The sequence below is a fragment of the Zootoca vivipara genome, chromosome 5 (assembly GCF_965207765.1).
Source record: "Zootoca vivipara chromosome 5, rZooViv2.hap1.1, whole genome shotgun sequence".
NCBI lineage: Eukaryota > Metazoa > Chordata > Lepidosauria > Squamata > Lacertidae > Zootoca > Zootoca vivipara.
In genome coordinates this window covers 73,000,990-73,073,078 of record NC_142588.1, presented here as the reverse complement: position 1 = coordinate 73,073,078, position 72,089 = coordinate 73,000,990, and the positions used below count along the sequence as shown (strand labels likewise).

Sequence of the window (72,089 nt, the reverse complement as noted above, 5' to 3'; positions counted from 1 at the left end):
TGACTGTATAACCATAGGATGGAACAGAAGTAAATACAAAAGGGTGTTAATGCTCCATCATTTCTGAACAATAGATACATCAAGAATAAAAACGGGAACACAGTTTTATCATGATAACTACTTTCCAATTAGTACAAATACTTTAGTAATCTGAGATATCATTAGAGAACTATACATTTACCTTTATAAGCTTTTTAATGCATGAGTTATACCTAAAATGTGAAAAGTCTGACTAACTTAGATAAATTATAGGACCAAACCAAAATGTCCTTCGAAACTATCCCAAAGGCAAATTCATAAATTAACTAAGTGAAATAAAGTTATCAAATATGTTATCCATAAATACATTAATCTAATTACAGCATGTTCAACTGCAAACTGTTGCCTTAGAATCATAGAATCATAGAGTTGGAAGAGACCACAAGGGCCATCCAGTCCAACCCCCTGCCAAGCAGGAAACACCATCAAAGCATTCTTGACATATGCCTGTCAAGCCTCTGCTTAAAGACCTCCAAAGAAGGAGACTCCTCCACACTCCTTGGTAGCAAATTCCACTGCCGAACAGCTCTTACTGTCAGGAAGTTCTTCCTAATGTTTAGGTGGAATCTTCTTTCTTGTAGTTTGAATCCATTGCTCCGTGTCCGCTTCTCTGGAGCAGCAGAAAACAACCTTTCTCCCTCCTCTATATGACATCCTTTCATATATTTGAACATGGCTATCATATCACCCCTTAACCTTCTCTTCTCCAGGCTAAACATACCCAGCTCCCTAAGCCGTTCCTCATAAGGCATTGTTTCCAGGCCTTTGACCATTTGGGTTGCCCTCCTCTGGACACGTTCCAGCTTGTCAGTATCCTTCTTGAACTGTGGTGCCCAGAACTGGACACAGTACTCCAGGTGAGGTCTGACCAGAGCAGAATACAGTGGTACTATTACTTCCCTAGATCTAGATGCTATACTCCTATTGATGCAGCCCATAGTAGCCTTAACTACTATGATGTCCTTGGCTTCCTTCCCAGACGTGCACCTCAAACAAAAGAAACAGAGCTGCATAGAGTACCTACCCCAGGATGGACCTCATTTCTTTGGTGAATATCATGAGAAATTTCCAGAGCTGGAGAGCACCTTTCTGGCATTTGGTTGTATATACCTATTGCATTCTTACTTGGGGAAACAGTTACAGTACAATCTTAAGAGAATGCTTATCTCAGTAACTTCACCTTGAAGCAGAATATTCTCTCAAGTCAGATTTCTCAAGCTCTCAATATTTTCTACTGTTTAGTTCAGGGGTCAGCAAACTTTTTCAGCAGGGGGCCAGTCCCCTGTCCCTCAGCCCTTGTGGGGGGCCGGACTATATTTTGAAAAAATATATGAATGAATTCCTATGGAGACAGAAGGAAGATATCTAGCTCTCCCAAAAGCCGAACGTTTATGTAAATGCGGGAAGAATGAACCAGATACATTGGACCACATTTTCTTTTCCTGTAATTACAGTATTAATGCGAGAAGACGATTGCTGGATGCTTTGCAGGTGGATGCATCGATCGCAGCAATGCCAACTATTCAGGGGTTATTGTCAGATAATAATGATGGACTTACTTTAGTGGTGGCTGAGTTTCTGTGCTCGGTTTACGCAGAGAGATTGGGCCACTGTGGAGAGGACCAGGGGATGCTAATTGAAAATTGATATATTGTTCTAAAATATTAATTCAATTAATATGTATTTTATTTCATGAAGTTTATAATGCGAATGTTTTATTCATAACTTTGTTCTGAAGCTTCTGAACTTGTCATGCCTAATAAAGGTTATTGATTGATTGAATTCCTATGCCCCACAAATAACCCAGAGATGCATTTTAAATAAAATGACACATTCTATTCATATAAAAACACTAGGCAGGCCCCACAAATAACCCAGAGATGTATTTTAAATAAAAGAACACATTCTACTCATGTAAAAACATGCTGATTCATGGACCGCCCGTGGGCCGGATTTAGAAGGCAACTGGGCCGCATCTGGCCCCCGGGCCTTAGTTTGGGGGTCCCTGGTTTAGTTGCTAAATTATTGCACTACGTAGCTGTGACTTTTCCTTTTCTCCTGCAGAACTGAGAGCTGCTTCTTAAGTGCTTCTCTACCCTGTGAGAACAACAGTAGCAAATACAGATGCATGTTGGGTAATGGCTCAATAATATTTTCTTAACTTTTACCAAAGTCCAAGCTTCTGGAAGTTGTAAAAATTTTCATGTTTGCTTTGGGCTACTTTCCAATACTCTGTTGGGAAATCCTGTCCTAAAGAATTAAAACCTATTTGCTCCACTTTCCTAAACTAACACCAAAGAATCTTGCTGATTCTCCTGAACAATTAATATCGGTTCTTTACTATGGTCCAGGACTTAACATTTTCCTGCCTCACTTCCTTAGATGCACACATTTTTCATTTGCTTGTTCTCCAAGACAACCGAACGACATACTGTATCTGTTTCGTCCATCATGGCTTGCTACAGGAATACAGGAAAAGGTTGTGGTTATAGTTAATGGATTGAATTAAAAATAATAAACGTTTTATTACGTTGAGGCTTTGAACAAAAGGGGTGCACAGTGTTTAGAACAGGAGTGGGGAATTAGATCTGGTTGGCAGGACAGATCCTTATCTCCCCTACTTCCTGATGGCCAACTTTGACATGTGGACTGGGATGCTTACCTGTCAATCCTCTCATGGCACAATGATGTTCAGGTGATCCATTTTCCTTTGCTTGTACAGTCCGAAATCAAACATTAGTGGGGGAAAGGCAGTGTGCTTTGAAAGTGCCAATAATAAGCTGAGGTCTCCTTGGCCACACCAGGGAGTACCCAAAGGGCCACAGGTTCCCCACAGCTGGTTTAGAAAGTTGAGAGGAAGCCTGGTCAGTCTCAAACAAGAACAACAAATTCACTGTATGATAATGAACAGGACTCAAATTCATTAAAACGCACACATTAAAAACGGACTTGTGGGAAATCATCAAATAAAATGTATTTCGGCGAAAATGTCATAGGTCATTTCCTTTTTCTCTAAACATGCTTCTTTCTTCTAAATTGGTCCCAGTTGGTTCAGCTGTTTCAAGCATACTGTATCAGAACCCTATTGGTGTGATAAATGACTAGCAGCTGTTACGGAAGAATGGACATTGACCATTGCAATTGACAAGGGACAGCTTCTAAGGGCATTTCCTGGTTACGGGTTGCATTCAGTTGTGTCTCACTGTTCACAGAAGGCTCTTCAACGTGATGGAGGCTCCCATGAAGAGAAGGAGTGATTCCCATCCCCCACCCCTCGATTCTCTGTGCACATCTGTGAACCAACTTTGGGAATAGCATGTATTTGTGTATTGTAATACACATCCCTGAGTGGTGAGTTAGCACTGCTGGGTGTCAGGGACTGGGTAGATGAGGAAGAGTGGTGGAGACTGCCACCTCAGGCGTGGCCTAGAGGGGAGAAAGCATAGACCTCCAGGAGTGGTTTGTCACAGGGCATACTTCAGAGGGAAGTATTAGGGCAAAAGTTGGGAAATAATGGGAGAGGAGTAGAAGGAAGTGGATAGCATTCAGCAGGCAGAGCCTGAGCAGCAGTTCAATGAGACACTGTCACTAGAGAGTATCCCAGAACCCGTACCCTCCCCCCAAACCAGGCTGTCGGAGGTTCTTGCGGTTACTCTTGAGTAATGACGCTCCACACCTCCTTGTCTTTAAGGTGTTTTTATTGTGTATATTATTTACAGTGCAAAGAGTCTGGAAAACATGTCTGCTTAGTCCGAGTCAGAACCTTCCAATGGCTTCTTTCTGTTTCGTGCCCAACATAACAGCTTGGGAACCCCAAAGTGCCTCCCTCTCGCCCTACGGGGTGCCGTGCACCTCAATTCAGGCATCCGGGGGGGGGGGGGCGTCCTTCTGACTGCTCTCAAGTGGCCAATCCCGTCATTTCCTTCCCAGCTGCTTCCTTCTCTACTCGGTGTTGAGGCTCTCGCATGCTGTCAGTGCCTCTCCCCTCCCTCTCTATTTCCTGATTCCTGTAATCCGATCCGGTACTGGACTTGCTGCTCTGCGAAGAGCTCGACCTGATGGGGTGTGTGTGTTCCCTATAAGCCCTCCCCCTTACACAGGCATTCGCTGAGAATAGCATAACAGAGAGCTCAGAGGCAACTGTCACATACCAGCCACCATTGGAGGCAGGAAGAGGAGTCAGATGAATAGGGAAGTAATGGAGAAGGGGGGGGTGGAGCTTCACTCAGGGCAACGTTAGGCATTACGGTGCATCTTGAATTTGCCTTTGTAAAGTGTATTAATAAACAGAACTGGAACTGGAAAAGCTTGTTGTTCCCCTATCTCATTGCCTTCCTGGGAATGGGCCGCAGCTGTCAACAGCACCCTGACACTGGGCTTAATTCGGTGGGAGAAGCATGTGGCATATTTGTAATATTTGCACCATTTGTAAATATACAAGCAGAGGCTTTTGGAAGCAGGTAGGCGCCCAACAATGACATCATGCCAGAGGGAGCAGTGGAACAGTAAAAACAGGGACACTTAATTTGAGAAGAAGCTTGGAAGCAGCCCATTACCCTAATTATCTTTAAATTATAAATTGGTCTCAATTTCTTTATCTCTCTCCCCACCCCCAAAAGTATACAGCCTTTATTGTCTCGTGGTGCAAGAGAAGCATAAAAACACTAGCTACATTAAGAGATTGCTGGTATGTCATGAACCAATCTACTATAATACCGTTCTTCTGGTCATAGAAATAAACCTTGTAAAGATACAAGTATACAAAGAGATGCACTAGCACTTCGCCATGTTTGCTAACTGTACAATACTTAACCATATAGCAGGATGTAATCTTTAGCTTCACTGCTGAACACTGAGCATGATCCTGCCAACTGCTACTGAATGCAGCCTTGGCTTTTAGACCTGCCACGGGACATACACACATTCCTTGCAGGTAGATAGCCCTTTCAGAAAACAAACAAAACAAAACAAAACAAAGCCACACACCTATTAGTCATTAGCTCCCATGGATGAAACATCAGCTGATCTAACTAGCTAACATGTTTTGGGACTCCAGCTCCCATCAGCCCCAGCCAGCATGGCTAATGGTCATGAATAATGGGAGTCATAATCCAGCAACATCTGCAGAGCTAAGTTTTTCCCACCCCTGATGGAAAGAATGTGGACAAACATGAATCTTGCAAAATAAAGTTTCATTTGCTTCTGTGATCCACAAAGAGAGACAAAGATTTGTTTGTTTACTGGCTCATCCTGATAGTGTTTTTTTTTTTTTAAAATCCATCCCATTTCTTCAACTTTGCCTTTGTAATTAAATACTTCCTCTAGCTGCCAGGAGCTCGAAGTAACATTTGGTTGGCAAAATGAAGCTACATCCTTTACTATTTATCAAGGGAATAATGACTTCCTCTCTTCTCTCTAATCACATTTTGAATGGCTTGTTTTTCAAATGCCACATTCTTGACCTTAAAAGGGGGAAAGCAAAGCACAGGTCATTTAACTGGTAGTTAAAATGTTCTGGTTTTGTATTTAAATCTATAGGGATTAATTTTGCTAAATATGTATTCCCCTTATGCCTCTTTAGGCTGACTTTTGGTAAGAAGAATCCAGCTTTTCTCTGTAATTTGAAATAAGCTGAAGTGGTATTTGACCTACATCTTCTTTTCCTGGGACTTCGGCTAAAGAGCTAACACTGCAGGAGAAATATCTCTACAGAAGGGTGCTTTCTATTGTTATCTTCCCACAACCGTGTTTTAGATAAAGTTACACTGAGTCCAATAACTGGGAAGTCCCCAGCTGGCAAGGACTTCTCCATTTCAAAAGTTCATGAAGTCAAAAGGATGTGCAGGAAGTGCCTCTCCATTTGTGGCGAATGGGGAAGGCATTTTGTGTAGGGAGCTCTGAAAATGCATATACATTGGAGAGCACACATAGGGTTCTGTGTTGAAATATGAGGCCGTGGTCCTGCAACATAGCCTCACACTAACAAGTGGGTTTCTCTCACTGTTGGCGATGGTAGGGGAATGCACCCTTGGGGTGTGATTATAGGGTTTCAACTGCATTTGACCTGGAAGCTGTCTGCGGACAAACGCCGGCTCCCTCGGCCTATAGAGCGAGATGAGCGCCGCAACCCCAGAGTCGGACACGACTGGACCTGATGGTCAGGGGCCCCTTTACCTTTAGCTATCAACAACACTGTTCATGTGACCCAGAAATAAGTAAATCCCTGTTGTATTGTAGGGACTGTACCAGACTTGAATATATTTACCTTAACAACAGCTCATCCTGACATACTGTTGATTGAATTGTAAGGTAGTTCTCAGGTTTATTCACAGCATTGGGCTGTAAGTCTGAATGAAGCCTTGTGTTTAGGGGATGAGATAGTGCACGCATTCTGATTGACAAACTATGGGGGGAATATAGCTAGCCAGACTCTGATGTAAGTTGCACATGTTCAAATCCCAGTTTGTTGGGGTTGCTGATGAGAGCAGAGTTGGCTTATCAAATAAAAAAAGAAAAGAACTCTTACATGAATTCAAGTAAAACAGATGTGACTCCAGAGACGGGCGGACGTGCAACTGTTTGAATTCTGTGTTCTCGTACCACAGCATCTGGTTTTGCTTTATCCACATAAGAAACACTTCTCACTGACTCACAGCTTCTATCTTGTCTCATAGAGGAGAGTTTCAGCTCTACGTGAAGAGCTTTGAAAGGAAGTCCTCTTGAACTCAATGGGACTTCCTTCCAAATACACTTGTTTGGGCTGGGACTGTAAATAAGAAAAGACTGCAATAGTACTTTATGGACTGAATAAAATAACATTTAAAATGTAACATTCTCCTTCTTCTTTGGTGATCACTCGTAGCCAAGTAAGATTGTCTTCTATGAACAGAATTTTAACAGTGAGTCTGTAAGTGACTGTGGAGACCAGTTCTGGATACACGCATCCTTCCACAGTGGGGACATAGGTTTCTGGGCGGGAGTTGATCACAGTGAGGGTTTGCCAAGAGTGCCTTCCTCTTAGCACAATACTCCCTTTTGTCCTGAGTTTGAGCATCTTCAAAGCCCATGACACCTTTGGTAAAGGCTGTTCTCCAATTGCAGCGCTCGCAGGCCAGTGTTTCCAAGTTGTCGGTGTTTACACTGGCGGAGGAAGAAGAGTGCAGGGGGAGTGCACCGCCCCTGGCAGCGCGATCCCGGTGGGGGGCCATTGCGGCTGCCCCCTGCCTGCGCAGGTGCCAAGCCCCCGCAGGCGGCACGCCACGCCCCCAGGACGCATGTCACGCCCCTGCGAGTGGTGCACCACATCCCCGGGACGCATGCCAGCCCTGCCCCCGCTTGCTCTCTGCCCCCCCGGGTGCCGGAGCATGAAGCTCCGCCACTGGGTGTTTATGCTACATATTAAAAGATTTGCCTTGAGAGAGTCTTTAAACCTCTTTTGTTGACCACCAGCATTACGCTTTCCATTTTACCTAGCAGCAAGTTTGCTGCTAATTGTTTACCTCAACACAAAACTCCAGATAAAAGTAAAATATTCTGTAATATGTTTGGGGTTGGACTAAATGGCTTTGAGGCAGGGGGCAATAAGAAGTGATTTCTACAGAAGAATAAATGGTTAAGCCAGTCTTCTTCTTCTTCTTCTTCTTCTTCTTCTTCTTCTTCTTCTTCTTCTTCTTCTTCTTCTTCTTCTTCTTCTTCTTCTTCTTCTTCTTCTTCAACTAGACAGGTCTGCTAAGTATCTGCTTTGTCATGTAAGGAAGTGGCTCTATGTCAGAGGACAAATGGGTGGGCTCCCCCTCCTTCAACTGGTTGGTAGTTAGAAGAACAAAAGCCTGAGATGAGGTGTGTGTGTGAGCTTGAAGTTCGAAGCAGGTGGAAGCCAGAGAGACCCATGCTTGAATGAAGCCATGGGAGAAGCAATACATTCTTCTGTGAGCCCCTCCATCATAGGCTCAGGTTGTACAGTATATATGTGTAAATAAACCATATATCCTAAAGACACCACCATCTGCGCTGTCCCTCATTCTGAGGAAACTGAACCATGGCTTGCACCGCTCAGAGATTGGGTTGGCATGCAACAATGGCTTCCTCTTCTATCCCTGGCTGGAGATGATGCCACCAAGTTCTGGGTGTGAGAGGGAGAACTATAGCTAGGCAGTATCAGGAAAGGAACTGAAGAGATAGGTTTGATGTGTTCTCCATGAGAATTAGTGGGCCCCTGCCTCTTCAAAAAATGGCTCAGGGTGGGGGTTCAGGAGAACCCCCAGAACAGGAGGGAGGGGGATCATTCCACCTGGCAAGTTGAAAAGCTTGTGATGATGGAAGGATTGCCTTAGTACTATGCTGAATTTCTGCCATAAGTTTCTGATCCAGGGATCCATGTATGATTCTGTTGCCACTGAACTCACTGCTAACTGGGATGATGGTTGTGCCTGTTCATTTCTTATAATTGGACCAGGACTGCGGTTTCTGATCCAACAATGTCCTGAGAGTTGGATAAGCATAATAGCACAAATTTACCTGCCAGGTTTCTGATTTGGTATGGGACATTCCTTGATCAACTGGGTGGCACACAAACTTATTAAGATGGTGCAGAATGAGAGAAATTTCCCATCCCTGCTGTGGGAGCTAGATTAGCCTAAGGTGTACAATGCAAAGGATACCAACAATGCATCAATTGTTTCAATTCCCGCTGTTTGGATATCAAAGTTGAATATGAAAAACAATTATATAATTGCAATGTAGAATACAACTACAGCATCCCTGACTGATGGCTGACAAATCTCTGCTTAAATGTCTCCAGTAGGACCTTTCCAATGACATCAGCATTTGGTGAGTACCGTAGCTACTGCTTTTCATCTTCAGTTCTGTGCTCCTGTTGCTACTGGTTGGTTTTTGCTAATTTTCTTTTAGGGGCTTAGTTTATTGCTGCTGTTTGTTATTTTTGCTCTTTATCTCTCCCCCCCCCTTTAAAAATGTTTTGGTATCATTTTAAATAATTTACCCCTTTGCCTCTTTGAATTCTGGTCAAAAGAAAAGTGAGATTTTTTAAAAAATTAACAAAAAGGGGAGAGAGAAAAATGCATAGGGAGAAGGACGCCTTATATGCTGAACTGCATATATTGCATATGCAACCTTTGTTCTCACATAATAATGCATCTTTGAGCAATTTTACACTGACAAATACTTGCTGCACTAAGTATCCATATTAGCTTGCATGCCTTCTTCAGTTCAGCACCCTACTCTTGTATCATATAAATTTGTCTCTCGGCATAACAGAAAGATAATGAAGTACTCAAAATCCATAATTTTCTCCAGATCAGTTCCGTGGGGCTGCAGGAACTGGCATGTCCATTCTCATTTTGCAGCTGTGCGTTCACTGTATGATGGCAACCCATTATCAAAAGAGCTTAAAATCATAGTATTAAAACATAGTATTGCTATGTTTTGATTTTGTTTTTTTCATAGAGTACGATGTTTTTGTATGCAGGACCAAATTCATCAAATTACAGATGCCATCCATGGTCCATTACACCCAGTGACAAATCTCCTATTGGTTTTAATGACTACTTTAAGGATTGTACCTTAAGGCAGGCATAGGCAAACTCGGTCCTCCAGATGTTTTGGGGCTACAACTCCCATGAGCCCTAGCTAACAGGACTAGTGGTCAGGGATGATGGGAATTGTAGTCCCAAAACATCTGGAGGGCTGAGTTTGCCTATGCCTGCCTTAAGGGGACAATCACATGGCACATTTGGGCAACAAGACAGGTGTTCCTGCAACTCAGCTGGCTTTCTGCTGACAGCACTGAGGCGGCATGTGGAAAATGGGTACCTGACTCCCCCAAAATCATTTTACCTGGTTCTGCACTGCAAAAGAAAGAAAGAAAGAAAGAAAAGATTGCTTATGCAATTTCTCATCATTGCCATGGAGAACCTGACTGTAGTTCTCCTAAACAATTTCAATAAAAATACAGTCAAAATGTTTACAGTGTGTGTACCACTGCCACACAGATCTCTTTCTTACCCTTCACTTTTTTCTTCTAATTCAGCGACAGCTCACTCACTGTCTGCTATACAAGCTGGTGTTTGTACCATAGAGTATGCTGAAATTTTCTCAGGTGTCCCATTTGTGACTCTTCTTCTGACAAGTCTGAGTTTTCCTCTGCTTGTGCGTTCAGCTCTTCTAAGTATCAAAATTCCTTTGTAGTGCTTCCTTTGTGATCCTAAACCTGCAAAAAGAACTAAACTTTCAGTATAAAAGTAGACAGTGGTACCTCTGTTTATGAACTTAATTCGTTCCAGAGGTCCATTCTTAACCTGAAACCGTTCTTAACCTGGAGCACCACTTTAGCTAATGGCGCCTCCCGCTGCTGCGGCGCAATTTACATTCTCATCCTGAGGTAAAGTTCTTAACCCGAGGCACTACTTCCAAGTTAGCAGAGTCTGTAACCTGAAGTGTTTGTAACCTGAGGTGTTTGTAACCCGAGGTACCACTGTAATATTTTGCTTCCTCGTTATTTGGACTCCAGTTAATTGCCTACCTTCACTTGCTGGATCATCACCTTGTCATGGTGAGTGCACTTGCATGTTCCTATGACCCTTGTGAGTGAAGCTGTTGGGAGTCTCGTACTCCCAGCAGGGTCACCTAAGGCAGTAAGGTCAAAGGGGAGGAGCTGGACAAATAATGATCCAAGAAGTCCTCAACGCCACAACAGAAAATCTGCTGGTCGTTATGATACTTATGCCATCAGAATAGAGCCTTGCTGTGAAGACTGTGTGTTGGTCAGCGTGCACTGATCTACACACATAAAACAAATTCACACACAGGGGTCTTCCAAAAACCCATCCCAAAGAAGGCACGATTGGCAAACCCTCACCATGATCAACTCCTGCCTGGAAACCTATGTCCCCACCATGGAAGGATGTGTGGATCCAGAATTGGCCTCCACACAGTCACTTACAGACCCACTGTTAAAACTGGGTTTATGGAAGACAATCTTACTCGGCTATGAGCATACCTGCCAAGTTGCTGTCAGAGAAATAAGGGACCGGGCCGGAAATAGAAGACCGGAAGTAGCGCTGCCGCCATTTTGGAACTGGGCGGAGCATGCTCAGAAGTGACTTTTGATGCTGCTTTGCCCAGTTCCAAAATGGCCACCGCGCCAGAAGTCGCACTGCAGCCATTTTGGAACTGGGCAGAGCAGCATCAAAAGTCGCTTCTGAGCATGCTCCACCCCGTTCCAAAATGGCCGCCGCGCCAGAATAAACCGGGGAAAAACAAAAAAATCCGTTTTTTTCAGCTAGGAACAGCTGGAAAAACTGGGATTTCCCAGGGAAAATGGGAGACTTGGCAGCTATGGCTATGAGTGATTGAAGAAGAAGAAGAAGAAGAAGAAGAACAAGAAGAAGAAGAAAAAGAAGAATTTGCTTACCACAATATAGGATTGATGTGCAGTCATAGACATACACACAGTTCATGCCTGGTTTCAGAGGGCTTAAATGGAGGATATCCATGGGTGTATATTGCTACATCCATGGAGCCACTTCTCAGGCATGATGAACGTATGTTCAATGGGGGCAGGGCTAATCCACATGACCCTGTGATACCCCCACCCCCACCCCACACATGTTCTCTGAAGGTTTTTGGAGTGGTTGTATGAACTCCCTTGTGCAAAGCTTGTAATCTCCCAGAGTTCTCTAAAATTTGCATTGATTTCAACCCGGCAAATAATATGGGCTTCAACCTCTATGTGCAATTCATTTCTATAATGAAAAATGATTGTAGATCAGGAGCAATGGAATCTGCAGATAACCACAAAAAACTAATGTGAAACAGACTCTGTGATTCTACTGCCCTTTGCCTTCTTCATATTTTTCCCTTTGTCATAATTTCCTTTGGCTTTATTTAATAAAAAATGGTTTCACATCTGCTGCCCCTTATAATCGTTTCCCTATAATTGGGTTATATGTTTGCCACCTTTGTGTGACATAATGCCAGCGCCGAGTCGTAAAGTGCATGTTATTACTTCAAAGAAGCCTTCCTTGCTGACAAGAATTAATTAGAATTCTAAATTGTTACGTAAGTCTTCTGTTCTGCAGTGGGAGCTTTAGTGAAATGATGGCAATGGATAATTAGCAGCCACTATTCTGTCTCTTCATTTTGGATAGTCCATAAAAGATTTGATGCTTCCTTTCCCTGAAATAAACAAAAACAGCTTCTGAACTGTCAGAAAACAACAGCGGCTCTTGAAGGCTAATCATTAGCAGGCTTTGTCATGGACTTGTAATTGTTTCATGAATTCTGCTTCAATCAGGGAAAAATATGCTTAAGTGCCAATAATAAAAAAAGTTTTTAAGCTATTATGATCAACCTCTCTCTTTCTCTACTTTAAAAAAAGTTTTCAGGCAGTCTCTGTCTGTGCCTGTGGCCAATGGGAGCAACTACGAAAAGTGGGCCTCTGGGAGGAATGTATTCTCAGGCTAGAAAGGCCCTAGGGAGGTCCTTCTGCAAAAAGGGCTTGAGGATTTGTTAGACTCCTGCCCATACCTACCAAGTTCCTGTGGGAGAAATAAGGGACGGGACCAGAAGTAGCAGACCGGAAGTAGCGCTGCCGCCATTTTGGAACTGGTCAGAGCATGCTCAGAAGCGACTTTTGATGCTGCTTTGCCCAGTTCCAAAATGGCCGTTGCGCCAGAAGTCACACTACAGCCATTTTGGAACTGGGCAGAGCTGCATCAAAAGTCGCTTCTGAGCATGCTCTGCCCAGCTCCAAAATGGCCACCGCGCCAGAATAAACCAGGAAAAAACAAAAAAAATCCATTTTTTCAGCTGAGAACAGCTAGAAAAACGGGGGTTTCCCGGAGAATACGGGAGACTTGGCAGCTATGCTCCTGCCTGTTATGGGAGGAGCAGGCCCTTGACATGGCATTGTTCCTGGTGGATGGTCACTTCCTGTCTGAAAAACAAAGATTCCCGCAGCCCCCAGCACTCCCAGCTTCATAACTTTGAGGATGAACTCCCTTGAGGCCTGCAGTAAGGAATTGTGTGGTGCATTCTAAGGAGAACACACAGCAAAAGAAATAATGAATTAAACAACAACAACAACAACAACAGCATGAAGAGCTGCCAAATGGTTACAGAAATAAGCTCCCTTTTGCCATGTTTCATTTTAGAAATTGCCCACACAAAGGAACCAGAACAAATCACCACTTGAACCCTGAATTTTCTGATTCCCCCCCCCATTCCCCCCAAACTCTGTGTTCTCAAGGAATGTCCAGAATGTAGGGGAAGCCACCGTAGTGCCCACAGGTTACATGTGCCCATAAAGGCCTTACCTGCCACCTGCAGGTTCTCTCCCCTTCCACCTCATGGAAATGAGGGTTGGAAGAAGCATTTCCTTGTAGCCCACAGGGTAAGTGGCAGTTGCAGTTTGTTTATTGCCCAGTTTCTCTGGGCCCAAAATGGTTGGCAGTCCCTGCCCTAATAAATCCTTAACAGTTGAAATAGGAGATGGAGAACCTGTTACTGAATTTCAACACCCATCAGTTTGGCTAGCAGTCAGGGGATCTGTAGTTCAACAAGATTTGGGGGACCACAGGTTTCACGCCTAGCCATATACCTGTATGTAGGAGTCCTTAGACTTGATCCCAACATTCTCCAAACAAGACATTTCCTGAAGCAGAGCTGGGAATGTCTTCTGCACAACACCAATACACTCTGTTCAAGATGTGTCATTGGAATGGTAAGCAGCTGGTTGTGTCTAAGTACCATTCTCAGGGAGGCAATAGGAAGGATACATAGAGATATATATATGCAGATTCTCTGTATGCAGATTCTCTGCAAATCATAGTATTCACACATATAGCCCTCCCACTGATGTATGTTGTGTGTGTGTGTGTGTGTGTGTGTGTGTGTGTGTGTGTGTGTGTGTAACAAATAAATGTGCATGAATCCAGACAAAATGATGCTATTTTGACTTTTTGCCTCTGACATGAACACTTCTAAGACCACCAATGGATAGAGCAGAGAAGGTGCAGCAAAATGGCCTATCATTTTGTAAATGCTATGCACGATGCCACACTATTGGTTCCCTTACGGTTAACAGAAATAGTAACAGTTCCTTTGACGAGACTTGCTCAGTTTCAAAATAAGCAGCATTTATTTTGACAAAATTCACAATTCATATAAAAAGTATGAAATGATGCTCACACCATATCACTGAAGAGTAGTATGCAAGCAATGTCCATTCTCTCCCGGTCTGCTTACAGATCTGTAGTGGGAACAGCTGGCTTTCATTGGTGGTTTATATTTTCACAGTGAAAGAGCTACATTCTAGGAGTTTGAAAAATAAAGCGGCAATATACCCTCTACTGTAAAAATAATGGAAAAGCAGAGTGTTTCGATTTAGCTCTCTTATAGCTTTTGTTGTATAAGGAAAATAATCAACTAGTGCAGCAAACATATTCACTTTAGGGAAAGATTTGGGCCTTTTCAATCTTGGTTAATATTTCTCTACTTCTTCATTATGTCGTCGCTCAACTGAAGATCAAGTCTCCACTAGCAGGATGGGGAGAGAAGCAATTTCCATCAGTTTCCACTTCCTCACTGCAGTCCTCTTGCATACTCCTCTACTCCAGAGACCCTCCATAGTAGTTTGGGGAGGGGGCCCAGGGGGCTGCAGGGCAAGGAGGAATAGCTGGAAATTTCTTACCTCCTCGGAGGCATGTTGTCAGCTGCAAGATGCAGCTGGAAGAAACATAGCTGCCAAGTCTCCCACTGAAAAATGTGGGATCAGCAGCGGTGCGGCACCGGAAGTCGCTTCTACGCATGTCTGTACATGCGTAGAAGCAACTTCTGGTGCAGGCACCGCCTGATTTCCGGTGCCCAGATATGGGTAGCGTGGCACTGGAAGTTGCTTCTACGCATGTCCGGACATGCGTAGAAGCAACTTCCGGTGCTGCTCTGCCCAATTTTTGGTGCCCAGGCATGGGCGAAGCAGCACCGGCAGTCGCTTCTATGCATGTCCGGACATGCGTAGAAGCGACTTCCGGTGCTGTGCTACCCATGTCTGGGCACCAGAAATCGGGTGGCACTGGCACCCAAAATGGAGTCTCCCTGGCAGGTAGGAAATCCGGGGGATTTACGGGATTTTTTTCCAATCCGGGCTTTAAACGGCTTTAAAATACGGGAGTTTCCCATGAAAAATGGGAGACTTGGCAGCTATGGGAAGAAACCCTGTGGCTGTAAACTGAATATTTAAGGAGTACATTTGGATACCTAAAGCTCTGTGCAAAAATGAACTTCCCCCATCCTCTTCGTTTTGGGGAAATTCACTATAGCAGAAAACATTTGCGCTTTGTCATGGTCAGAAAGAAAGAGAACAGAGCTAAAAGAGTGTGCCATAATATAGGGTCGCATCCGATGTTGCAGTGCATGAAACAGAACCTCCTCTCCCTCTTCTGTCCCTTCCAGTCTTGGTGCAACCCCAAAATCAGCTCTAGGGGGTTGCAGGTAAGGATGGGCAAATATGCAAATTGCAGGTTTTATTAAAAAAATCAGTTTCTCATTTTCCCAATCATAAAAACATAAAATGGGCCTGCTGGATCAGGCCAATGGCTCACCCAGTACAGCATCCCAGCATCCAGTTCTCACAGTGTCTGGCCATTTCAGTTCTCCTCATATACACACAATTTTGCAAATTTGTTTTTTAAAAGATACAAGTCTCCCTAAAAAAAATCGGCAGCATTTTAGTGCAAATTTCTCCCAATAGGTACATTTTTGGATGTAATTTCCCCACAGATAATGCATTTTTAGATCCCAGTTTCACTAAAATATGCATTTTATACACACTTTACCCTAGTATATGAATTTTATGCACATTACCTGGCTGGAGAAATGCATTGCAAAATTCAGAGAAGTGTGCATTTTGGATAGCTGTGTTTTGGTCCATGTATTGTTTCAGAAGTGCAAATTAGATAAGTTTGCCTATAAATGTGAACTGCATCAAATTTCCTCCAGATCCCCAGCAGTTTGGGGACCTCTAGAACAGAATTTGGGGACTCCATTTGTTTTAGCAGAAGATGCCCATGAACCAAAATATGGATGGGAACTTTAATTGAAACCAGTTTTTAATTTCTTTCAGTAGAGCTGCAACATTTAATCCTGGTATGGCAAACCTTTGGCCTTCCAGATGTTTCTGAACTACAACTCCCATCATCCCTGACCATTGCTAGGGCTGATGGGAGTTGTAGTTCAGGGACATTTGGAGGGCCAAAGGTTACAAATCCCTGATTTACTCAATCAGTAGCTATATTTAATTTTTTTGGCTTGATTAAAAAGCTGCCCCCAATAAACTGCATTTTAATGGTTAATTCCTTTAAAAAGAAGTATTTATAAAAAGATGTACATGACAGACTCATTCTTAAGAGTCTGTGTCAGTCCATCATTTTGAATGGGTGTACCCTGACTGACTAAATCAGATATCCTGGATGTTCAAAATGACATATATTTGAGTCTTACAATATGTAAAATAATTAATATCCTTAGTTGATAACAGAAGTGCAGGGAGGAACTTTTCATTTGAAGCCTCCCCAAGTTTATTTTCACTTTTCTTAACTTTAAATGAAAACACCAGTGCTGCTCACTATATGTAAGGTAAAGGTAAAGGGGCCCCTGACCATCAGATCCAGTCCTGTCCGACTCTGGGGTTGCGGCGCTCATCTCGCTCTATAGGCTGAGGGAGCCGGCATTGTCCACAGACAGCTTCCGGGTCATGTGGCCAGCATGACAAAGCTGCTTCTGGCGAACCAGAGCAGCGCACGGAAACACCGTTTACCTTCCCACCAGAGTGGTCCCTATTTATCTACTTGAACTTTGATGTGCTTTTGAACTGCTAGGTGGGCAGGAGCTGGGACCGAGCAACGGGAGCTCACCCCGTTGCAGGGATTCAAACCGCCAACCTTCTGATCAGCAAGCCCTAGACTCTGTGATTTAACCCACAGCGCCACCTGGGTCCCTGCTCACTATACGTAATAGGAAATAAATATTTTGAAAGTATTTCTACACATTGTTTCTATGTGCACTATTTACCTTCTACGGATAATACCAACAGAACCACTCAACACATGACAACTGATACCACACATAGAACATATCATCATGAAACATACATGGTTCAGTAGCTATTCTCATACAACTAGCCAACAATTAACACATGATGTAACTTATGAGTTGCATTTGTAGAAAATACACCACTGAAGATATTTTGCATTAGGTTCATTTTGCTTAATGCTGAAATTCAAGGTGTGATTGTTCACTGTTGTTCGAATAAATGTAAAGAAATGTATTTTAAACCATCAGGGTCAATACGGTGCTTTAGTGCCAAACAAAGACACAAATGTGGAATTAAAAACGTTTCGATTTTCAAACCTGCGATTTTCATGGCTCGTGGCCTTTATCACAAGATTTGAGTTAGCAAGGAGTATACTTCAGAAGTTTTTAACTACTTTCTCTGTGTGAATTTGCTGATTCAAATGAATCTTTTTCACTGCACTTATTAATTCAATGATGAAAGGCAACAAACGCAAGTAAACAAGGGACGCTCTAGAGACAAGAAAACAAAGTGATCAAGTGATCCCTTATGTGCACAGTGACTCTGGCAGCTGCATAGATGAGCTGATCCATTCACTTTAGTAGAACTCCATGCCTCCACTGAAGCCAATGAGTAAGCCACCAAACAGAGAACATCCATTGTAGTGAATGTGGTTCCTGAAATCGGGATTGCTCTTTTTTGTTGGGTTTCCGAAGAAGGATAGATCAGCGTAGACTAAACAATTGCAATTTTCCACAAGTATCATGGAATTTTTGAGTAACTTACTTCTATATGTTCCATAATAAAGCTAGAAAAGCAGTCATGATTATGCTTTGAAATTTCAATACATTACATGAACAATATCTTTCACAGCTTGTATCACTATAGAGTGATATTCCATGTTAGTCACACTTACAGTAGACCCATTTAAATAAATGGGAGTTGAAGTCACCTAAGATCATTGTTTTTAATGGGTGTACTCTGAATATGATTTAGTTGGCTTCTACCCATAAAATGTATATGATAGACAGTTTTGTAGTAACAGTTTTTACACTAGATACAACAAAATAACACCACAAGATAAAAGAAACTACACATGTTACCATCTTGGTGTCACATTATCGAACATGAAATTTAACTTTGGGTTCATTGAATGATGACAGTTCCTATATACAAAATGTGTAGAGGAAGATATTAAAGTAAATGTAAAACCCACTAGAAACTCATATACACCTTTAGGCGATTACTAATTTCAGTGTCTCCAAGCAATTTTGTGGAATCACTAGCACAATGTTATTATATATATATATATATATATATATATATATATATATATATATATATATATATATATATATTCCTTTAGGCATAGTGTTTCCTGTACCACCAAGTGCTATCCTTTTGTAATTTAGTCTATTCTATGAATATATATTTATGATAAAGAACATTAAATCCAAGATTGGAGAAAATGATGTCCCGAGTCAGATGAAGCTTTATTATACAATAAATAGAAATAAATACCTTTATTTACAACTTCAGCAAGCCATCATTTAAAAAGAATTCTGCCAGCAGAAAAGAAAAGTTTTATTTGGGTTGGATCCAGACCTGGCCTTCCCTGAAGGACTCATTGCATTTTGGAAGGGACAGAAATCCAGCAGAGGAAAGGAATGAGGAGATTTTTTGCCAATCCCTTCTCCCCAGCACCATCTTCCATATTGTTCCGGGGGGGGGGGGTCATTGGCCTTCTAGAATAGCTTTTCAGGTGGCACAGTATCAGCAAAAGCCACCTCCTGCCTTTCTCCAGTGGGAGAGTCTGGATCCAGCCCAGAGTATGTAGGTACCATTGACTGGGGAAAAACCTTTCCTGCATTCTTGGCAAATGAGCCATCCAATAACTCTGACGTGACGAGAACATGAAATTGAGAAGAAAAGTGCTCATGAGCATTTGCCATTGGTAGTGGTAGCTAATGATCTGTGCCACATAGGACTACCCCTCTCATGCATTCACTGTCTTATATAGCAGCCATTCCTGTGGTCGGTCACACTTTCCTTAAGAACTGTGATCACAGAGATGGTTACCACTTCATGACATCTACTGCCCAGTTTGCACCAACCTCCTCTGCCTTCTAGTCCTGTGTACCAACTGCATCAGTAGTGCGAACAAGGGCTGGCAACACCCCCCCCCCCCCAGGTTTCTGTGTTTCCCCCTGAAGCTTGGAAGTACTGCACTCCCTCTGAAATTGAGTGGGCAGGGGACCATTTTGGGTTGAACTGGTTTGCTAGTTTAGGTGGGGGCAAGAGCATTTTCATTAGCCGTGGGATGGCTCTCTCTCTCTCTCTTTTAAAGCCATAAAACTCTGCAATACTGCTGCCTGTGTTGGAGGTAACCATGGTGGGCTTTCTCTCTTCTCCCCCCCTCCATATTCCCTCTAGTCCTTAAATTACAGCAGCAACAGTGGCAGGGAAGTATTGTGGTAGCCACAGCAAGAGCTCCATCCACTGCTACTTAAAAGCAATAGGGTGTGCATGGTTTTGAGGAGAGGACGGCAATGGAATCCCACCACTGTTGCCATAATCACACTTGGCTCTTAAAAAAAGAGCGCTGCTGCCAGTGGTAATGGTAAATGGCTCAGCCTCCACTATTTAGCAAGGAGGGAATTGTTCTCCCCGGGACCCTACATGCAGATTGTGCTGGTGAGCTGGGGACGGCCAGTTCATTGCCAATGAAGTGTGAACTGGCGTTGTGTTCCACTGCAATCAGTTGCTGCCCATCCTGACTGCTAAATTCAACCTCCATATTCTACCAAAGACTAAAGTACCGTAAGCTTTCCCAACCTGGTGTCCTACAGATGTTGTAGACCACAAGTTCCACCATCCCTGACTATAGGTTTTGCTGGTCAGGGCTGATGGAAGTTCTAGGTTAGAACTGGAGGGATAGGGAAAGCTGTTCTGAAGGCTCAGCAGCAAGGTAAGGCTATCTCGATCTATCTGTGATCTTCCCAACAGCTGTTTGGTTGCCCAATGATGGAGACAGGTGGTCCAGCTGGAAGAATCCTAATCTGTTGTGACATAGACAGACAGCAAAGTTGCCTGTGATCCAGAGCATATATACCCTTTTTTTAAAAAAGTAAGACTGATAATGGGGCATATGCATTATTTTCTTTGGATTGCACACAATATCTCTGTTTTACATATTTTAAACAATACAAATTACATGCGCACATATACAGCAGTAAAGAGCATTGAAGACTTGTAACAGCTGCTGATAGGATGCAAAGTAGATGTGTATAGTTTGCAATCAGTAAAATAAATCCATCTGATTTCAGTAGACATTGAACCGAGCAAACCACATTTCTTTCTTTCCATGAATACCACATCAGTTGCATGGGGAAAAAATCCTGAAGTCATAGTGCAATCTGCTATGCTGCTGTTTAAGGATGCATCAAGCCCAGGCATATCTCCTAACTTCCTTGCAGTGCCCATGTTGTATGTTTCATGAGCATAATGACACATTTTAGGCAGTTGGCTGTGCCATAACACAACAAATTTATACGAGTCTAAAAAGTCTACGGAAGATTCAGGGGGGATATCCCCCCACCTTCCGTTGTTGTTGTTGTTGTTGTTGTTGTTGTTGTTGTTGTTCTTTGGTGTTGTTAAAATAGATCAGCATGTGCGAAAACCAGAGAAAGGAAATAGTGATGGTGAAATCTCAATCAGCCAAAGCTGTAGATCAAGGCCAAATCAGAGTTTAAAAAATTATGTATATCTGCAGCAATGGAGAAGGGGCGTGCCAATGACACCAGCAAAACTTTGGTTTAATTGCAGCGAGGATAATACCAGTTTGGAGGTGGACCAACAATTGCAAAAAATAAAAAATAAATTAAGAATGCACCTAAGTACAAATTAAGCGTAGGATCCACTACAGGGGAATGTGCATGCTACTTATAGGATATATTCTGACCAATCAACTGAAATCTAGACAGTGCAGGCATGCCCAAACTGTTCCTATTGCCTGAGTTTATGAGGACCCAAATTCACATGTGAATAAACTGTTTATGCATATTCACTGATTTGTCGTCAGTTTAAATCAGCAGCACATCCTGGTTGACACACTTGACAATTTAACAAAAAATAAAATAAAAAATCAACCAGGAATTGCCCAGGGAGGAGATCCTGTTCCTGAAACAATGGAGCAGGTTTACACATATAAATTTCCTTAATGGATCAGTCCCACAGATACAAAAGGATGCCACATGGTGTAAAACGTCACCACTCAGGATGATGTGCAAGATGGTCCACATTGGATTGGGTAAATTTGGGGAACTTTGACACCAATCACAAATCACTTCCCCACCCAGTTCTTCTACACATATGGCCTCTACTCTCAAAACTCTTTAGGGCACATATTACTGGAAGGAACATTTGTCTTATATAAACAACAAATAGACATAGTTCCACAGAAGTCAAGTGTTGAACATATATCTACAGAATGAAGCACTTTTCAATGAAATGCGTTGCATTTAGTCGAATGGGTAACAAGCGTAAACTGAAAACTGAAACATTTTACACACACGTGGTTTCATTCTACTTCAGATGTACACTCCTGCCTTATTTGAAAATTACCTCCAAATGTATGCTCACCCAAGTTTCCTACTGACACTAAAATGGACTTTATGGTGTATATATATATGTTAATGTAGCATAGGTAGATTTTGATTACAATCAAGTAGTACATATGACATAAAAATTCACATTCTTGAAAAACCTCGTGACTTTTAATTTGCTTTCATCAGTCTGAAAACAGGCCTTTCTGATGTCTCCTGTGTAATAGGCCCCAAAAGGCAATGTCAGAGTTGCTTATGCATGTGCAAAGCAAATCTCAGAGCCTTGACAGAACGAATTGGACCACACTTCCTAGCACATTTCAAGAGCTCTTCCACATACTATTGTCCCCCAAGCTTTAGAAAGACAGGCTGATGGTGAACACCTCAGCTTACTTACTTTCATTAACATTTGCTGTAAACAACCAACAATCCTCTTCACAAGACGAAACGAGAGGCCACTGCTCAGTTTTAATAGGACAACGTGTCTCAGATGGTTAAACACTTAAAGCTGTGGTGGGTGGGACTCTGGGTGAACATCACTGTGCTGGCCAACTAGGTTGTGGAAAACGTGCGCCGCCAAGTCGTCACTCAGTGTCCAAGAACCCATTTTTGGGGGCTGTTAGGATTAAGTTCTCCGAAGGTCGATAGGAAAGAGAGGACATCTTTGTCGTGAAACTAGCGTGTCTGACATTGTGGGGGCTGTATTTCAGAAGCTGGAGGAAATATTTCCTGAAGTTCTTTCCAAAAAAGCCATAAAAGAGGGGATTCAGGCAGTTGTTAAAATACGCTAAGCAGATCGTGAAAGGCATTGCTGTATCCACAATGTCGATGATATTACAATCGGTGATCACACTGAGTTGAATCAGCACATCCAGAAAAGTGAATATTTGATGAGGAACCCAAGAAAAAAAGAAGAAAAGGACAATTGCAACAATCATCTTGAAAATATCATCGTTTCTGGTCTTGTTTTTCTGAATCTGGTATGCTTTCTTCAGGGCTTTCCAGATTAATATATAGCTTGTTAAAATGATCACGAAGGGGATCAAGAACCCTAGCATGTTCTTCGATAAGCCCAATCCAACTTTGAGTGTTGTGCCGTTGGTTGTGTTGGAGGGGGTCTGATACCGAAAAGCACATACCGTTATATTTTCATTTTCAATTAAGTATACGGTACGGTGGATAATCACAGGCAAGCTGGCAAGTGCCGCCATCAGCCAGATGACAATGCAAGTTACCCGGGCAACGAGCATCGTGCGCTGAAGACGGGACTTCATTGGGTGCACAATTGCCAAGTAACGGTCAATGCTGAGGCACGTCAGGAGAAACACGCTGGCATACAGGTTGAAGGTTGCTGCAGCCGAAGCTAACTTGCACAAGCCACTGCCAAAAGGCCAGCGGTATTGCATGGCGGCGTTGGCCGCCCACAATGGCAAAGTCACGAGGAAACACAAATCAGCCAGCGCTAAGTTGAACAGAAAGACACTTGCCACAGTTTTCAGCTTCATGAAGAAGTAAATAACAATCACCACCAAACTGTTTCCGAATATACCTATGATGAAGATGATGGTGTAAACAGTTGGAACAACAATTAGCATGTAGTTGTGCCTTCCCAGTGAGGGGCATTCCACGTGAATTCTTTTCACAGTCTCTTCTGTAGACATATTTAGGAGCATCTTTATAAGTTCAGGTAGAGGCTCTTTGGAAAACTAATTCCAGGCTCATCTGGGGAAGAAAAATGAGAACATTATCACTACTGTTTTGCCTTTATATTTAAATATTGTTTTGGGGGAAGGACTTGCTCAACAGTTTCTTAACTGCAATTATGGTAGATGTTTAATACTCTAACTACATTTTCATGAATTCCATATTCCGGAGAAGCCTGCATTATGGTCCAAATATTTAACCTAGTACTTTGATTTCAATTGGCATAAGTTATGTCACTTGGGTAGGGACCAGTGCTCACTGGAATAGCACATGGTTCTAGGTTCAATCCCTGACAACAGTTGTCTTTTTTAAAAAAAGAATAAGAGCAGATTCACACTATACATTTAAAGCACTATCACACCATTGGCTATGACTGTTTAAAGGCTTCTCCCAAAGAATTCTGGGAGCTGTAGTTTGTCAAGTGTGCTGAGAGTTGTTAGGGGACTCTTATCTCCCACCTGCGGAGTTACAATTCTCAGAGTTTCCTGGGAAAAGAGATTGATTGTTAAACTGAGAATGGTAGCTCTGCAGATGGGAGATAGGGGTCCCCTAACAACTCTCAGCAAATGGCTCCATAGCTTTGCAACTTGTGGAAGAAGAGAACTCCTGTAAGTTGGAATCACTAAAATGACATTTAGGGGGCAAGTTTATTCTTCTCCTCCATTGGTCCCCCACCCAGTCTTCATTTCCATAAAACACACACATAGAGAGACTAAATAGTAATGGTGGGTTACCCATCAATGTTATTGTATTCCACTCTGTCACAGATCCACACCACAACAATAGTGGGAAAGGGTGTTTGCTACTTGTTACATTCGTGAAGCACTTCTCAGTATTGCACTGCATGTCTGCCTCCTGCCCTTAGGTTGGTACATCAAACTGGAATCCAGGCATTAAGAGCTATGCTTTAGATCGAGGATGGGAGACCTGTGACCTTCCATATGTTGTTGAGCTATAATTCTCATCATCCTTGATCAGTAGCCATGCTGGCTGGGGCTGGTGGAAGTTGGAGTCCACCAACATCTGTAGGGCCACAGGTTCCCAATCCTTGTTTAGAACAATTTTATATCAATTGTAATGACTTCTTGAATTTAGGTATATTAATGTTTTCTTGCATTCTACAAGAACAAGGGACTGACCCAATGCTTCCCCCCCCTGGGGGTACGTAGGGATACGCATACTTCTAAACATTTTGTGAATCTAAGTTTGGCCTCATTGAGGGGCAGTATTTCAATATGAGTAGGAAAATGAAAAAAAAAAGAGGACTGGACAGACGTAAGCAACCTGAACATTACATCATGAAAGATGAATGAAATGTTGTTCTTTCCACTGCATTATCTTATCAATGTAAATGCCCAATATAGCACAACTGCTAGATCCCAGACATCTTGGTGTTCTGTTTAGCTCATATTATGGATCAAAAGTCAGCATCTGAGTAACATTCATAGGCTATGTTTTGGCTGCTCATTGGAGACCAAGACAAACAACACAATTAAATATGTTTTTAGTGAATCACTTAAGAGGTCGTCTTGGATCATGGAAGTTTAATAGCTGTTAATGAAAACAAAACCTCTTGGCATTCAGAAACTTGTCTATCTGAACTTACATAGATCTCTTGCCAAAAGTTAATTTGTGTCTGATTAGCAAGCATATTGGCTTTATTCTTAAACTCACTTTGGGTATGCTAAGCCACTATGATTAAAATAAATATGAGCCAAAATCAATGAACCAAACATGTTTTCTTGCTGATTGTAATGGAATAACAGTATGAAGAAATTGTATATTTGGAGTGTGTTGCCTGTAACAGAAAAGTAGTTAGTTGTTCCATTGGCAGAAGCAGCAGCCATGTATTGTGAACTCACATAAGAACTGTTCACATGACATCATACACCCTATAATCACATTCCTGGTTGGTGCAGGTTCAGAAGGGTCTTTTGAATAGTTAATAGGTACAAACTGAGTTTTACAGGATCCCAGAATGTGTGGACCGATCCTCTAGACCAGTGATGGCCAACTTGGCCCTCCAGCTGTTTTGGGACTACAACTTCTGTCTTGGGCCCAGTCTTGTTCAACATCTTTATCAATGACTTGGATGATGGGCTTGAGGGCATCCTGAGCAAGTTTGCAGATGACACCAAATTGGGAGGGGTGGCTAACACCCCAGAGGACAGGATCACACTTCAGAATGACCTTAACAGATTAGACAACTGGGCCAAAGCAAACAAGATGAATTTTAACAAGGAGAAATGTAAAGTACTACACTTGGGCAAAAAAAAATGAAAGGCACAAATACAGGATGGGAGACACCTGGCTTGAGAGCAGTACATGTGAAAAGGATCTAGGAGTCTTGGTAGACCACAAACTTGACATGAGTCAGCAGTGTGATGCAGCAGCTAAAAAAGCCAATGCAATTCTGGGCTGCATCAATAGGAGTATAGCATCTAGATCAAGGGAAGTAATAGTACCACTGTATTCTGCTCTGGTCAGACCTCACCTGGAGTACTGTGTCCAGTTCTGGGCACCACAGTTCAAGAAGGATACTGATAAGCTGTAACGTGTCCAGAAGAGGGCAACCAAAATGGTCAAAGGCCTGGAAACGATGCCTTATGAGGAACGGCTTAGGGAGCTGGGTATGTTTAGCCTGGAGAAGAGAAGGTTAAGGGGTGATATGATAGCCATGTTCAAATATATAAAAGGATGTCATATAGAGGAGGGAGAAAGGTTGTTTTCTGCTGCTCCAGAGAAGCGGACACGGAGCAACGGATTCAAACTACAAGAAAGAAAATTCCACCTAAACATTAGGAAGAACTTCCTGACAGTAAGAGCTGTTCGGCAGTGGAATTTGCTGCCAAGGAGTGTGGTGGAGTCTCCTTCTTTGGAGGTCTTTAAGCAGAGGTTTGACAGCCATCTGTCAGGAATGCTTTGATGGTGTTTCCTGCTTGGCAGGGGGTTGGACTGGATGGCCCTTGTGGTCTCTTCCAACTCTATGATTCTAACTCCCATCATCCCTAGCTAACAGGACCAGTGGTCAGGGATGATGGGAATTGTAGTTCCAAAACAGCTGGAGGGCCAAGTTTGGCCATCATTGCTCTAGACAATTCATACATGTGTAGGGTTTGTTCACAAAGTCTGTTGAATGCATGCACTTCAGGGTGGGGTTAGTGGATACCAACCTGCCTTACCTACATTCATTCATGTGCATGCCATGTCATGTGAATAGGACTTTAGTAAGAGATACATAAAGAGAGTATAATACTCAGCAAGTGAAGTAATAGACACTACTATCTAAAGAGAGAGCCCCCTCTTAAGACCATTAAATCCAGAATTTAAACATTTAGGGGTGTGCTCAACTAACTTTTCAATGGGTAGGCCCATTGAAATTGGGAAAAGAGTACAACAAGGCTGTATATTGTCTCCCTGCTTATTTAACTTATATGCAGAATTCATCATGCGAAAGGCTCGACTGGATGAATCCCAAAACGGAATTAAGATTGCCGGAGAAATATCAACAACCTCAGATATGCTGATGACACAACCTTGATGGCAGAAAGTGAGGAAGAATTAAAGAACCTTTTAATGAGGGTGAAGAGGAGAGTGCAAAATATGGTCTGAAGCTCAACATCAAAAAAACTAAGATCATGGCCACTGGTCCCATCACCTCCTGGCAAATAGAAGGGGAAGAAATGGAGGCAGTGAGTGATTTTACTTTCTTGGGCTCCATGATCACTGCAGATGGTGACAGCAGTCACAAAATTAAAAGACGCCTGCTTCTTGGGAGAAAAGCAATGACAAACCTAGACAGCATCTTAAAACACAGCGACATCACCTTGCCAAGAAAGGTCCGTATAGTTAAAGCTATGGTTTCCCCAGTAGTGATGTATGGAAGTGAGAGCTGGACCATAAAGAAGGCTGATCGCCGAAGAATTGATGCTTTTGAATTATGGTGCTGGATGAGACTCTTGAGAGCCCCATGGACCGCAAGAAGATGAAACCTATCCATTCTGAAGGAAATCAACCCTGAGTGCTCACTGGAAGGACAGATCCAATACTTTGGCCACCTCATGAGAAGAGAAGACTCCCTGGAAAAGACCCTGATGTTGGGAAAGATTGAGGGCACAAGGAGAAGGGGACGACAGAGGATGAGATGGCTGGACAGTGTTCTCGAAGCTACCAACATGAGTTTGACCAAACTGCGGGAGGCAGTGGAAGACAGGAGTGCCTGGCGTGCTTTGGTCCATGGGGTCATGAAGAGTCGGACACGACTAAACAACAATAATGCAAATTGTGGGTTATGCAAGTAAAACTGTGAATAATATTTTTATGGGTCTGGACAATGTTTTCTTCCGAAATAAGTCAGTTCTCATGCTTCCAGTTGCTTCAACCTGCACAGTATTAATATCTGCAAAAAGATCTGGGATGATCTGGAACAAGGTAAAAAAAGGTAAAGTACCACTAGACAGTTAAGTCCAGTCAAAGGCAACTATGGGGGACGACAGAGGATGAGATGGCTGGACAGTGTTCTCGAAGCTACCAACATGAGTCTGACCAAACTGCGGGAGGCAGTGGAAGACAGGAGTGCCTGGCGTGCTCTGGTCCATGGGGTCACGAAGAGTCGGACATGACTAAACGACTATAAAACAACAATTGAAATTAATGGTCATGACTAATGTAGGGCCATTAATTTTTATGGATTTAGTTAGTTGATAAGTTAGTTGAACACCACCCTTAGAATTGCCTAACTGGAGCACTGGTTGAAGCTACGGTATATTTATTCTTCGGCCATGGCTACTTGTTGTTTAATTGACAAAATGTGGGGGTGCAGTCTTGCAAAAGAGCATGTTTACTCTGAATATCTGCAATGACTCCTGGATATAATTCCATTATAGCAAAAGTGTTGTTTCACAGAGGGCGAGTGCCACAAAATGCACTCATATTAGCTAAATATCATTCAGTTTCTTAGGAATTGCACTAACACTGAATACCTAATTATGTGTAACTGAATATCAAACTTTTGTCAAGGACTACAATTTAATTTCCCCTATTCATGGGAAATTTGATTGTAAATTATAGTTTAGGCACCTCTCGGAAAGAATCTTTGTTATTTCTTTGAAGTTTAAAAAGTTAAGGCAGATATTTTAAACAGAGGTTTCTCAAGATAATATTTCCTGCTTTGAAGAAAGAAAGCAATATACTGACCACAGAAGGTCCCATTTTAGGGTTTTTAAACATGTGCAACATTTGACACATCCCAGTGCCAAAACTACTAGCCTCATTATTAATCAGTATTGCCTTTCAGTTTGCCACAAAAAAGAATAAAAAGAATTGCCTTTCGGGGAATCATAAGGCTGCCATCACATCATGCTTTTAAAGCTCTATGATGCCACTTTAAGGAGCCATGGCTTGCCCTCTCCAAAGAATTCTGTGTGCTGTGGTTTGCTAAGGCTGCAGAGAGTTGTTATGAGACCCCTGTTCCACACCCAGAGCTATACTTTTCAGAGTAATTTAAAAATCAATCCCTCTTCAAGGGGTACTCTGGAAACTGTAGCCATAAAGGGGGGGATATAGGCTTACTTTCAGTGGCACTACTTGGGAATTAAGGTTCCGTTGAGTCACCACCTCTTTCAGCCAGCAGGCACAAATGGAATTTTGGGTGCATCGTAGAACACAATCTAAATCAGGGGTGATTCTGGACTCTAACTCCCATCAGCCCCTTCCCAGAATATCTGATGGTTGTGGCTGCACTCCAGCAACATCGGGGTCACAGGTTCCCCAGCCCTGTTCCAGACGATGCAGTGAATGAATTATCGCATTGGCCTGAATATAAGCCGCAGCCGTAAATAAGCTGCACCTTTAAAATTCAAGGGGGGGAGAGAGGAAAGAATGACAATACCCTAATAATAATAATAATAATAATAATAATAATAATAATAATTTATTTGTACCCTGCCCATCTAGCTGGGTTTCCCCAGCCACTCTGGGCGGCTTCCAACAAAATTTTAAAATACATTAAGCCACTCCCTTAAAATTCCGCAGGCACTCACACCCATAAATGACAAATGTAGAAGAAAATCCTACGGGTACTAGAGAGGACCTGCAAGTGGGTTAAACATCTGTTTGTGGCACCATAAATGCAAATCAATACAGCACTGTCAATACCATACCATATGTCGCAGCAGTGATATTGTAAAAGCCAATTTTTGTAAGGTTGCAAATTTAAGCCACACTTTAACTTTTCACGGTCAGAATTTGGGGTGTGTGTGTCTTATATTTGGGCCAATATGGTATTCTAATCTGCTGAATAAAACTGCCTTAGTTTGGAATTTTGAGGGCATGAACTTTCAGAGACAGTATGCCACTGAGTTCCAGTTGTTGGGGGGAATGCTATAACTTTCTTGCACTGGTCACTTTCCTGGAGACCCCTGGTTAGCCATTATGGGAAAAAGGTTATTGTTTGGTCTGCTCAAGGAATCTTTGTATGTTCCCATTCAGATGTTGCCTGTTTTAATTGCACAAGATAATGTCCTTCAATATGTTAAGTCCTGAAACCAGGAAGTGTGTCTTCCCATCCATGCTCCTGTGTGAGTCATGTGACCCGCTTGAGAGCACCAAAAGACACATTTCTTGAGGGGGTGCTCTCATGGTGCCCCAAAAGGTGTGTTCTGGGGTGCTGTGTGAGATTGCAGCCCTGAAAAAAGTGCTTTTTCTGGGGTGAGATCTCAGCACGAAATCATGCGAGATCACAGCACCCAAAATTGCTACCATGCTCTTGTGGGGGGAAATGGAGTGTCCTGGTTTTCCCGGGAGATTTGCAGGGTATGCAAGATATAGTGACGGCCTTTCTTGTTTGCTCATTAAGAAATATTATTTGGTATTGCAGATTCCTGGAACAGGACAGCTGTGTAACTTTCTCACGATAAAGCTTAAGTGAGATATTCTTGTAACCTTATCACCTGTATGACCTTGCCGAGCTATTTGTTTGAGGTTATATTACGTTGAGAAATAACGGCCAAGGGGCCCAGTGTCTAAGCTGCACTGAGGAACTACTGCTAAGATCCAAATTGGATTTTTATAGTCAAGGGAACTTCTAACGCTTCCAAAGGTAGCACCGATAAAAGATGTTCCTCGGGAAATCCACAGCTGGTGGACTGGTATGAAAATCGGAAAGCAAGTGAAAAGCTTTACAACTGAGGCAGAAACACATCCTTTCTGAAGTGGAAAATCAAGATGGCAGCTACCACCGATGTGATGCAGCATAACAGCTTGGAACATTACCTATGCCTTTCACTAAATTATCCCCCTTTCTTTGCCAGGAAACATGAAGATTTAATTATAGAAACTGTAGCATGGAGATTTCTCCCTTTACTGCAATGCATTTCATTTACATTATCACTAATCTAGGCAAAGTGCAAAATTTCTCTAGACAATGCATGAAAGACACTTAAATCAGGGGGAGCATTCATTCTTAAGAGCCGATCAAACGATCACAAACGTTTCATGGCTGCATTCTGGGTATCAGTGACAGTGGCAGATTATCCAGCTGCATAATTCTGTGCTGATCAAAATACCTCTATGATGCACTCTGGACCTGTTCAAACCATCAATAGTTGTCCTGTATTTCATTGAGAGGTAAATTGCAGAAATTTGCATTCTGCAACAATAATGAACTCCCACCCCTTTTTAAATGTTAGCTAACTATAGAAAAGGGGAAATAGTTATATATATAACACAGCTTTGTATTTTGATAGATCACCCTGTAATTAGTTATTATAATGAAATTAATTTAATGAGCTTTGCAGAGCTGTGTAGAGTCTACGGCAATTAAGCAAGAACATAATTTAATTTGTGTTTTCTTTTATCGGGCTTCATATTTGCTTCTATTTCCCATCATGCTCCCATTTTGTTGATTAACTATACAGTAACAAATACCCTTAACAAGGGGTCATAAAGGGAAATTTGCAGGATACAACCCAATCTTCTTTTCTTTATTTGAACTATTCCTGCCTTCACGAATGTTTAGAAATGCTTTTAGAAATGACAGTCCAAACTTTTGCACATATACTACTGAAGAACAGAGATAGGAAAAAGTGTCAGTTTTGTTTTCTCAATTTTTTAATCGTAAATTCAGTTCTCCACATTTCCATATCAGTTTTTAAGGTGTGTGTTTGTGCTTTAAAAGTTCACATGAAAATATAGGCTTAGTGCCATTTAGGTTTCCTACATATACTTAAGATTCAACACGGGGAGACCTTAAATCTAAACTTGTTTGTAGAAACAAAGCATTAAAAATATTGTTCCAGAGAAGAATAGTGGCAAAATGCCTTCCTGACAGAAGTAATAACTGCAGGGCTTCTTTTGGCTTTGGAATTTGTGAACTACATGAAAGAGAGAAAGAGAGAAAAAAGAGAGAAAGAGAGAGAGAGAGAGAGAGAGAGAGAGAGAGAGAGAGAGAGAGAGAGAGAGAGAGAGAGAGAGAATGTTTACTGGATATTGTTCTTGTTTTAACGTGGAAACAATACCCCAATCTGATCTATATAAATGTGCTGCCTAAAATATAGTCACTGTAACCTTTCAAAGTCAAGCAGAAGAGTGGCCATTACAGCTAGCTAGATTACCAAGATGTTACTTGCATCCCATGGTTGGTTGCCACTTGGAAATGAAGTTCTTCCAAATGCCACAGCACAGCCTGAATATACTGGGGTGGATGCAGATGTGCATCTGCCAGTGGAGGAGGATTTCCCCTTTGGGGGAACTGCTTCTGGATCCAACTCACGGTTCTCTAAAGATACACTAGAAGCCTTCTACCAGAGAATCCAATTAAAATTATTGTTGTGAGAGTGGGTTTTTCTTGGTCGTGGTAGGGGGTGAGAGTTAGGCTGTAGACGTGAGTTTCTTCTAATTCCTGGATCCAGCAAGGGTTGGAATCGAATGGAAGATCCCACTGTTGAATTAGCCAGGCAAGGGCCACAATGGTCCTAAGTATAAGTTGGTATTAGAACTAGTTACAGGTAGGTAGCCGTGTTGGTCTGACGTAGTTGAAACAAAATAAAAAAATTCCTTCCAGTAGCACCTTAGAGACCAACTAAGTTTGTCATTGGTATGAGCTTTCATGTGCATGCACACTTCTTCTGTTGTGGTGACTTCTGTTTCAGTGTATCTGAAGAAGTGTGCATGTACACGAAAGTTCATACCAATGACAAACTTAGTTGGTCTCTAAGGTGCTACTGGAAGGAATGTTTTGGTATTAGAAAAGAAGTTTGCTCTGTGCCAGAGGGCAAATGGGTGGCCCCCCCTCCCTCACCTGGTGGGTCATGAGAAAGACAAAGACTAGAATTGGGTGGGAGAGAGAGCTGGACTAGAAGTAGGAAGCCAGAGAGTGAGAAACATGCTTGATTGCTGCTTGAATCCAAGGCTGTGGCTATGGGAGAAGAAATACCTTCTGGGGTGTTATTGCTGTGAGCCCCTCTTACATAGCATATATGTGTAAATAAACCATATATCATATACAGTGCTATTTTTCTAGAAAAAGAGGTGCTAGAACTCCTCCCTAGAACGTCTCCCTTGTTTTCTTAGAGGTGCCAGAACTGAATTCTGGTGAGTTACAGCTGCATATATATAATAGAGACACCACAGTGTTGTTGGAAAAACAACAACCAACCTGTTTTATTTAAGGACAAGGGGAAAGTCTTGAAAGTTTGTGGCAACAATGCTGGTTCCAGTCTCACACTTTTCTGCACTTGCCATTTATAGCGTTACAGTTGCTGTTTGATCCAACATTTTAAAGAGTGACTTTGTAGCTGATTGTCTGCCTAATAGGCCATATGTCATTGTTATTGTAGAGTGGCGGCCCATCTGCACTACACATTCAAAGCAGTATCATATCACTATATACAGCCATAGATTCCCCCATCCTCGAGAATCCTGGGAACTGTAATTTGTTAAAAGTGCTGAGAATTATTAGGAGACCTCCCTATTCCCTTCGCAGAGCTACAGTTCTCAGAGTGGTTTAACCATCAATCGCTCTTCCCAGGGAATCATTTCAGAAGACTAGCTGAATAAAGACGGGGGGGAAAACCCAGAAGTCATACTAGTATAAATGACAAATGCGGAAAGCCCCCAAAGTAAAAAATAAAAATGGAGCAGTAGATTAGTTTTTGTTTTTAACTTCCTGAGTAAGTATTCTGATAAAAGGTCGAAACTTCTAGTTGGCAGGACTAGGACAATCATCACAATTATAGATGCCAAACTGCTTCTTATATGCTGTTGTTATCTTTTGACTAATGCATGTGATGGGTGCAAATTAATTCCATAGATATGCAATTCCAATTGGATCCCTGGCAACAATATAATAGTAGTAGATTGACCTCTTTTTAGGACTGGCAAGGCACAGGAAGCTTTTGTTAACAGAGCAGACATTCAAGCAAGTATAAATGGTGGTGGGGGGGGGCTGCTTGAGGCTCCCTTTTTCAACAAATTATCTGGGGAGCTGCTAATCCCTGTTGTACATGACTGTCCTGTTTGACCTTTTATTTTTTTTATATTTTTAATTACAATGATTATGATAAGTCACTGAGGAGAATGCGCTGCTTCAGACTATTCCACCAACCATTATTTAGCACTCCACTCATTTCCTATGTTGGACGATCATGCCTTCTAATTAAACTGCCTGAGATAACAGAGGAGGATGCTGGGCCTCTGCAAGGTAAACAGCTCTTTGCTGAATGAAAAACGAGATGCTGGTGACTGCAGCTTCCTGCGAGAACTTCATTAACCGTAATCACGTAACCGAATGCCGCAAGCCAGATCTCAAGCTCACATAAACTTGCAGTGTTTGCTTTCTGACAAGGACTTTTGAGATAGCAAGCGGGCACGGAGCCTGTCGAAAGGTCGGCAGAGTGTCACGACATCAAGGTTAGATTAGATCTCCTTTGCAAATGGAACGACAGCGTCACTCTTTGTGGGTTCATATATGGTTGGAGTATGTTCCCTTTTCCCCACAAAAGTGGCTAACAGTACATACCAACTTCATTCTACAATTTCCTCAATGAAGAAGGGAAAGCATTCGGCAATATTTCTGAGCCAACATATGCGGGTGGTTGGGTGTCAGTGTGAGCATAACATTCATTACAATGGAAAAGAACCACCCTTTCAACACTTCCCCAGGGTTTATTGTGGAAAGGCTGGTAAACTCTCCAGTCCTAGCAGTTATCCTTAATTGTTTAGGTTTGCCCACGACACAGAAAATTGTCCTCAGTCTTATGGGCTTCAGTAGACATCAGCACACAACAAATCCTGATTGGCTACATAACGTGATGACATCATTATGTCCAGTTTGTGATCACTGATTGGCCAGGATCACTTGAGGAAGAATGGGGTAGGGGAGAGCTTCCAAGTGTCCAACAAGCAGAATAGGAAAACAATAGGAAAGCACAGGCTGTGAACAGCCACGAAAAAAGTTAGAATCAAGATTTTGGACAATGTTGCCAGTAATCATTATTTTCAAACTGAGAAGTGATGCTGAAGAACATTTGGAATATGTTTAATAAGAATAGCTTTAAGCAGTGCTATTTTTACGGGGAAAGAGGTGCCAGAACTCACCACAAATGCCTCCCTTGTTCTATTATAATGGCAATGGCGCCCACCTGAGAAGTGCCGGAACTGAGTTCTGGCTGGAAAAAAGCCCTGGCTTTGAGTATTTCCCTCCCCCAATGAACTAGGGATTTTGTTCCCATTCATCCATTTCTGGTTTCCTTTTCCCCTAGCTGTCCCTTTAACTGTGGCAGTGAGAAAAATAATGTGCTGAGTTCCTTGCTGCAGTTATCTCGTATGGCTAGAAGCAATAATGCACCAAAATAAAAATATTTACTCCCACAATTATTAATCCCATGATCCTAGGGTTATCCTCATTTCCTGTATATAAACACACCAGGGCCAGCTAGTGGGGAAGAGTGTTCTCATGGACCTGACAATTAGCAATAGCACCAAAACTTATGTTTCCTGTTTCAGAAATATGAGCCTTGGGGGTTCATAATGCTCATCTCAAATATGAGATGAGTGCTTTAACCCCATAATGAATCTCTGGCTTGGATTTTAATAGTGTGAGAAGAATTTAACTCCTTCATCCACACTGCTCATACAGCCCTTGATCTTCCTAGCTCTTACCCTCCAGTCCTCCAGATTCTCAATTCCTTTTCACCTGGCTACTCACCCTGGCAATGGCAAAGAGTGGTTAGAGTTGATGGACCAGGTCTAGGGAGATATGGCTTCATATTCCCATGGCTTCATGTTCCCATGCAGCATGAAGCTGACTGGGTGTCCTCAGGCCAGTCAATAATACTCAGCATAATCAGGGTTGCTGTGTGTGCTTGTCATGAGAAAATGTGGGATTTTATAAATTTATTATTATTATTTTTAAATGGATGGATGGGAGGATAGAGATGCCAACCTGCCAGCCCCTCCAAACTGTTCCACTGAAGGTTGCAAGGGTGTTATGCTGAATGGCATAGGCTGTGATGCAGTGGTCGGAGTGGGAAGAATGGATCCTTAAAAATGGAACAGAGGCGTCTTTTGTGAGTGGCAGTTCTGTTCATCAAAGGGGCTTCCATTTGATTTTCTCCTCAGTCCTCATCCATTCTATTCAGCCAGGGGCCCAAAATTTTCAGGGGGCATTTGGGGGTGGGAAATTAGCTTCTACCATACCTATCCCATCGCAAGCACTTAACTCTGTATCCAACATAGCATGCTCAACATTAATGCCATAATGGAGTTCCTTTCTGTGGTTTGAGAGAGGTTTTCTGGTGTTGTTGAAATGCTTGCTAGATTTTTCTTTTTAGGGATGAATGGTGGGAAAGGGGTAATATGAGAGAGAGAGAGAGAGAGAGAGAGAGAGAGAGAGAGAGAGAGAGAGAGAGAGAGAGAGAGAGAGAGAGAGAGAGAGGCCTTCTACAAATTCAGATCATTTCCCTGTTTATCTCAGTATTGTCAACACAGAGTGGCAGCAACTTCCCAGGATTCCATGCACAAGACATTTCCAGCTCTACCTGGAGAGTAGCCATGGACAAATCTGCCAGTTTTATCATCTTTTCAATCTTTCATCCAGTTCTCCACATCCCACAACAATTTGCAATAATAATAAAAAATCTTCATGGAAGTCCACAAACATTTCACTGCACATTTCTCCTAATCAACTTATTTTGTATGCAGTTTTGACTGATATGCATATGACATTTGCAAAGCAATTCCCCTAATATATATATACATTTTTGTATTTTTTTAAAAAATGCATTTTTGTACACTTCCCCCTAATATATGCATTCTTATTTACTTTAATTGGGCTGGAGAACTCCACTACTGGAGAGGGTAGAATTGTGAAGGATGCTTGTGCTTCAGTATGCAAATTGTTTCAAAAAGTGCAAATTCAGTAGGTTTGCCTTTAAATGTGACCTGAATAGAATTTCTCCCCTATCCCCACCTGGAAATGTCAGAAATTGAACCTGGGAACTTTTGCATGCAAAGAATGTGTTCTTCCATATGCCACAGCCTTGCTTGGAGGTATGGAGTAGGTTTCTTTTGCTGAGGATTTATTTTGGATGAACCCCAAGCCAAAGCATGGTGCTTTGGAAGGATTCTGGGCTTTGTCTGAGGTGAAACAGGATCTGAATGAGGCAGCACAAACTAAGCTGGGCTTTTTTCAGCTGGAACTCATTGGAACTCAGTTCTGGCACCTCTCAGGTGGGCACCATTGCCATTATAAGGGAACAAGGGAGGCGTTTATGGTGAGTTCCAACACCTCTTTTTCTAGAAAAATAGCACTAGTTACAGGTAGGTAGCCGTGTTGGTCTGAGTTGAAGCAAAATAAAAAAATTCCTTCAGTAGCACCTTAAAGACCAACTAAGTTTTTATTTTGGTATGAGCTTTCATGTGCATGCACACTTCGTCAGATACACTGAAACAGAATCCACCAGACCCTTATGTATATTCAGAGGGTGGGGGGTGGGGGTGATGGGAATGGGTGATGGGCTGATGGGAGTGGTAAACCTGTAGATGGCTGTTAACGACTGCTGATGACTGCAATTGGTCCTGGCGGGGGGAAAAGACTTTTTAAGTCTTATACGCAGGAATATACAGTACTTTGTGTCCTCTGTGGGAAAATGCCTGCTGAAAGCATGAATACAGAGAGTTGAAATAATGACGGTCTTCTCAGTTAAGAGTCACACTCCTTTTCTTTTGACCACTGAGTTGGGTGCAACATGAGGATAATGATTCTATTATTCAGAGCCAACTGGCTTTCAACTGCTTCAAAATCTAGTTCCCCCCAAATACATGACTTTGACCACTAGAGGTCTGTATTTCATACTTTAGAGAGGCAGGGAGTGGGTGGGAGGGAATTGTTTTGCTTTGAAAAGTGAATAATCATTGCTCAATACTAGTATTTCCGAAATTTCTTCATAATTCAAAATTAATAATAGCTGGGAGGAGAAACTTGAACCCAGCGTAGATTAGAGGTCTAAACAGACCATTTCCATCTCTAATTACTGCTATTTTAGTATATTCTTCATTTGCTGACATTTAACCGAATATCCTGTCCTAGTAAATTATGGCCTGAGATTTTGACATCTGTTGCTATCAGGCCACTAAGAGCATGTAGCCCATAAACATCCTGAACCCAATTATGAAAGAAATGTGGACCTGTGCCATAGTAAAAGGCATATGTGAAAAAAGGGAGAGATTTCACTAGAGCTGCAAATGAACGGTACTGTCACAAAGCTATTATATTCTGCATGCTTTCTAACACTCAGCACCTTTTATTAAACAGTGGAGTTCCCCCACCCACCCATACAGAGCATTTTTTAAAGATAACTGCAAGCCTATTTGCCATACATATTTTTTCTCATGCAATGCCTTACAGTGCAACCATACCTAGGTGTACTCAGAAGCAAGTCCTTTTGAATTCAGTGAGGATTAGGACTACAGCCTTCTGCATTTATTGTTAATAAATAAAAATAAGTTGTTATAGTAAGGATTTGAATTTTATTTTATGAGAGACTCATCTCTTTAAACATATATTTCTTTCCTAAATGTATAGCTCAATTCTCCACCTCATTTTAAAGTAATATCTCTAAATTAGAAGACAGCCATGCTGAGTTCAATGGGACTTGCTTCCCAGTATATGTGTGTGTGTTTGTACTCTTAAGACCACAACACTATGCATGCTTACCCAGAGGTAAGTTCCACTGAATTCAATGGGCAAGTGTTCATAGCATTGCAGCCTTGGAGAGCAATCCAAGGAAATTACACCAGCTTCAAATCATCTGCTCAACCCACCACTCTCCTTTATGCCAACATCATCTTTCCATGTTGCACCCCAACACTTTAGCACCGTACTTCCCTAGGCCCTAGCTCAGTTCTTTGTCCCTCACTTAAGTTCGGCAGTTCTTCAGTAAGAAGGGCAGAACAATCCTGGCTACAGGATGCCGTCATAAATTATGCCAGCCTAAATTCCCTTATTCCAAACACTGTTCAGGAGCCTCTAGCAGGAGCTACTGACTGAGCTGGTAGGTGAGTGTAGACCTGTGTTTCAAAGACGGCCCTAGGCAATGTGACTGAGCTGAATGCGGTTTGAATCATAGAATTGTAGAGTTGGAAGGGACCCTGAAAAGCATCTAGTGCAGGGGTCAGCAAACTTTTTCAGCAGGGGGCCGGTCCACTGTCCCTCAGCCCTTGTGGGAGGCCAGACTATATTTTGAAAAAAATATATGAATGAATTCCTATGCCCCACAAATAACTCAGAGATGCATTTTAAATAAAAGGACACGTTCTATTCATGTAAAAACACTAGGCAGCCCCCACAAATAACCCAGAGATGTATTTTAAATAAAAGAACACATTCTACTCATGTAAAAACATGCTGATTCATGGACTGTCCGTGGGCCGGATTTAGAAGGCGATTGGGCCACATCTGGACCCCGGGCCTTAGTTTGGGGATTCCCTGATCTAGTGGAACCCTCTGCAATACAGGAATAGGCAGCTGTCCTGTACGGGGATTGAACCTCCAACCTTGGCTTGGAATAAGAATAAGAACCTCCTTACCCCATCCTGCTTTTCCCCAAAGTGCCCTGTTTTGGGGTCTTATGCTGGCAGAAATTATGCTGTTTTAAATTATGCAGGTTGTGTCACAGCTGAGCTGGGGTGAGGGACTCACATTGGTGTAGCCATGCTCAGACAGAAAAGCCAAATCCGAACTCTCTTGTCCTGGCAGGTCTTGTCTTTGGATTGCAGGGCAAAGAAACACTGTTTTAGGGAAATTTGAACTTTGTTCCTTTGGTTTAGAAGGGTGGGGGAATCCAAGTGTTGCAAAGATCAGTATTATGAGTGCCTTTATTATTCTTAAAGGAACTGGAAGAGCGCCTGACCTCGGTGCAGAGGAACAAAAAGCACCAAAAATGAATTTTATCACTTCAAGCCAGAGAACCAGACAGACATAAATGGGTTGTTCTTACTTTTCAGCACCACATCCCATATTTGTATTAATTACGGGACCGCTGTTGTGTCTGCCAGTGAACACTTGTGCACTTAGGGGATTTGTATTCAGAAGAAAAATGACAGAGTGAGCAACCAAGTGGTTTCTCCTTCCAGAGCCAGCAAAACGATGAAAATCTTGGAGAAAGCAATAGAAAATGGAGTAAACTGCACAGCTGTGGTGTAAGAACTGAATGGGTGTAACCAGTCCATGGGAAAAAAAGAAGCACAAGGAAGGATATGGATCTCAAATATGGATGCTTCCCCAGTTTCTAATGAGAAAATGATGGCGAAAGAAGGAAAACATGGCTTTCCTGGTGCTGCAAAGTGATATCATTATTTGATGCAAGGCAGCTCAGAAGTACTCGCTGTTCCTGTGATGGCCGGAGATGTTTTTGTCCATCTTTAGAAATGGAAGTCTGTTGAGGAATTTTCTTTTACTCATCCACCAACTTTTCCACACTAGAAAATATTTCTATTTAAAGATTCCAATCACAGAAAAAGAGAGAGCGTAGAACAGAACTGGGTCATTCAGCTTGAGGGTGGCTAGAGAGATTTCCTAAGTTCGAAAGTACTTAATGTGGGGGGGAATTGAAATTCTGGATTGGCATATGTGAGAATATTCTGTTCCAGCTCAGTCTGCCCTCAACCAATCCCCACCTGGCTGCCTTTTAACTTACAACCAATCCAGGGGTGGCACTGTGAGCCAGCTTCCTTTTCCTTAGTTTCAGTGTTAGGACAGTGGGGAGGAGGATAGGGATGAAAGTAGAATTTATTGGCTCTGGCGCCACCTACTGTTGAGCTCCCTGCCTGCCACCCTACCAGTCCCAAGGAACACCAGACACCATGGCCCTGAAGTGTTACGTACATTAGAACAGGCACAGGGAACCCAAGACCCTCCAGATGTTGCTGGTCTCTAACTTCCAGCAGTTCTAGCACAGCTAGTTGGCAGGGATATCCAGCAATATTTAAAATACAACATGGGTGCACCTGAAAGTGTGTCTCCACTCCCATCATTCAACCCGGACACTGAGGTCTAGCTCTGAGGGCCTTCTGCGAGAAGTGAGGCCACAGGGAACCAGGCAGAGGGCCTTCTTGGTAGTGGCACCCACCCTGTGGAATGCCCTCCCATCAGATGTCAAGGAAATAAACATCTGACTTTTGGAAGGCATCTGAAGGCAGCCCTGTCTCGGGAAGATTTTAGTGTTTGATGTTTTATTGCATTATTATTATTATTATTATTATTATTATTATTATTATTATATTGGGAGCTGTCCAGTCCAGAGTGGCTGGGGAAGCCTAGCCAGATGGGCAGGGTATAAATAATAATAATAATAATAATAATAATAATAATAATAATAATAATAATTGAAACAAAACAAGCAAAAGCGGCCAGCAGCCTAGTGATTCAGGGAAGACAAAGCACTTTTGCATCCTTTCACTCCTTCCTCCCCTGCTCTATGATTCATTATAGTCCCATCCCTTCCAAGGACTTTTAATGCAGGACGATTCAAGAATGAGCTTTCTACTTCCATACCAAAATGCTTTGGCTTGGGAGAGTTAGCATCTTGTTGTGATTACAATCAACAATAGCATTTAATGATGCCTCAGTGGGTCATTAAGAACATTGATATGCCAAGTTTCTGACACCACTTAAAACAAATCTGCAGTAGGGTGATTCCATGTGTAGAAATTATGTCCCCAGTAAGGATGAAGGGAAGGATTAGAGGGTGTGTGTGAAATAATGTCCTACAGCCACCCCAGCTGCTGCCTCCTCTCTGTTTTTTCTTTATGTTGAGCAATGTAGTAAACACGTAAAGCCATGAATGGGAATTTCCCAGGGCTCTTTAGCTTACTGCTGCCAGTACTTGTGGCTCCTGATGAACACAATTTCATGAAAAACTTGTACATGTCAATAGCACTGCACCACAAGCTTATGCAATAGCTCTTGGATTCAAGACATGTTAGCAAATGCACATGGGGCATGTGCACACATGCTAATGGAATGACTACCCTCCCCAATTATATGGCACTATTCAAGATTATGCAGAGCAAGATTAGCAGAAGCAAAACTACTTTCAAACCCCAGAGTCGTCTGCGACTGGACCTAATGGTCAGGGGTCCCTTTACCTTTACCTATTCAAGGGATGCGGGTGGCACTGTGGGTTAAACCACAGAGCCCAGGGCTTGCCGATCAGAAGGTTGGCGGTTCGAATCCTGTGACGGGGTGAGCTCCCATTGCTCGGTCCCTGCTCCTGCCAACCTAGCAGTTTGAAAGCACATCAAAGTGCAAGTAGATAAATAGGTACCGCTCCGGCGGGAAGGTAAACGGCGTTTCTGTGCGCTCCTCTGGTTCGCCAGAAGTGGCTTAGTCATGCTAGCCACATGACCTGGAAGTTGTACGCCGCCTCCCTCGGCCAATAAAGCAAGATGAGCGCCGCAACCCCAGAGACGTCCGTGACTGGACCTAATGGTCAGGGGTCCCTTTACCTTTACCTATTCAAGGTTATGCAGAGCAAGATATGCAGAAGCAAAACTACTTTCAAATGTGGTCCTAAACAGATACATTTGAAAGCAAATCCAACTGATATAAAAGGCAACTGTGTGCAAGGTGCAAGTCCCACTGTGTGTTAAGTTGTGTTCACCAGGTCTTACTCCTAAATGCTGGTTCCTTCAATAAAGTTAGTTGTGTATATATATAAACCCCCCTTTTCTAAACAGCTGCAGTGGCTTGCAGTTCATATCAAGGCCCAGTCATAGGTAGTGTTTAAAGCTATAAACACCTTGGCCCCCCAAATATCTGAGAGACAACCTCCTTCCCTACAGACAGCAGACAGGCCACTCTTGGTAGCTCTGCCACCCTCAGAAGTTTGAGGTGGTTCACATGGCCCAGTAGAGGGCATCCTCTGTGGCAGCACCTATGTTGTGGAATTCCCTCTCCACAGAGGTGTGCTATATAGTACTAAGCAAATGCTATAGTACTAAGCAAATGCTGAAGACACCTGTCCATTAACACCTGAGATGTTTTTTCTGGACCCGACCTACTCCTGTGACTGCAATTTAGCTTTGTTTAATGCTGAATTTTAAGTTGTTGCAATAAATTTGTGAATGTAAAATAACAAAAACAATGTCCCACTTTACTCATTCCCTTTCTCTCCTCCTTTATTTTCCAGTTTACCTTCATTTAAGCAAACGGCACCAGAAGGTCGGCAGTTCGAATCCCCGCGGCGGGGTGAGCTCCCGTTGCTCGGTCCCTGATTCTGCCAACCTAGCAGTTCGAAAGCACGCCAAAGTGCAAGTAGATAAATAGGTACCGCTACAGCCAGAAGGTAAACAGTGTTTCTGTGTGCTGCTCTGGTTCGCCAGAAGCGGCTTTGTCATGCTGGCCACATGACCTGGAAGCTGTACGCCGGCTCCCTCAGCCAATAACACGAGATGAGTGCCGCAACCCCAGAGTCGGTCACGACTGGGCCTAATGGTCAGGGGTCCCTTTACCTTTATCCCTTATGGTGGGCAGAGGCACTTTGGGGAGAGGGTGAAGGTATCCTCCTCACTAATCACAGAATCATAGAGTTGGAAGAGACCACAAGGGTCATCTAGTGCAACCCCCTGCAATGCAGGAATCCTTTGTTTTTCCTGTCCTGCTGTGGCTTCGTATGATGCACTTGTGATATCCTCATCTCCAGTACCTCTAACCATCCACAAGACTGTAGTCTGCTTGATTGGGAAGTGGTTTGATTCACATTGATACCAGATATATTTCTGTAACATTGTAGGGTGCTGTGGGTGGGTGTGCGCTTGCACATACACACACATGTGCGTGCATGCCCACATGTGTAGGAAGTTGTGGATGACAGAGATCATGTTGGGCTGGCGCCAATGCTCCTTGGGAACCCTGACCTCCAGAAGCCCAGTGGTGCACGGCTCCTCTTCCTTTCCTGAGCTTGGCACATGGAGGGGGGTTGGATTTTGGACTGAACAGATTTCCCACAACGATCCAAGTAAAAGACAGCTGAGTGTGCTAGGTCAGTATCAGCAACTAGGATGGTTTTGCTTGGTCAGAGGAGAGCGAAGTCATAAACTCTGCTATATCGGGCCAAAGACCCCTCTAATCCAGCGTTCTGTTCCCACAGTCACCAACCAGATGCCTATGGGAAATCCACAAGCAGGAAACGAGTGCAACAGATGCTCATCATTCCCAGGAACTGCCATTCATAGACATATTGCTTCCTTCTATCAGCTAGGCATTGACCCTACCACGATAGCTTAGGTGTAAGCTCTTGCGAATTCTTTTGCTGACACTGAATTGAGCCCTAAGGTCACCAAAAGATTCATTTTTTTCACTATATTTGGAATAGCAGTCTAGCTTGATGGGCGACGTATAAGGCAGGCAGATCTGCTCTCTGCTCTTTCTACTTAAATCCATAAAATTGTCATAATGGCTCCGGCGTTAACTGTCTCTCGGTTGATATAAAAATAGATATGCAAACTGGGAGCTCATTTTCTTTCCAGCAAAGAAAAGAAACAATTTGAGTTGTTGAGTTGATGTGTAAGTTGCTTGAGTGAGAAAGCAAATTCCTTCTCTTGTGGGACTGAATGTACAAGAATGTTGATTGAGCCTTGTGAAACGTCTAAGATTGCTTATTTTGTCACTGCAGGGGGGGGGGAATACCGTTGCTATATAGTCAAAGACTTTCTTCCCACAATATTGCTCCCCCTACTTCTAAAACACTCTTATGCCACATTAACAGTCATGGAGAATCCTACACACACACACACACACACACACACACACACACACACCTCACTTCAAATCTCACTTCCCAATTTTGATCTGCAACTTTTCACTTGAGGTGTAAAAGGTAAAGAACCCCTGGATGGTTAAGTCCAGTCAAAGACGACTATGGAGTATGGCGCTCATCTCACTTTCAGGCTGAGGGAGCCGGCATTTGTCCACACACAACTTTCCAGGTCATGTGGCCAGCATGACTAAACCGCTTCTGGCGTAATGGAACACCATGACGGAAGCCAGAGCCAGAGCTCTGGGAAATGCCATTTACCTTCCCACCTTCCCACCTACTTATCTACTTGCACTGACGTGCTTTCGAACTGCTAGGTTGGCAGGAACTGGGACAGAACAACAGGAGCTCACCCTGTCATGGGGATTTCAACCACCAACCTTCTGACCGGCAAGCCCAAGAGGCTCAGTGGTTTAGAGTACAGCGCCACCCATGTCCCTTGAGGTGTAGGACACTTTCACATGCTGCTGAACACGCAGGTAGTGGCAGGGACTGGGAAAGGCTGGACACATCATCGGGAGGCTATGCAGCATGACTCTGCAACATGTCATGGGATAAGCTTCCTTCTCCGGTATTACAACTAATGTCAGTTAAGCTTCATTGGCTCCCAATTACGCTGACGCTATTTGTCCACTGTGATGCCTTCAGTAGCATTACAGGAACAATACGTAACCATCGGCTTCTGGCAACATCACAAGCTGTGGTGATGTCATAATAGTGCACCCAGAAGCAGGAAAAAACATTACACGTTTTGGAAGGTTCTTCTTCTTCTTCTTCTTCTTCTTCTTCTTCTTCTTCTTCTTCTTCTTCTTCTTCTTCTTCTTCTTCTTCTTCTTCTTCTTCTTCTTCTTCTTCTTCTTCCACACCCCAATTGATTTGCAGCTGCTAAGTAAGAACTGCCTGAGGGCAGTTGGGGAAGCCCAATGAAGATAAATGAAGAAAGTAAAAAATCAAAAAGCTTCCAAATTCCGGACAAGTTGTTGTCAAAGGCAGTATTGTGGCCAATGAGATTATTTTTTGGGGGGGGGGAGCACTCAGAAAACCATATGTGACCACCCTGACTTAGAGAAAGCTGGGCTCTAGTTATAAATGAAATGTGCAGTGGAATTTCAAAAGATACACTCTCAACATTTCAACTATACTTTACACAGTGGGACAATAAAAACCCCAAGCATTTCCTCCTATACGTTTATCTGATTTAAGTGAAAAATTCTTATGTCTATCAATCCAGTGCATATACAAATATCTGCCCCCATAAACAAGAGAAATGTGTTATTTTAATAGGTTGCTGTTATAGGCTCCATTTTCCTCCCATTTCGCATGCTGGGCAACTTTATCACCCTCTGCATTTGTTATCTGCAGATGAGTCAACGATTAAGGAAAATGTCATATCTCATGCTGAATCATAAAAGTGTATCAAGGCTATTAAATTTGAACTGCAGTCTTATGCACTCCATGTGGGGGTTGTGCTGAATCATAGCGGGATGAAAGATAAAGAACGTGGCAAAGGAAAAAAGGTTTCTTTGGAGTTTCTGCCAATAAAGCCTCACACACACACACACACACACAAAGAATAACTGTCTATAAATGACCACAGGAAGACTTGACAGAGAGCACAGAGCTTTTCAGTTGTTTTAGCTGGGATTATAAAAATGCATAGGTCCTAGAGATAGGGTGCGTGCTATGGTCCATGGGGTCACGAAGAGTCGGACACGACTAAACGACTAAACAACAGAGATAGGGTAGCTTCGTGAGGCAGCCTGAGATTGGAAAGAGGTCCGGCATGGTGTCCAAAGGCAAAGATGAGCAAAATGGACTGAGGAACAAGAGACCAAAGGATCTCAGTGGAAAAGAAAGTCTGAGAGGAGGAACAAAGAAATGGGGAATTTGGAGCAGTCCACATAGTCCTTGAACTCATCTTCCTTTAAAAAAAAAAAAAAAGGCTTCAACTATCATTGATACGTTATAAACAGAGTTGCATTGTTACCTTTGAAATGCTCCAGAAGAATTGGAATTTATTTACTTACTTAATCATTAGCATTTCTAAGTAGGGAACTGCTTCAAAAAGCTGTCAAGTGGCCTATCTCCAGTGCTATGCCCACAATTAAAAACAATTAAAAGTCTGCATCCAGATAATCCAAATTCTGTACCAAGAGAAGCTGGATTCTGTAAACTGCGTGACTTCTACCATCTATGTGAATGATACAAATGTTCATAGTTTCCTCTTATTTCGTATACCAGTAAGTTGTTCTTGTTTTGCTGGCCATGGAATAAGTCAGCCATTTGGCTTCAGGTATTTCAGTTAAACCCATGCACTTTCAAGTATATACATTTGAAACAATAAGGTCTAGAAACCTGGCTTTCTAATAAAACAATGTCGAACTTTTCAGGAAGCATTCCATGCCCACATTATTGGGTGGTTTGGGAGTTTCTCCATTTGTGGTTCTCCTGCAAAAACATAACAAAAACCCTTTACACTTCTGAAAACTTTGAGGTTTTCCCACGGACCAAAACTGTGCTATCCATTCTCAAGAGGGATGTAAGGAACTATTCTCAGACAATGAATTTGCTCTTATTACATAGCAGGCTTTCTCAGCCTTAGGTCCTCAGATGTTGTTGGACTGCAACTTCCATCATTCCTGACCATTGACCATCTTGGCTGGAGACTCAAAGTTGGGAAAGTCTGCTATTTAATAACACTCTGGATCTCTCAGTCCTTTAGATAAGCCTCATGTCTCCTGGCTTTATCTTTCTCACCCCCTAAGTGGTTTTAAATGCAATTTAACTCCTCTATCTCATACAATTCCCTTCCTATTAATCATTGCTGGCCAAAGTGTTATAGGTAGCCCAAAAATTTCTTTGTCTTTTGCAATTAAGATATATCATCCTAATCTGCTTCGTGTCTGTTTATTGGCAAAGATGTAACATACTTCCCTGAACTGACACTCCTTCACAAAAGCTAGTGGGAGAGAAAATTCCAAACAGAAAAACAAAAAAGCCCTCCGACTTATTTTCTGATTCTTGTACATTAATGCAAATAGTGTGTAATTCTAGTGAAAAGACTTGAGCTAAACCTGTATGAAACCTATGGGAAGCTTTGTGACTTCTGGATTCTTTCATGGTATGTAATCCGCCAGACACATTAGGAAAACCCACTGAATAAATCCAGAACTTTTGCTTACTTCCGGAAGGTGAAGTTTGGACAAAATGTCAACACGTGGTAAGAGATCACACTTACAACACTGAGTCCCCCCCCCCTTGAGGAACCTTTTCCTATTCAGCAACTGTTTCGCCTGGAATCATAGAATAGAATCATAGAATCATAGAGTTGGAAGAGACCACAAGGGCCATCCAGTCCAACCCCCTGCCAAGCAGGAAACACCATCAAAGCATTCTTGGCATATGCCTGCCAAGCCTCTGTTTAGGTGGGATCTTCTTTCTTGTAGTTTGAATCCATTGCTCCGTGTCCGCATCTCTGGAGCAGCAGAAAACAACCTTTCTCCCTCCTCTATATGACATCCTTTCATATATTTGAACATGGCTATCATATCACCCCTTAACCTTCTCTTCTCCAGGTTAAACATACCCAGCTCCCTAAGCCGTTCCTCATAAGGCATTGTTTCCAGGCCTTTGACCATTTGGTTGCCCTCCTCTGGACACGTTCCAGCTTATCAGTATCCTTCTTGAACTGTGGTGCCCAGAACTGGACACAGTACTCCAGGTGAGGTCTGACCAGAGCAGAATACAGTGGTACTATTACTTCCCTAGATCTAGATGCTATACTCCTATTGATGCAGCCCAGAATTGCATTGGCTTTCTTAGCTGCTGCATCACACTGTTGACTCATGTCAAGTTTGTGGTCTACCAAGACTCCTAGATCCTTTTCACATGTACTGCTCTCAAGCCATGTGTCTCCCAACCTGTATTTGTGCCTTTCATTTTTTTTTGTCCAAGTGTAGTACTTTACATTTCTCCTTGTTAAAATTCATCTTGTTTGTTTTGGCCCAGTTGTCTAATCTGTTAAGGTCATTCTGAAGTGTGATTCTGTCCTGTTGGTCTTTGATTACCCATGCAGGTTCCAGACAAGTACGGCCAGTAACATTTATGGAACTTGGTTATATAGATACAGCTTACTTGGAGGGCATTTAATGCAGGTCTGCAGAAGACCTCTAGGCCATGGGTAGGCAACCTAAGGCCCAGGTTCCGGATCCAACCCAATCGGCTTCTAAATCCGGCCCACAGACGGTCCAGGAATAAGCGGGTTTTTACATGAGTAGAATGTGTCCTTTTATTTAAAATGCATCTCTGGGTTATTTGTGGGGCATAGGAATTCATTCATTTTCCCCGCCCCCCCAAATATAGTCTGCCCCCCCAAGGTCTGAGTGGACCGGCCCATGGCTGAAAGTTTGCTGATCCCTGCTCTAGGGAATAGAGGGAATCTGGAGTTCGTTACTATATTGCACTAATGGACACAATTGCAAATATTGCTAATTCACTGACACAATGCAGCACATGGGGACTTTGATATATGTAACATTTTCAATATACGTACCATATTCCTCAATACAGTTGATTAATATATTCCCAGCCCAAAGGGTTGTAGGCAATGGTGTCTTTGCCAGGAATTTGGGGCTGGGGGTGGGGGGTGGAATTCAATTTTGTTCACATTTTAATTTGCATTTCTCAAAAGATGAACAGAAAAGCAGCTATCCATCATTCACACTTCTCCAAATTTTCTAATGCAGGTCTCCAAACAAAAGATGTGTACACAACTACATGTGCTAGGGAAAGTTTGGCAAAAATGCATAAGCGGAAATAATATATTAAAAATGCATGATATTTGATAAAACTGCTTGCCAAAATGTATATATTTGAGAAATGTGCACTGAGTTATGGCCCTTCTCCTATTTTCAATTTTTTTAAAAAAATTGAAATAGATTTTTCTACTTGGGGGCCATGCACATTTATTATTATTATATTTTATTTTAAATTACGCTGCTGTTCCAATAAAAAAATGAAAATGGCTTACAATAAGTAAACAAAAAGGCATATTGTGCAAAAAAAATGGTGGCAGGCAGACAGCAGTAAAACTTTAGCTAAAGATAGGTAAAAAAATGTTGGAGAGCCTTAAAACTAAAACCAGAGCATAGTTTCATCAAAATAGGAAGGGAGTCAGCCACTCCAAACCTTTAAGAATAAAAATATCTTAAACTGTCATCAGAAAGCATTGATGACTGGTGAGGACACTTCATAAATTTGGTGGCACCACCACTGGGAAGGCCCTGTATCCCTGGTTGCTGCATGCCTGATCTCTGCTGGCACAGGCACCCAGAAGGCATTTGAAGCAGAGAGGCCCCTTCCATAGCAACAGATCACTATTCTCTCTCTCTCTCCTCTCTCTCTCACCCTCCACTTCTGCTTACTTCTTTGACCATAATGAGGGATTCATTAACAAGCCTCCCATGCTGATTCTTTGGCTCATAATCTTTTCCTCTCTCTCTCTCTCTTTTATTTGCTTCAGGTAATTCCTAACATTTTTACTTTTGAATATCTCCTTTTTTGAAGTGTTATATTTTAGCAAGGTCCCCCCAACGGTGAGGCTGTCCAATGTAATTATTCTAAGGTCGTAGTTAACAAGAAGTCGAACTGCTGCACTTAAATCCTTAAAGCTTAGATGGAGACCTGGAAAGAAGAGGCCTTTTTAAAAATAAAAAAGTCAATCTAATGGCCAGTTCTGTATGTGAGAAAACCCTCGTTTTGTCACTTCAGAATCTATCAGCATATAAAGCCTGTTCTATTTCCTCAGACACCATCGGTCTTAAAATCAGATTACAAATTACATAATTTTTGCCCTCTTAAGCAAGCACAATTTACAGTAAATTGTACAATGGAAAGCCTGACAGATCTTTAACTAAACTGTTGAGAATGTAATGTTGCAATTTGAAGGTTCCTTGGCTTTGTAAACATGCCTGTTATATCTCAGATTGCCGGGGGGGGGGGGGGAGCTGGCATCCTTCTAGAAGTGCAATGTGCGAACACTATTTGCATGAATAAATATAATGTACTTACAGCTCACAATTTTGTGCGTGTTTACTGAGAAGTATGTTCCACAGAATTCCATGATGTTTAACTTGGAAGCAAGTCCCACTGCTTTCAATGCGATTTTTAAAAGTTAGTGCCATCAGGCAATAAAGGCTCTATGGCAAAAGATGGCATACTCTAGAATGCTATACACAACATTTGAAAGGGAGCTATAAACGGCCTCGGTCCTGTATACCTGAAGGAGCATCTCCACCCCACCGTTCAGCCTGGACACTGAGATCCGGCGCCGAGGGCCTCCTGGCGGTTCCCTCATTGCGAGAAGTGAGGTCACAGGGAACCAGACAGAGGGCCTTCTCGGTAGCGGCACCCACCCTGTCATCAGATGTCAAGGAAATAAGCAGCTATCCTAATTTTAAAAGACATCTGAAGGCAGCCCTGTTTAGGGCAGCTTTTAATATTTAATGCTGTATTGTTTTAATATTCGATTGGGAGCTGCCCAGAGTGGCTGGGGAGACTCAGCCAGATGGCCGGGGTACAAATAATAAATTAATAATAATAATAATAACAATAACAATAATAATAATAGCAGCAGCATTAATTTCTTATTCCATCCATCCATATCCAGTTCAGAGCAGCATAAATGTTCCCCTCTTTCACCCTCACAACAGCCATGTGAGGTAGGTGAGGGTGGGAAATGGCACCCAGTGAGCTTTGTGGCACAGCAGAGACTTAAGACTTGGGGTTCATCCACACTTCTGACGAGGGAGACCTCCTTTCCTTGTCCCATCCTCATAACTTCTCTGACTTCCCGCTCTACTTTACTTAGCAAATAGGGACTGGTCCAATGAAATGGCTATGCAATAGCTAGCGGGTGGGGCAGGTAAAAGAGAAGACACTAGGCAGGCTGTGGCATTGGGGCCCTCCTGAAACAATCCCAGAGTCCACTCAGAGACACATAAGGAGACAATGCCTGATGAAATCTCATAACCCAGAAGGCTGTGGAGAAGGATTTCCAGTGGACAGAGCAATGATCACTACAAATGCATAGCTCTCATTGCTAGTTGGAAAACACACTAATTTGTTCAAAATGATTTGAACAACACATACACACACATATATATGTGGTTGTGCAATTTGGAAGTTTATTACAAAGCATTAAAAGAAAAGGGGGAGGGAATAGAAGATTCATTATAATGAAATGACTGTATCAACTCACTTTACTCACTAGTCAACCGGTGTTTACAGAAGAAGATACAGTTATTTGAAAAACAGCTTTTAGTGCTGTATCTGTACCTGCTTTATGGAACATTTGTGTTACAGCAAAATATCAATTACTCCACACACTGCAGCTGATAAACGCTTTTATAGCTGCCCCCATTACTGAAACCCACATCTTGAATTTAAAAACCCAGTTTCAGCAAAAAGGAACTCTGCTCTGCTTTTGAGGAAAGTTTGGGATATCAATCTAAGACTGTGATCCAACACAGAAATAGCCAGTTTCACCCATTGCTAGTCACAACTGACTTAAATCCTGTCCCATTATTTCAATGGGATTAAAGCATGACTTAATTTCTCTGGATTAAGTTTGAAGCATTTTAGTTATCAAGTGTTATGTGTGTAGAATGGAGCTTTGATCAAACACTTTCCCATACCTCCAGTATAGCTTGTTTGTGGGCTACATTGTTAGCATGAAATTCTCCAGTGAAGATAAGCAAATAGAATACTGTACCAAATTTGCTTTATCGCTAGGAATATGTCTCAGTTGGAATTATTTTCTAGATAGAGTAATGAAGTAGATCAGCCCAAAACATTCAAGAGGTTGGGGGCATCTTTCAGGTAAGTTTATTTGAACCACAGAATTGTAGTTGGAAGACACCACAAGACTCATCTAGTCCAACCCCTTGCAATGCTGTTGCTGTTGCCCAATGTGGGGCTAAACTCCAGACCCTGATTAAGAGTCTTGTGCTCTACCGAATGGGCTACCTACTAGCATGATGCAGGAGGCTAATGATTGGAGCTCTTGATGTTTAGAGCCCTTCCATGAAAAATCCTAGCAATGCAATTATATGTAAGTCTCCTAAGAAGTAAGTTTCCATAAAGTTCAAGGAAGCGGGTATAGGATTGCAGCCCGTACAACTTCAGTTTATATGGATTAATTTACTCCCATTCACATTTTGCCACTGACAATTAAGTCCTTTGCAATTTGTCACTTTGTAATCACAGTGACATGGACTATGAAAGTATAGTTATTTAAATATTGCGATTGTGAATGACTAAAGGCAAATTACAAATGGCAATAATGAGTTTTAACAAATAATGAGTTTTAACAAACGATCAACCACAGATTACACATTAATTTGTGTTGGTGAATAGTGAAGATGTGTAGGTTTGTGATCACTTTCCTGTGAGATTTATTGAATGGAAGCAGTGTTTATTCAATTAATCCCCATTCTTAGAAATGAATAAACTGTGAAAGTGCAGAAATTGTGGGGAATTATTTGCATACGGCAGTTTTAAGGTGAGGTAGCTGGAATTCCCTTGTTTTCTCAGGTTTTCAGGTTGGGTTGTACATTTGAAATTCATTCTTGCTTTTTCTGTTGTTGCTAGAGGGATCCTCACATTTACTTACTGTATACCGCTTTACATTTTAACAGAAATATCTAAAAGTGGATATATCAACTAGTAGCAGGTGCCACATGGTCTGGTGGGCTCACCTGACCTCCAGACGGCTGAGTCACTGCTGCTCACCAAAGAGGAGAGGAAGAAGTGGAGTGATGTGGGATGGAGGTCAGTGGACCAGTGTGGTGCTCCTGCTAGTGTGTTTGTAGGATACTAACCTCCCAGCACCTCACCCCTCTCCATCCTGCAAAGCAGCAGGGAGTTCATTTTCAGGCATCTGTAGTCAACATGTGGGCAAAACTAGCCCTGGGCACACAGTGTTGGAGGCAGAGACAGCAGTATGACCCCACAAGGAACTGTCTTGTGCACAAGTAACACATGAAAAGGGCATTACAGTTCTATATAAAGAACCAGTTCCTGTCCTATGTGAGCAGGGGGCAGCAAACTTTTCCAGTTTCCACTGTCCCTCAGACCTTGTGGGGGGGGCGGACTATATTTTGGGAAAAAATATGAATGAATTCCTATGCCCCACAAATAACCCAGAGATGCATTTTAAATAAAGCACACATTCTACTGATGTAAAAACATGCTGATTCCCGGAGTCCATCCACGGGCCGGATTTAGAAGGCAACTGGGCCGGATCTGGCCCCCGGGCCTTAGTTTGCCTACCCATGTAGAATCCTAGGAATTTTAGAAGCAGGTGAACAAGTGCTAAAGGACTTCCTGGAGAACTGGAAGTTTGAAAACCGAAGGGGTGTTAATGTTTTTCCCTTTTCCTGCTCCATGGCTAAAAGCTCATTGTCATAATCTTTTATTCCACCTGACTGGGCAACCAGTGAATGATTTGACCAATGATTCAGTCCAATTCCCTTTTCTCCTCTCAAGCAAATATGATGATTTATATACAACAGGATATGGACCTTTCCTATCCTCACAACTCTATGCCTTCATGGCTAATTATGTTTCTTGCACTTAATGCATGGGGGCTTGCACAAAATCTGGAGGTATATTTTCCTGACTTGTTTTCTTCAATACCTTCCAGAGCCATGGGGAGGCATTCTCTCTACAATTGCAGCATGGCTCATTTAGCATTGTCTAACTCAGGGGTGGCCAACTCCCAAGAGACTGCGATCTACTCACAGAGTTAAAAACTGGCAGTGATCTACCCCCTTTTGGGGGGTTCAGGTCAAAGTTGTTGAACTTTTTTAGGGAGGAGGGAGGACCGTTTTTGGGGAGTGCAGGGCAAAAATGTGGAGCTTTTCTTAGGGGAGACAAAGTTGTTGAGCTTCTTTGGGGGGAGCCAGTGATCTACCAGTGATCTACCACAGATGTCCAGTGATCTATCGGTAGATCACGATCTACCTGTTGGACGTGCCTGGTCTAACTGTGTCCTGCTCTCTCCTTTACCCAGCCAACCAGGGCTACAGGATGGAACCATGCTTTCCAAACAACATATATTGTGATCCTTTTGCTGACCCTGTTTAGCACACAACAACCCTGGGCAGCTACTAGGAGCCTAGCAGGGCCCACTGATGCTTGGCTACGTCCCCCTTTAAATGTGTTTTTCTCGTGCTTCAGCCAAGTGGCTGGGTTTGGGCTTTTAAATTTCTCACAATGCCCCAAAGGTTCAACATCAGGAACATTGTGGGAAATTTAAAAAGTTGGCTTCCTGACATCCAACATGGATCAGAGCACTGTGGCTGTGAACAGAACAGCCCAGCATGGATCACTTGTAAATGAGGGGGGTCCCCTGAGGAAATTTTGTTGGAGACTCACTCATACCTGCAGCCAGTTCTGCCTAGGCTCTTGCACCAGATCATCCTTGGCCCCATCTGCACCATACATTTAAAGCAGTATCATACCATTTTGAACAGTCATGGCAATTCTCAGAGCAGCTGAACGATCAATTCCTCTTCCCAGGGGGCTCTGGAAGTTGTAGCTCCTTGAAGGGAAACTTTCAGCACCTTTTACAAATTACAGTCTCCAGAATTCTTTATGGGCAATCTATGACTGTTAAGGTAGCATAAAAAACTTTAAATCTAAAACGCAGGTAAGACCCTTCCCAACTTTTCCCAAGTTTCTCTCTAAAATTTATATTTCACATGTGAAGTGACTAGAACCATAGAATCATAGAACCATAGAGTTGGAAGAGACCACAAGGGCCATCCAGTCCAACCCCCTGCCAAGCAGGAAACACCATCAAAGCATTCTTGACATGTGGCTGAATAAATCCAGAACTTTTGCTTACTTCCGGAAGGTGAAGTTTGGACAAAATGTCAACACATGGTAAGAGATCACACTTACAACACTGAGCTTGAGGAACCTTTTCCTATTCAGCAACTGTTTCGCCTAGAATCATAGAATCATAGAGTTGGAAGAGATCACAAGGGCCATCCAGTCCAACCCCCTGCCAAGCAGGAAACACCATCAAAGCATTCTTGACATGTGGCTGTCAAGCCTCTGCTTAAAGACCTCCAAAGAAGGAGACTCCACCACACTCCTTGGTAGCAAATTCCACTGCCGAACAGCTCTTACTGTCAGGAAGTTCTTCCTAATGTTTAGGTGGAATCTTCTTTCTTGTAGTTTGAATCCATTGCTCCGTGTCCACTTCTCTGGAGCAGCTAAATTGTGAAAGACCAGGATTGGTCTAACCACACTCCCATGATTTCACTAGACCAACATTAGCTAATCCCAACCATAGCTGCCAAGTTATCCCTTTTTTACAGGGATTTTCCCTTATGCTGAATAGGCTTCCTCGCGAGAAAAGCGAAAACTTGGCAGCTATGATCCCAACACTCATGGGAAACTCATGGCCAGCAACAGTTGGTCAACCCCAAACCACATGCAGGTTCAGAAAGGTCAGCAGCCTCTTCTTGTTTCCTTTGACAGGATGTGGAGGTTGTCCACCTGGAACATCTGTGGTCCAGGCAGGCAATTAATTACTGCCTCTGCCTTTGCACCTGCACTAGAGTACCCCAGACTAGTATCTGTCCTCCCTTGGGATGTTGTTGCTGCCCATATATTAACAAGGGGTAGGATCAGTGTGGTAGAGGACCTCACCTCTACAGCATGGGCATAGGTGGGGGATGCATCTAACACAGTGTCTGCAATTTTCAAAACAACAAATGATCCCTGCTGTAGAAAATGGCAACAGCTCCCTCCTAAATTCATCCCTTCAGTAGCCTGACTATCGGCATGGACAAAGTGTTACATGTGCCAGTGTTGCTGTTTGTGTGATGATTTAGAAAGGCACTCTGGCCTCGTGGAATCCATTTATATGGCTCTTTCTGTTCCGGGCATGTGGAATTTAAAACAGAGAACTCTGAAAAGTTTTGCCAGTATGTTACAGCACACTGATGATTGGATGAACATACATCCCAGCTCACCAATGAAAGCATAAATTGGCCCCCCAAAAATATGTCTTTGTTTTACAGCTTTCTATCCCATTTTTTGACCACAGAAATACTCAAATTACTTGGCTTTAATTGCGCATTGGAAAAATAATAATGCAGAGACTTGCCACACACTGTAGTTGTAATGATAAACTGAAGTGAGGACGGGGCTGTAAAGTGCATGGAATAAAAAGTAATTAATATAATGTATTGCAGAACTTGGGTGTGCTATCCAATTTTCATGAAAAATCTGGGGAAATACAACTTTCCTTAAGACTTTCTCCATGGAAATCAGACCTTTACCCAAATAGTTAATCCAGACTTCTTTGGACATACTATTTACCTGTGCCGAATTCAATTAATGAGTGAGGTGAAAATATAGCAAAAAACCAAAATCTAAATAAATAAATCTGTACTGTGAATAAGTCACCAATGAAATTAACATTTGCCCACCCTTTTTACATCAGAATGATCGTCACAACCAATTTAATGCAACCCGTGAATGGTGATTGATTTTCTCCTGCTTTGTGTTTCCATAGAATTAAGTTGAAAGGTAATCCTGCTTGCCCTTTTAATTTGCAAACCTGGGAGGTGTAAAGGGTGATCAGATGCAGGGACTAGGCTCCTGTGCGGTAAAGAGCAAGGAGTCATTGCAGCTGACAAACTCTGGCATGATTCGCTTCTGTACACATCACCCTGGAATTGTTAAATCACAACCTGAATCTTGACTGAGTAAACAATCCCTTAACATGCTTTCAAAATAATTGCTCACTGAAAATCTACGTTCTCGTGACACTTTCCAGTGCTATAAATCCAGTAACTCCAAAGCCACAGAGACAATTGCTTGATGATATAAAAAGACTGCCCTAGCTGTATCTCTAAGAGCCACCGGAAACCAAAGAATAAGATTTGCTGTGTTTAAGAGTGGCCCTGAAGAAGATGCTAATTGGAGATGCCTGGAGTCTAACATAGCTGCCAAGTTTTCCCTTTTCTCGCGAGGAAGCCTATTCAGCATAAGGGAAAATCCCTTTAAAAAAGGGATAACTTGGCAGCTATGGAGTCTAATATAGCACACTTCTGCCTACTCAGATATTTTCTCTCTATTTCCTATACTGGCGCTTTCTGGCTTTCTCTTTCCTCTTCCTCCTCCATTTAAAGCCCTATACGGATTGGGACATGGATATCCAAAAGACCTTCAACTCACACAAAAAACCATCTGCATCAGTGTTAGAAACTCAAATGTATAAGCAAGGTCAGGCATGCCCAAACTGCGGCCCTCCAGATGTTTTGGCCTACAACTCCCATGATCCCTAGCTAACAGGACCAGTGGTCGGGGAAGATGGGAATTGTAGTCCAAAACATCTGGAGGGCCGAAGTTTGGCGATGCCTGAGCTAGGTGCCAACTGGCACCTTAAACCAAGGTTACAGTCACCAAAATGGAATGTCTAGTTGCCATTTTTGGGCAAGACGGCTCTAATGTATTATTTTTCAAGCAATGGAGTGACTGCAATTGATTCTCAGTTAAACATCCGGCTAGTTCAGATGACAACTTTGAGCTGGGTTAAGAGCTTTGAGAACTTAAAGAGGAAAAGCTACTTGATCCAGGGACAATCCACACATACACTGGATATTCTTCACAACTGTGAGCAGGGCAGTGGGGTGGATTAAGTGAAGGAAAGCTACAACAATTAACTGTAACTTTGTTCACTGCTCCTGGATGGGCAGCCCAGAAAAAGCATTTTGGTTCCTGAAATTCATCCCAATTGTGCAGATAAAATATAACTGTTAGAATTCTACAGGATCGGGTATTCGTGTGTGAAACTAATGATCTACAGATGGTGGAGATGTCAGGTAACATTCTCGTACCCAGGCATCTTCACTTGGTCTCAAGTAGTCAATGGCCAGGTGCAAAATGTGCCTGGCAACTGGCTAATTTCGAACACTGGTTCCCAGTTATTCCTTTCCAGCTGTGGATGGAAGGAAGTTACAATCACCAGATATGATAGGATGGCCCCATTCACCTGTCGAAGTGCTTTGCAGAGGTTTGGATCTGACTTGGGGGCCAGATCCACTTCTCCACCCTGCAATACAGCAAATGCACTTGCCACATGCCCCCAATGCTATGGCCTAATCCAGGCATGTCCAAAATCCATTTGGGGGGCCTAATCTGGCCCGGCGGTCGATTTAATCCAGCCCCTGTGGCACTTCATTTCCTGGGGTAAAACCCTAAAAAAAACCTCAACAACTTCAATCCTAAAAAAAGGTCAACAACTGCCCCCACAGCTCTTCACTTCATCAAATCTGGCCCTCTTTGAAAAAAGTTTGGACACCACTGGATCCATTGGGCTGTCATAAATTCCATCAATGCCAACAGGATTTTTGGCAAGATCGAACACAGAATGTCGGACACTCTTCCAAGACAAGCCACACTGATTATTGCTTGACTTTTATGCACCAGCGTGTATTATCAGGGATCACCTTCATTTCAGCCAGTCGGATTTCTTAAAGTGGAAAGAAAAATGGGTCAGCTGCTTATTCAAATCCCCAACCTCCTGAAAAGACTCTCCCCCTTTCAGTATAGGAGCTCAGGAGGTACATAATGGCCTTAGTGCTATGGGTGGAAATCGGACATCATCCAAACTTTGTGAAGATGTGCTATTACAATGCTAATTCCTGTCTTTTGTTAGAAACCACCCCAGAACAATTCATTAAATGATCTTAGTTTTGTGCTTAGGAACAATAATCTTGCATAAATTCTGGTTCAAGGGCAGGATATAAAATGGATAACAGAAAATATGAAATATGTGTACAATCAAATGTATCTTGGGAACGTCTCCCCTCCACACAATTTGTGGATTTCAGGATCCAAAGACTAAGGCTGAAATCCTGCACATGTTAATTAGGGAGCAAGCAAAAAAAAAAAAACCTGCATGGGCTTTACTTTTCAGGAAACCTGCTGAAGGATTAGGCTGAGCACCAGGACACTAGCAAGTTTCCAAGTTGCACAGAACCCCTCTTCTTCCAGAAAGAATTCCTGCCTGAAGACCTTATGTCAGCTAAACAGCTGGTTTTGTACAAAATGAAATACTATACAAATAAAATACAAACAATAAAGGAACATACTAGGTCAGACTCTTTGTCCATCTCATGCCACATTCACACAGTACATTTAGAGCACTCTGACACCACTTTAAACAGTCATGGCTTCCCTCTAAGAATTCTGGGAGCTGTGGTTTGTTAAGGGTGCTGAGAGTTGTTAGGAGAGCCCTAGAGCTACAATTTTCAGAGTGGTTCCACAATCAGTCCCTATCCACGGGGTGAATGTGGCCTGAGTCCAGTATTATCTGTGGAAGTTACAGAACGTTGTACAAATAGCAGCAGCTCTCCAAGGGGTCAGGTAAGAGGCCTTTCCCCACCTCTTGCTACCTGGTCCTTCTAAGTGGAGATGCCAGAGATTAACCTGGGACCTTCTGTGTGCTCCGATACTGAATTTTAGTCTTTCTCCTGCCTCTCTAAGTAATAAACAGAGCTGAATGGTATAGTATCGTCCATTTAACCTAGTATTGCCTACTAGGACTGGCAGCAGCACATAGACAGATATCATTCTGACCATCAGCCAGGGAATGAATCTGGGACCTTTGGCACACAAAGTAGCTTCTCGACCACTAAGTTATGGTCCTTCCACATAAAGCAGGGGGTGGGGGTCCAGCCCCCCCTCTCTGACCCCCAGGCCGCACCCTTCCTCACCAGTCCTGCTCTGTGCTCTCTTCCAAGTAAGTTTATCTGGCTGGAATGTGTCCATGAATTTTCAGGATTCCTCTTGCCTGCTTGGAAGGAGCCGTTCCTGTATGTCCTCCTATTATGGGTCCCAGAAGGTTTTCCACAAGGGATCGCAACCCTTGGGCTGAAAAGGGACCCCCCCTGCCATAAAGAGATAGTGTCCCTTAGAACAGCTGCATTGGTGGAGAAAGGGCATCTGGGCACAAAGATAACTTGTCAAAAGGCATCATCCACTAAGCAACTGCAGGTGAGATGGAGGGAACAGGGCTCAGAGTCACTGGACTAATGCTAAAGGGCCTATTGTCCCCGAGCCCAACCTCCTTCCTGTCCCCACCTCATGGTAGCTTGGGAGGTGAAGAAAGGACTCAGCCTTCCTTTGCTTCTATGCCAGGGGTCAGCAAACTTTTTCAGCAGGGGGCCGGTCCACTGTACCTCAGACCTTGTGGGGGGCCGAAATGAATTCCTATGCCCCACAAATAGCCCAGAGATTCATTTTAAATATAAGGACACATTCTACTCATGTAAAAACACCAGGCAGACCCCACAAATAATCCAGAGATGCATTTTAAATAAAAGGACACATTCTACTCATGTAAAAACATGCTGATTCCCGGACCATCTGCGGGCCAGATTGAGAAGGTGATTGGGCCGCATCTGGCCCCCGGGCCTTAGTTTGGGGACCCCTGTTCTATGCCAACTGTGGTGGGATAAGGGAACAAGTTGCTTCTGGTGTAGGCTGTGCTCACGTCCCATTCAAGCACGACACTTCTCCCATCCCCTTTGGACCAGGTCTGAGAATTGCATGTGACCAGCTTTGGTATTCTCTCCCCCGGGACCAGATTTGAAGTTTTGGTGGGTCTGCAAGTGTATGAAGCCTCCGCCATTCCCCTCACCTGATACACCACCCCTTCTCCATTTCAGCTCTTTTGATGTCCACACACATTCCATTTTACACACTTAAAAGGGGATGGACATCTTGCCTGTGACATTTTCAGAATCCTAAAATGATGTCTACGTGAGTATTGTTATTTTCAGGCAAACCTTGCCTTAAAAATAAAATGTCAGCTTCTTGTTGGAGAGTCACAGCTCCACCCGAAATGTCATGGGACATATTCTGCTGCCAACTGTACTGGTGGTGCAACACTATTAATTTCGGATTAGGGGCAGAGGTAAAAAGGAATGCCATTTGATCTTTGGTGCATATTTATCTGCACACAGCACACAGTGTTTATATTGAAGCTAATTGACACATACCAGAGACCATCCTGTTGTATTACTCAGGCTTCACAGCAACACCACAACGACTGACAGCTGGTCCTTGCTTTTGCAGTTCACTGTTTGCACGGTCAGGTCCCACACTGCGCTGGGTAATGTCTGAAATGTGGAGTTGTCATGCAAACTGTCTCTGGTCCCAGATGTTCCCTGTGCAACATAGTAGAAACCTGACCTTGCTGCAACAGTAGCCATTGCTACCAGATTAACATAAGAACCAACTTTGACTTAATGTGCTCTGAGATTTTGTATGCTTGTTTACTGAGGATACAGACTTTGTATCAAATTGCTGGTGCACAGGGTTATGGCTACGATCCTATGCACACGTACCAGGGATCAAAGCCCCATTGAATACAATGGGGCATTCAACTTCCAAGCCAACATGCCTAGGATTGCACCATAAGTATGATTAAATCCCGATCCTTGCACGGATGCCAGCAAAATTCTGTAAGGAAGCAGGAATCTAACAGAAACAGAGGGGCAATTTAGAGTCAATATATAATCCTAGTAGGGAAATTATTTTGAAAGTTGTGGAAAAATAGGACAGGTCTTGCCCATTTGTTCCCCTTAACTGCTTTGTCAAGTCAAAGTTATGGCTTGATTAGTCGCTAGCAATACATTGGAAAGTTGCTAGAAATAAGCTGGAAAGTTGTCGGCTTGCGGTAGGTCTGTCACTGATTCTGTTAAATGGTGCCTTAGACATGTTGACAAGAAATATGAGAGGATTCACATGACAGGACTGTGAGTGCACAAGCCCTCTATCTTCTGCAAGCAGATAAATCTGTGGCATCGTTTCAAGGAGGTGTCCTTGGAACAAGCAATCGGTCTTCCTTGTGGACTCTGGTTGTTAAAACTATCGCTTTTAGCAGTAATTAAGGGAGTTGCACTTTCAGCATAGTGTAAACAAGGCATTCCTTCCACATGCACACTCTGTTATAAGAGTTTGGAAAACCAGAGATACACTTTCATCACTCTTTTGGTGAAGCATGGAACAAACTGAGTATCTGAGGCAAAGCATAATAAAATTTCATGCAATAGCAATAAGTTTTCCAAAGAATAATGCCTTGGATTGACTTGGATGACTGAGTGGAAGGGAGTAGGGTTGAGTATGTACCACTTAATCATATATAAAAGAGGGCTAAGTTTTGTGCCTGTACTCAAATATGCTTTCACATGCATACAAAAATCACAGGATTGCCAGTTATCCTCCAAAAAGGATTCAGGAAAAGAAAAAGTCCTGTTCTATAGATCTGCACACCCACCCACCCACCCTTCCTTGAGTCCCACGTATTTCCTTAGGGCTTGTGAGATTTAGAAACCACGTCGTTGGAGTCTATGCCAGAAAACTTCCAGCCAGCTCTCTCATGTAAAATGCGAAGCAAGAGGGAAAAGCCTTTCTCAGAAGGAAAGGGGTGGTGGTGGAAACTTTCCCTCCAGGGAGGGTGATAACAAATACAGTAATAATAATAAATACAACCAAGGCAGCAGTTTGCATGTGGGCAAGGAGGAAGAAAAACCGAATTTCAGGAGTTGGTAGAGCAGGAGGGGAAAGGGAACAGCACAGAGACGAGTGGAAGGAGGAGGAAACTTACAAGGCGAGTGGAGAAACTTGCCAGGTTTGGCAGTATGCGCTGGAAGCGGCTGTGCAACTGCGGATTTCTCCCTCTCTTCTCTCCGTCTCTTCTGTCTCTCGGCCGGGCTGGGCAGCTCGGCATCCACGAATCTCCGCCCTGGGGAAGCCACGCGCGCCTCACCTTCCTGGGTGTGCTGCTGCTGCTGCTAGAACGCGGCGGCGGCAGCAGCAGCTTCAGTCCCTTGGGTGGCTGCGCGCAGGACTGTCCTAAGGCTTGGATCCGTTTGGCTTCGCCCCCCAGGATTTATAGCCAGGGCGGCTGCTCGTTGCGCGACTGCGTTCCCCTCCAGCTCACACTCCACCCGCCCCGCTCCCTCCCGGGAGAGCCCCTAGTTCTGGGCCTCGCTTCTCCCCCCGCCCCACTTCCCCTCCCAACACGTGAATGAATCAGCCTCGGCTCAGGCCCGCTTCCTCGCCGCCCCCTCCCCGTCCAGCGCAGCGCCGCTAATGAAATCTCTGCCGATGGACGCGCCTCCGCCCGTTCCGCTCGTTAACGCCGCCCGAGGCTCCCGCTTCCTGTCCCTACCTCTCCAGGGAAGGAGTCGATCCGTTTCAGGTGCGCTTTGGATCCCCCACGGCGTTTAGATCGGGGGACATCTTGTTCTCCATAACTTATTAGAGGGGAGGGGGAGAGCGATCAGAGAAAGAAAGAAAGAAAGAAAGAAAGAAAGAAAGAAAGAAAGAAAGAAAGAAAGAAAGAAAGAAAGAAAGAAAGAAAGAAAGAAAGATCCGGAAAGTGCAGTTTGCGAAGTTTTTGTGTTTCTACCACCCTACAAGAATGAAACGCACAGATTTGTAGAAACTCCAGGGGAAGTGAGCAGAAAGAGAAAGTTGCTCACACCTTAAGCTGAGTCCAACACACGCTATGCTGAGCATCCCACGAGAGTCCCGTAGTTTCTGAAGCTCAACCAAACCTCCCTGACGTAGTAGGGTCTGGGCACTTCATGTGGGTTGTGATCTGTCCTAGTATTTCGCGAACCACCCCCCCCCCCCACCTCTGAAGCCCAGTCCCAACAATGGGTTTGGGCGGGGGAATCACGACGCATCGACGTAGCCTTCATCTGTAGAGGACGCGGCGTGGGCGGCAGGCGGGAATCTACGCGGTGCTGAATGTCTGCATCAGGTTAAGCATTAAAACAAAATACAGATAAGGGATCTTTAATCGACACCTACATCAATTATAAAATTATGCTGGCGGTGATAGTAATGGATATATGCTATTAAGCCAATGCAAGTACACTTCTTCAGTTTGCTGTTGATGCTGAAACTAGGGTGACATATGTTTTTCAGCAGCTGTTCATGTATATTCAATGGGGAGTAGTCTGGCAGCACGTGTTCGCACATCTGTTTGCTATGTCAGAAATTCAAATGCACTTTAGAACTTCTTCCAAGGAGAATCATAGGTCTTCCTCCCCATCAGTAAGAAAGCCAACTTGGAGACACAAATATAGGTACTATATAAGTCTTTGAATGTTCTTATTAAGCTACAGATCCTGAGCTTCTGTGTCTAGCAGTAAAGCCTTGGATACCTTGTTGTTCTGGAAATCTGGAATAAATCTTTGCCTAGGATGAATTTTCTCAAAGCAGCGATGCGGAGTCAACAGCGACTGATGTGCACACACCCAACACTTCTGTGTAGCACGATGCTGATGTAATACAGGGGGTGGGAATCCTAAATCCACCAGTTATGTTGTGAAATCTGCAAAGAAAAGACCCTTCTGTTTAAATGTGTCAATGCTGTAAGCTCTGTTCTTCCATGATTAACGAGCTGGGCATAGAACAAATTTGTATTTATTAATGCAGAACTGTTTATCCAGAGCTGCAGTCAGATTTGGTTGAACTTCTTATTAGAGATATCACTGGAATGAGAAATGAATGCCAAGATTCTTTTTCTTTACAGCTTCTTTGCGTGCTCAGCACTTTCTTAGGAAAGGCATGCTTGCTGCATGTAGGAGGGGAGGGGAGGGGAAGGGAGGGGAAGGGAAAGGAAAGGAAAGGAAAGGAAAGGAAAGGAAAGGAAAGGAAAGGAAAGGAAAGGAAAGGAAAGGAAAGGAAAGGAAAGGAAAGGAAAGGAAAGGAAATGCAGAGTCAAAAATCTCACGTCTGCAAAGTCTTTCTGTCATCAACCTATACAAGTTTTCAGACTGATACAGAGCTTGGACCACCCTTCACCCCATCAGTCAGAACTCTTGGCCCCTCTAGTGCCTTTAGTGCCATATCACATTGATGCCCTGTTATGGTGACTTCTCCCTCACTTCTGATAGAGTCACACTTCTCTGAATTTTGCCATGCAATTCTCCAGCCAATAAGACGAGACTGAAGGGACCAATACAGTGGTACCTTGGTTCTCAAACGCCTTGGTACTCAAACAACTTGGAACCCAAACACTGCAAAGTAAGTGTTCTGGTTTGCAAACTTTTTTTTTGGAAGCTGAACGTGCTCCGTTTTGAGTGTTACGCTTCCGATTTGATTGTCATGCTTCTAATTTGAGTGCCACACTTCCGTTTTAAGTATTACACTGAGGTCTGTCTGTTTTTGCTATTTATTTTGCGTTTTGTTTCTGAGGCTCTTTTTGTTTTGTTTTTGTGACTGTGTGGAACCGAGTTCAGCAACTAATTGATTGATTGTGTGACTGCAGTACATTGCTTTCATTTTATGGATCAATGGTTTCGTTAGATAGTAAAATTTATCTTAAAAAGCAGAGGCATCACCTTGCCTACTAAGGTCCGTATAGTTAAAGCTATGGTTTTCCCAGTAGTGATGTATGGAAGTGAGAGCTGGACCATAAAGAAGGCTGATCGCCGAAGAATTGATGCTTTTGAATTATGGTGCTGGAGGAGATTCTTGAGAGTCCCATGGACTGCAAGAAGATCAAACCTATCCATTCTGAAGGAAATCAGCCCTGAGTACTCTGATCCTAAACCTCTGTTGCCTTGTGGTTTATCTTTAGGAGAAGAAAAGGCAAAGGAGTAAACCCTACAGAAATGTGGACTGGGGTCCCTAAGACATTTGGCTAGTGCCTTGTACGCCTCCTTAAAGCAACTCCTGAAGCCAAGCTGGTGCCAAACATATGGTATTGCTCTGTTTTCCTTTGGACTACATCGGCAATGCCAAGAAGGGGAATCTTGTCATCTGCGTAGCCCAGGACCTCCATACACAAAGCTCAGGCTTGTCCCCCAGGGTTTAGGAGGGTTAGGATCAGAGTTTTCCTTCTCTTTGATGGGCTTCCCTCCAAGATGGATGAGCTCTATCTGCCCCTCACTTCCCTCTACAGCACATGCAGAAACCATTTTCTTGACCATTGGCAAGTGGTACCTTGGTTCTCAAACTTATTCCATTCCGGAAGTCCGTTCCAAAACCAAAGCGTTCAGTGCTGCTAATGCAGCAATTTGACTTCACCCCTGGAAGCACACTCCATTGACAAATGGATGCCAACAATCTCCAGCCAAGTAATGTGTCCAAAATGCTAATACATGGGTAAAGCGTACATTAAAATGTGTACAGTGAAAATGACATACAAAAGTATTTAGGAAAACTGCTTCCCAAAAATGACTATATTGGGCAAAATTGCATACATAAATGTGTATATTAAGAGAATTCCACCCTAAAATGCTGAGAACTTAACAAAATGAAAACTGTTGTGGAAATATGGAGAACTGGATTTAAAATGAAATTTTACCCTTCAATAGGCTTGGGGAGATGGGTGGTAGCCCTCTTCTCTTTGGAAGCAAGAGGATGGTTTTTTAGTTCTGGCTTTGGCTTACACGACCTAATGTGAATTTGGCATATTTTAATATTTTGCGTGCTAAGCACTTGTAAGTCCTACTGATCTGAATAGGAGAAGACTACACATGTACAGTGGTACCTCGGTTTAAGTACACAATTAGTTCCAGAAGTCTGTACTTAACCTGAAGCAAACGTTCCCATTGAAAGTAATGGAAAGTGGATTAATCCCGTTCCAGACGGGTCTGCGGAGTACTCAACCTGAAGCGTACTTAACCCAAAGTATGAGTGTAATTGGTTCTGGAAGTCCGTACTTAACCTGAAGCGTACTTAACCTGAAGCAAACGTTCCCATTGAAAGTAATGGAAAGTGGATTAATCTGTTCCAGTCGGATCCGCGGAGTACTTAAATTGAAAGTACTCAAACCGAAGCGTACTTAAACCGAGGTATGACTGTACTTAATTCTCCCACTGAAATCAATTAGACCTTTTTTTTTAAGTGATTGGTTTTGGGGGACTAGATGCAAAATGGAATAGAACTACTGCACCTTGAATAGGTGTATAGAAGAGGGTATTTCCGCAAGCATGTTACTCCTGCTCTAATTCTCTCCTCTATAAAACTATTCAGGATGAAGGAGCCCTAGAGAGCAGCTGGTCATCGTCACTGGAACATGTTCTATATTTATATATTACCTGGTCTTGTTCAAGTTCAACTTTGTTGTTTTCAATTAATTAATATGTTCTCTTGCATCTTCTTCCACACCAATTTTCTACTTATTACTTGGGAGTATTTCCCCCAGTATTGCTATTAACCCAACTTGCGGTTAATTTCTCCAGCCTTTATTTTAGCACATCTTGAGGATGGGAATGATTGCCGTAATTGTTTCCTTGTACCTCACTGTGGTTGGTCTGGTTCGCTCTGTTGTTTTCCTATTGAATGTGAATTAAATAGGACATCCATCATTTGCAAACAATAGTGGGCTAAATTAATCCCGGATGAAACTCTACTGGAGCAAATGCAGTTGCTGCCATTCTACCTTTGCTCTGCTCTGCTTTGCCAATCAAACAGCTTGTTGAAATAGTGCCAGTGCTTTTTCCCCTCTAAAAAAACTGTTTAGGGGTACTCTCATTTTGACTCAAGAAAATCACCGTTTTATAGTTCAAATCAGGAAAAATAAATACAGTCAATCGACAAAAGTACAAAGATTCACAAAATGTTTAGGGGTATGTGTACCCCTGCGTCCCCCCCCCCAGAAAAAAAGCATGAATAGTGCTAATCATAAACACAGATTTCAAACAATCCATTGCTTAACAAGTTTACCAACTGCTGTCATTCATGGAAGTTTTTGGCGAGACAATGTGATATAGTGTGGCATTGTGTATGTCTGTCCATGTGTTTGTGTGTATGGATGCGGGTGGTGCTGTGGTCTAAACCACCAAGCCTCTTGGACTTGCCAAAAGGTTGGTGGTTTGAATCCACATGATGGAGTGAGCTCCCGTTGCTCTGTCCCAGCTCCTGCCAACTTAGCAGTTTGAAAGCACACCAAAATTGCAAGTAGATAAATAGCTATCGCTCCGGCGGGAAGGTAAACGTCGTTTCCGTGTGCTCTGGCTTCTGTCACGGTGTTTCATTGTTTCGCCAGAAGCGGTTTGGTCATGCTGGCCACATGACCCGGAAAGCTGTATGTGGACAAACGCTGGCTCCCTCGGCCTGAAAGCGAGATGAGCACCACAACCCCATAGTCGCCTTTGACTGGACTTAACCATCCAGAGGTCCTTTATCACTTTGTATTTTCCTTGCAAATCTAGCATTCTAAAAACCGGAGGTGAGACCCAAAGTTCATTTAGATTACAGTGGGTCTTACTCCACGCTTCCTTCAAGAAGGAATGTAGGGGGGGGGCATACAAATTTAATAAATAAATAAATAGTAGTAGTAGTAGTAGTAACATCTTGCTGCTGGTAAATAAAAATGGTGCTACAAGCCGTTAATAGCAAAACCTCTGCTGCAGTAATACAGGGAGGGATTTAACCAATAACTCACCCTAATAATGTGGCCACATTACCCAGCACCCATCTTAAGTGAGGGGGTCTGTCACTGTATCTTGAACTGTTGAGTAACATCCAGTAGTACAATTGGTTGTAGAAAGGATATGAACATACGGCTTGTATTCCCCAAGACATGCATAGGCGTTGATGATGATGTTGTTGTTGTTGTTTATTGAATTTATACCTTGCGCTTTCTCCCCAAGGAGCCCAGGGCAACAAACAGACACACAATTTAAAAAAACAACAAAAGCAAAGCAAAAGTATTATGTTGGTATAATGAAAGTTAATGTCTAGACTGTTAGGAATGAATTCTCCGATTCTCATCCATCTATCGCTGTGTATAAAGCAGTTTGTTTTAAAAAGAGAATTTAGAGCAGACTTGTTAAATCTTTATAACTGATGCGCGAAACACGTCCTTGCAAATTTTATCATAAAATGAGAAGAAGGTCTGGAATATTCATCAGCAGCTATTATTTATCAGTAACTCACAGTGATGTTTGACTTCTTAATAATTGACTTCTTCTGCAATTGATGTTGGACTAATGTGTTGTTAATATTCTAAATATCATTTTATAAAAGAGAAACACTCAACAGAATAATAATAATAATAATAAATGTTAGCCTGAGTGGAATTAACTTTTATGGTTTGTGTATTGTCTGTCTCTTCCAGTAGAAGATTAGTATTGCATAGGGGAAAGCATGAAAACATCCATAAAGCATAATTTATTTTATGCCATTCTTTCACCTCCCAGAAACATGATACATAATTAGACTTTACTGATGCTAAATTATGGTCTCAGGGTATGAGGCCACTATCTTGCTGCTGCTTAGCAGGTCTGGGGCAGGTCATTGATGGGAGGAATTACCTCCTCAAAACCACATACCTTGGGTTCCTTGACTTTGTTAAGTTGGGATATAAATGTAAAAAAGAAAGAAAGAAAAAAGTTACAAGATTAATTGAGTTTCAGTTTTTCCCCATGGTGGAGAATGGTTTAAACATTCCATTTCTTGCACTTCTTTATTCTGGTCACTGCAATATATCTTGGAGTGACTTTTCCCTAACAAGTGGCTGCCCGAGTTTAGTTTGCCCTGAACCACCATTCGATCCTTTATCTCTTAGACTCTTTGGAGACACTATCAGCATTGTGTCAAATGTTGCTGTTCTGCTTGCGCAACAGACTTCCACTTGCACAATGTCGCTGTACCTCAAAATCTGCTCCAGAGGGTTGGAAGATGCCTTAGAGAAGATTTATTTGAGGGAGGGGACATGAGGAGAGAAGAGGAACCATTGCAAGAGTCAAACACTGTTTGTGTGAGATCAGTCTATTTATAATCTAAGGATTAGTGCCATTAGTGTTAAAGTCAACTAGCCAAGAGGGAGGAGGTGTTGTTAGCAACCAGGAAGAGTGGCATGATCTTCACTGAGGTAGCACATGCCCTGATTGCATAGTTCTGAGTGGGTTTTTCCTCTGTATGTTGAGTTGAATGTATTCCTGCTATGTACAAGGCCTTAGAATAACAAAAAATCTCCTATTTCTCCTCAGATTATACACTGTTTTGTTCAGTTTCCTTAGTAAAGTGAATACTTTTCTCTTTGGGACTCACTCTGCATTATTTAAGAGACTTTGTTAATAGTCTCTGCAGCGTTGGATACAACCTTCTTGGTAATCCGCTTTGAGTTGTTGTCTAAACCACAGAGCCTAGAGCCGATCAGAAGGTCGGCAATTCGAATCCCCGCAACGGAGTGAGCTCCCGTTGCTCAGTCCCAGCTCCTGCCAACCTAGCAGTTCGAAAGCACATCAAAGTGCAAGTAGATAAATAGGTACCACTCCGGCAGGAAGGTAAACAGCATTTCTGTGCACTGCTCTGGTTCACCAGAAGCGGCTTAGTCATGCTGGCCATATGACCCAGAAGCTGTCTGCGGACAAACACCGGCTCCCTTGGCCTATAGAGCGAGATGAGAGCCACAACCCCAGAGTTGTCCGCGACTGGACCTAATGGTCAGGGGTACCTTTACCTTTAACAACTATTGCCAATGTAAGACTTGAGGCACTGCTTGCTACCCATAACCAAGTCACATGAAGGAGGAAGTGGAGCTTTATTTATTATTTCTCTGATAAACAATAATAAAACATAATGGCTTAGAAAGGACACCATGCATTATCTATTTCGCCATTCAACCTGAGACCGCATGTTACATGTTGGAACAAAGTCAGAGAAAAATGTTGAACAATTTGGGCTCACATTTCATAGTTCAGAGAGTCACATAAAATTCCTGGAAAGTTACATTAGAATGAAATATGGGGAAGAAGCGCTAGAACATATTTAAAAACAAATGTAAAAAAGGGAACCGCATTAGATTTATTAATATTATGTTGCGCAACTTCTCATTCCAGTGGGGGTGGGTGGGCGAATTTAGGATCTCTCTCTCTCTCTCTCTCTCTCTCTCTCTCTCTCTCTCTCTCTCTCTCTCTCTCTCTCTCTCTCTCTCTTTTTGAGTGCAGCAGCATAGGATGGAAACACCAGCTCCTCTTGCACGCCAATATATTGACTGATTGCTGTTAAACAGCTGGTGTTTTGAGTTGCCAGGTCTCTAAGAGGGGCCTTGTGATGCCAGAAGATTGGCTCTGGTGATAGCAAAATTGGAGGCTGTGGATGATGAAAACAAAACAAAAAAAGCAGGGCCTGGGAATGTTCAGTCCAGATAAAATGATGCATGATTCCATCTGGCTGAAGGGTGTATTGATCCCCAGTGCTGGTTCATAGAGTTGGTAGCATTTTTCCTTCGTGGGTTATTGGCCCATGCACCCTGTCCTTGGGACTCTTGCCTGT

At 42.8% G+C, this 72,089-nt stretch overlaps 1 protein-coding gene across 5 annotated transcripts; it reads right to left on the bottom strand.

Moving 5' to 3' along the window:
* Positions 1-18,604: 18,604 nt before the first annotated feature.
* On the bottom strand, positions 18,605-64,637 carry AGTR1 (angiotensin II receptor type 1). Of its 5 annotated transcripts, XM_035133090.3 has the most exons (3): positions 63,448-63,789; positions 61,838-62,005; positions 18,605-23,454 (listed from the first exon to the last, which is right to left on the bottom strand). In XM_035133090.3, exon 3 carries the CDS (start codon positions 23,403-23,405, stop codon positions 22,317-22,319), a length of 1,089 nt encoding a protein of 362 aa, XP_034988981.1. In that variant the 5' UTR covers positions 23,406-23,454; positions 61,838-62,005; positions 63,448-63,789; the 3' UTR covers positions 18,605-22,316. The 5 variants fall into 5 exon arrangements, 3 of the variants coding, with proteins under 3 accessions (XP_034988981.1, XP_034988980.1, XP_088525230.1); XM_035133089.3 differs by lacking the exon at positions 61,838-62,005 and having other exon boundaries at positions 63,448-64,637; XM_088669104.1 differs by lacking the exons at positions 61,838-62,005; positions 63,448-63,789 and adding an exon at positions 64,015-64,108.
* Positions 64,638-72,089: the final 7,452 nt, after the last annotated feature.

What these genes read in the sequence shown, in the direction of transcription:
- AGTR1 (XM_035133089.3), bottom strand. Translation starts at nt 23,405, where the DNA reads ATGCTCCTAAATATGTCTACAGAAGAGACTGTGAAAAGAATTCACGTG.